The sequence below is a fragment of the Lemur catta genome, chromosome X (genome assembly GCF_020740605.2).
Source record: "Lemur catta isolate mLemCat1 chromosome X, mLemCat1.pri, whole genome shotgun sequence".
Taxonomy (NCBI): Eukaryota; Metazoa; Chordata; class Mammalia; order Primates; family Lemuridae; genus Lemur; species Lemur catta.
In genome coordinates this window covers 6,201,773-6,271,352 of record NC_059155.1, presented here as the reverse complement: position 1 = coordinate 6,271,352, position 69,580 = coordinate 6,201,773, and the positions used below count along the sequence as shown (strand labels likewise).

Genomic DNA, 69,580 nt, shown 5'->3' with positions numbered 1-69,580 from the left:
ACGAAGGCAGGCTGGCTGACGTGCATGTCTTTGCAGTACCTGCTCCACTACCTGCTTTCCCTCAAGAACTGGCTGAACCGTTACAGCTGGCAACGGACCCCCATTGCCGTCACTGCCTGGGCCCTGCTGCGGGACAGCTACCACGGGGGGCTGTGCCTCCACTTCCGGGCTCAGCACATAGCCGTGGCAGTGCTCTTCCTGGCCCTGCAGGTCTATGGAGTCGAGGTGCCTGCTGAGGCCGAGGCCGAGAAGCCATGGTGGCAGGTGAGGTGACTGCTTGGTGCCCTGGACTGTGCCCCTTTCCTTTCATAGGTCCCTGCACCTGGGGACCAGTTTCTTTTTCTTAATTATCTGTCAAGAAAAGTATGGGCTACTTGGGAATCTTGAAGCTTGAAAATGCCCTGTTAGGAGAGTCTGTGGCAGGACGCACCCCTCAGCACAGCTGCCACTGGGAGTCAGATCCCTGCTTGCGGTGGGGGCTGTCGGATGTCGAGCAGCAGCCCCGCCTCCACCCACACATTGCCAGAAGTCCTGGGGCAGGGCCTTGCCCGGTTGAGAACCGCTGAGTTAAGCCAGGAGCGTCAGGCGCTTGCACTAGATTGAGTGGGAACTTGGCGAGGGTGATACGTGACAAGGCTGGGGGGCGGGTGGGCGGGCGGATGGCAGAACTACATGGGTGGATGGCTAAACAGGCAGGTGGCAGATAGCTGGGTGGACGCTGGCAGATAAGGTGGAGAGCCGATAGTGTTGCTAGGTGGATAGATAGTAGCTAGGCGGGGCATGGCAGGTAGATGGGGAGATGAGATAGGTGACCGGTGAGTTCTTGCCTCACTTAGAGCTACTGAAACCAAAGTGCGGTTTGTAGGACTCTGTCCGCAGGGAGAGCTGTGTGGGTGGTGGGCGCCGCTGTGCACAGAGGCTGTCCTTTTCTGGTACTCTCTTCCCTGGCCTGCTTGCCCTCTGTGGACGACTACAGCTTTTGCTGGTTTCCCTTGTTTATTGTCTGTCTAATCCTGCACCCCACCCGACTGTAAGCACCCAAGGCCAGGGATCTTGTCTGTGCTATGTACAGCCGTATCTCCTGTGCCTAGACGTGGCACATAGTAGGTGCTCGTGTGGCCTCGAATACGCGCATCCGTAGTCCTGGTCTCAGGCCAGATGTAGGCCCTACCACATAGCGTCGGGGTGAAAGAGCATTTGTGTGGACAGACAGTATTGTTCCATGCTTGGGCTTCTCAGGGACTTTCAGGTAACGTGGCTGCAGTGTCCCTGCACGGTTGGAATCTGGTGGTGGTAGACACTCTCTGAGGACATCTGGTGGGTGGGGCGGTCCCGGCCCCTCAGCTGCCTGGATCTGCAGTGTCGTTGGTCATTTCCCATTGTGCCTGCTCCTCCACCTCTCCCTTCTCCTCTGTCTTCCTTCGCTTGCTCCTGAGCCTCACTTGCGTGCCAGTGCCACCTCTGCGTCCCGTGCTCCACCATCTGAAGGGGAGCGCCAGCCTAGCTGGCCCCGCGCAGCCGGGAAGCAGCTCCGTCAGGACGTTGCTTTCTGGGCAGCACAGACTCACCCAGTAATTCTCAAATTGGGAAGAAGTTGTGAATGTGTGTTCACACAGGTCTCAAAGCCTGCCAAACCGGACTTTACCTCTTTGGGATGCTTGGGGGCTTCCAGAACCCGGGCACACCCGTGGGCTGGTGAGGCGTGGGGGCCAGAGGCCTGCAGGAGTGGCTCACGGCGAGGCTGTGCCTGCCTTTTGATGCGCTATCCCCTTTGCATGCTCTCGGCCACCTCTTCTTGCAGCAACTGCCTCTATTGTCATTAGTCTGCCGTGCACTCGGCGTGAGAGCGCAGCGTGCTGTGAGCACCCTGCCTGCACTCGCGTCACGCGTGCCGAGGCTGTGTGCCAGCCTCTGGGGGCATGAGGTACTGACCCCGACTGGCGAGACAAGTGGGGGTGGCAGCAGGATCAGAGGAGCTGCAGGTTACCACGCAGTGTTGAGGGAATTTCCACACCCAGAGCTGCACTGGGTTCCCCCGTGCCCTTCTTCCTGCAAACAGGGAGAACTTAAGCTTATTTCCAGCCAGTGCTACTCTTTGTCCTACAGGCAGAAGTTGATGTCCCCAAACCAGCTGAACTGAGTCTCCAGGCCCTCTTGGCCCCAGAGGCCAACAGTGTCTCCCCCTAGGACTTGAGGCTGTGTCCCTTCTGCCAGGTGTCCCAGGATTGTCCCCTGCCATGGACTCTTCTTTTTAATTGTGCTGACATACACATCACATAAGCGTGCCATGTTACCATATTTAAGTGCACACTTAAGCCAGGTGGTGCTCAGCACATTCCCGGTGCTGCGCAGCCATCCCCAGCGTCCATCCGCAGACCTTGTTCATCTTCCCAAACCCAAACTCTGTCCCCATGAACACCGACTCCCTGTGCCCCTCCCCAGCCCCTGGCACCCACCACCCGCCTGTCTGTCTCTGGGGATTGGACTCCTCTCAGACACGGCCCTGCACAGAAGTGCAATCTTGTGGTATTTGTCCTTTTGTGACTGGCTCATTTCACGGAGCACGACGTCCTCAGGGGTCAGCCGTGCTGTAGCCTGTGTCAGAATTCCCTCCTTTTGAAGGCTGAGTCATGTTCCGTTGTCTGCGTAGACAGTTTTGTTTATCCACTCCTCTGTCCGTGGACACTCAGGTCGCTTCCACCTTTTGGCCCTGGATGCTTTTTCATGGTTGTTTTCAGCATGGGGTCTCCAGGAGTACACAGGTAGTGGGCCCCAGGGAGCAAGCCTGTATTTCTGACACATTTGTTTTTCACCCAGAGCCCAGGGTGCGCTGGCCATGCTTCCTGAGTCAGGGCTTGGAGGGTTTCCAGGTCCCCATCTCCCACCTGAGGTTGTAGGCTAGGAAGGGACCTAGGTTTGTTTAGTGGGTTCAGAAGGGGTAGACTTAGGTCTGGTTCTTGCTTTGGCTCAGCCCAAGGCCTTGACCTTGTTTCCCTTGGTTCCCCAGGCATCAATCAGCTTCCTGGCGCAGGGCAGCTGCAGCATCTGACCAAGGGCTTGTTGCTTTGCTCTTTCTTTCCCTTGTCATGGAGGTCCCCAAGAGTCCCCTCAGGCTCAATGATGTGCTGAGAGGACTCAGAAGTCAGAAAATTCGTCACACTGACAGTTACAGTTTATTGCAACGAAAGGACACAGGTTAAAAGCAGCAAAGGTACAAGGTGCGGAGGGCGGGGTCCAGCAGAGGCCAGGCGAGAGCTTCCGGGTGTCCTCTCCCGGGGAGGTGAATGGACAGTGCTTGACTGTCCCCGGCAGTGACGTGTGAGCCACAATGTGTGCCAACGCATGTGGAGTATTGCCAACCAGGGACGCTCCCCCTGGGCTGTGGTGTCCAGGCTTTGTACTGGGGGTGGGTCACGTAGGCGTGGAGCGCCCGCGGGGCTGACCTGGCTACACAGGCGCCAGCCACCCGGAGGTCCCACTGATAGCATGTGGCTCAGGCCACCCCCACAAATCGTGTCATTGGTGTAGACCACCTGGCAGGGTCCTAGGCCCCTGCTATAAGCCGAGACACGCCTATCAGGCAGGATTTTCCAGGGGCTTAGAGATTATCCTCCAGGAGCAGGTCGGACCCCCGGGCCTGTGGGTTGGCCCTATGCTGCACACGCCCTTGGTTTGGGCCCCTGAGGACTTACCTCACAGTCTGTGAGCGCTCCTGCACGCTGTGGTCTAGATGACTGGTCTAGGCTATAGACCAGGTCCACGTGCGCCTTGGGGCTGGGCTAGGGTGGGTTTGGGGTCCAAGTTACTTAGCCTGCCTATTTCTAGAAGTGGGACTCCCACCTTCTCTCGCCAAAATCCCCAGAGACCCTGGACCTGAGAAAGCCCCACTCAAGAGGCAGGAGGCAGTGCTTTGGGCCCAGCTCTGTCAACAAGTCCCTGTGTGACCTTGGAAAAGTCCCCTTTCCTGTCTGGGTCAGATGATCACCAAGGCCTCTTCCATCTAGAATGTTCTCTGCTTTGTAAAGTCTTTGGCCTCAACAGGCTGGAACTGAACTGGCTTGGCAGGAAAGCTGCCACCATCCTGGATAACCAAGTCCCCGTGTCCCTTCCCCTGCCCATGAAATGTGATTCTACACTTAGTGACCAGTGCCTTGTTTAACACAAAGGGAGTCTAATTGGAACCTGTTTTCCTTCTCCTTTCTAGGTGTTTAGTGACGACCTTACCAAGCCAATCATTGATAATATTGTGTCTGATCTCATTCAGATTTATACCATGGACACAGAGCTCCCCTAAGGCCCCGGCCCAGGCCTGCCCAAAGAGAAGCCCAGGATGGTCGGCTGCCTGGGGATGGTGCCACCACGTCGCTGTGACAGCTGGTCCCCAGAGGACCAGCTGGGAGGACTGTTGTGCTGCTGGAGATGGGCTGGTGAAGGCGATGACATGCTGCCGCTTTGTCCCCAGCAGCCGCGGTCCAGACGACGATGGGAGCCGCACCTCCAGCAGGCAGGCCGGGAGCGCACTGTGTGCAGCTGACCCGAGGCGGCCATGTCTGCTTTTGTCCTTTGAGAGGACTCCGACTGCAAGTGAGGCATGACATCATTGCAAGGAAAGTCAAAGAACAGATGGGACTGTATCCCTAGGGATTTTTTAAAGCCAGATTTATAGAAAGTGGGATGTGCAACATAGATGGGATTTTATTTTGTGTAATAAAAGATGATGCGAATCAGCAGAGAGCCCTGTACGTGTTCTGTAGCTCGTGCTGCCCTTGGAATGCTCTCCGGGCCTCTCGCGCTCCTCACCCGTCCTGGCTTTTGGGGTCTGGTGGCAGGTGAGCAGAAATTTTGGAAACAGTGCCGCCATTAGGTGGCAAGCCTGGGGTCAGGGAGGATCACCTGTGTTCAGAGAAGCCAGACCTGGTCAAATGTAACTGAAAGTAATAAGACAGGGTTTTAAATGTCAAGACAGCCATCTAGATGGGGAGTCTAGAGAAACTCAGAGCCCCGGCACCCCTCTGTCTGCCCACTCAAAAGTCACCTCTTCAGAAGGGACTTGGGGGTATGAAACAGACCAGTGTGGGGTGCATTCCTCAGTTGCCCCATCAGGCTCAACGTGTGTTCAGCACATGGTGGCGTGGGGCCTGGCTTGTTCCCCACATTCAGGGGGAGGCTCCACAGGAGAGTGGGCTCTGCAGCCCACAGGTGTGGGGCATTCCTCACTCGTCAGCCCTGCTTGGGGGCAGAGGCTGCGATCACACACTGGTGACAGGACAGGGCTTGCTTGACTTTTCAAAGTGACTATGCTATCTGTCCTCAGGGTGAGGAATTGAGCAAATGTCACAGCCCTCCCTGGTGGGTAGACTGCCCTGGCTGGCCTGGCCTCCATTTCATAGCCCCCTCCTGCGGGTTTCTCCTTAACGTGGACTCCTGTTTTAGCTGTCATAGGGCGACATTTACTCAGCAGCTCCTCTGTGCCGAGTCCTGGCCTAAGCAGACGGCGCTCCTGCCTTCCTTACGGGGAGAGGAAGACAAGAAACAGTGAGGAAGACCTGCAGCATGGGCGTGAAAAGTGCTAAGCAGAAAAAGGTGGCCAAGGGGGCAGAGGGTGGCACCGGGCAGGCCTCCGTGCCCTGTCGGCATCGCCCTGGCCTGGGGAGCGTTTGGTTGACAGACTCATTTGTCGTTCTGTGTTGCACATGTCCAGCCGAGCACCCTCCTGCTGCCGGCCTCTCCCGAAGGAGTTCAGGTCTCGGAGAACTGGTAGATGACTGGGCGTGGGATTCCATCTTCTACCGAAGGGGTGTTGACGAGCCTGGATGTCCCGTAAGACCCTGTTCAATCCTGGACTCCTGGGTGACCGAAAGCGTCCCTTAGCAGTTCACCACTCGGGCTCTTTAGGTGAGCCTTCTGGATTTCTCCTTTGTCACCGTGTCTCCTGCTGAGGGAGCCCCGAGAGGCACGCATGAGAGGGTGACTGGGGCCTGACGGAAGTCCTCTGTGCCCTGCGTCCTGCCATCAGTTCGGAGGTGCCACGCTGTCCTGCCGTGGGCGGCACAGGGGCTGTGCCAGAAGATGAGCCAGGAAAGGTGAAAAGGAGGAGCCCGGCTGAAAACCCGTCACCTCTGCCCGTGCCCACCCTTGTCGCGGGCCACGCACGGCGGCCTCCCAAGTGCCATCCTCGTCTCTGTGCCTGCTCTCTCCCTGCCCTGCCACCTTCGTGTGTCTCTTAGCTGTTCCTGCTTAGGCTTTGGGCTTGGATTCCAGCTTGTCCTGGCCCGCGCCGGTGGTGCCTCCTCTGGGCCCCAGAGTTCCCTTTTCCCCTGTGTCATTCCCACATCCATCCACTCAGCTGAACTGGAGCCCTTTGAGGATGGGGTGGCGGCCCCGACCCAGGGCCGGAGTCAGAGGCCCTGAGCATGGAGGTGGAGGGCGAGGGGCCCGGTGGCCTCGGAGGGCAGCAGCGGCTCTAGCCTGCCCTTCCTGACTTCTGCTGTTTCAAAGTGCCATACCTGTCCTGCTCTTTGGCATTGACCATGCTCTGCCCTTGGCCAGTGCTTACTGTTGACTTGAATGGAACTCAGAGACAGGGTGTTTCACTTTGGGATTCTCTGCCTTATCTCCCACTGCTCCCCAATTCTGTTAGATCCCCCAGGCTTCAGCCTCCATCGAAGCAGCCTGTGCACACACACTCGATGTGAGTTCGTTAGGGCAAAAAAAGTCATTTTCTAGGCTCTCAGCATAACCTTCTGCCCTGGAATGGGAAGGGCCAGATGGTGGGGTGTGTTAGAACCCTCCAGAGAGCTCTCTCCGTGGTGTCTGTTCCAGTCTGTCCCCCTCCCCCTCCCCAGTCCCTCTCCCAAGGAATATCAGCAAGATGGGGGGGATGGTCCAGAAAAGCTCCCCGGGGACTCAGGTGGGCACAGGACCAGGAGCGCACAGCCCTGGAGAGCTTGATGTTTCCCTTCATGAGGACTGGACATCAAGCAAATTCCTTTCTCTGAGACTCAGTTTCCCACTTTGTGTCACTTGAGGTTAGGAGTTCGAGGCCAGCCTGGGCAAGAGTAAGACCCTGTCTCTACAGAAAATACAAAAATTAGCTGGGTTTGGTCACTCAAGCCTGTAGTCCCAGCTAGTTGGGAGACTGAGGCAGGAGGATCACTTGAGCCCAGTGAGCTATGCTGACACCACTGCACTCTAGCTGGGGTGACAGAGTGAGACCCTTTCTCCAAAAAAAAAAAAAAAAGAACAGCTGGAGGTATTATACTACGTGACTTCAAAATATACTACAAAGCTATAGTAACCAAAACAGCATGGTACTGGCATAAAAACAGACAAGTGGAACAGAATAGAGAACTCAGAAATAAATTCATGAATCTACAGCCAACTGATTTTTGACAAAGGTGCCAAGAACACACATTGGGTAAAAGACAGTCTCTTCAATAAATGATGTTGGAAAAACTGGATATCCACATGCAAAAGAATGAAACTAGACCACTGTCTCTCAGCATATAGAAAAATCAACTTGAAATGGATAAAAGACTTAAACGTAAAGCCCGAAACTAGGAAACTACTAGAAGAAAATATAGGGGAAAGGCTTCACGACATTGGGTTAGGCAAGGATTTCTTACATAAGATCTCAAAAGCACAGTCAACAAAAGCAAAAATAGACAAATGGCACTACATCACACTAAAAAGCTTCCATAGAGCAAAGAAAACTATTAACAGAGTAAAGAGACAAGGTACAGAATGGGAGAAAATATTTACAAAACTGTACATCTGACAAGGGGTTAATATCCAGAATATATAAGGAACTCAAATGACTCAACCGCAAAAAACCCCAAATAACCTGATTTAAAAATGGGCAAAAACTTGAATAGACATTTCTCAAGAGAAGACATACAAATGGCCAACAGGTGTATGAAAAAATGTTCAACATCACTAATCACCAGGGAAATGCAAATCAAAGCTGCGATGAGATATCACCTCACATCTGTTAGAACGGCTGTTATCAAAAAGACAAAAGATAAGAAGTCTTGGTGAGAGTATGGGGAAAAGGGAACCCTTGCTGACTGTTGGGGGGAATGTAAATTAGTGTGCCCACTACGTAAAACAGTATGATGATTCCTCAAAAAATTAAAAATAGAACTACCGTGTGACCCAGCAGTCTCACTGCTGGGCATATATCCAAAGGGAAGGAAATCAGTGTCAAGGAGATGTCTGCCCTCCCATGGTCACTGTAGCACCGTTCACAACAGCCACGATACGGGATGACCTAAGTGTCTGTTGACCGATGAGTGGGTAAAGAAATTGTGACATCTGTACACAATGGAACACTATTCAGCCACAAAAAGAATGAAATCCTGTCATTTGCCACAACATGGATGGACCTGGAGGACATTATGGTAAGTGAAATAAGCCAGGCATAAGACAAATACTACATGACTGTACTCATAGGGGAATCTAAAACAAAAAAAGTTGATATTCTAGAAGCAGAGAGCAGAAAAATGGTTACCAGAGACTGGGGAGGGGTTGGTCACTCCGAAGTTATTTGATACTGGGAGTGAGTTCTGTTGTCTATTTCACAGTGGGTGGAAACAGTAAATACCGTCTGTTACAAAGTAGACAGCGAAAGCTCTCACCGCAAGAGGGTAAGTGTGTGAGGTGATGGATACACTGTTTACCCTGCTGGGACCATCGCCCAGTGCAAACATGTATCGAGACATGAAACTGTGTCCCAGAAATATACACAGTTACACTTAGTCAATTAAAAATAAACAATTTCTTTCTTTCTTTCTTTCTTTTTTTTTTTTGAGACAGAGTCTCACTTTGTTGCCCGGGCTAGAGTGAGTGCCGTGGCCTCAGCCTAGCTCACAGCAACCTCAAACTCCTGGGCTCAAGTGATCTTTCTGCCTCAGCCTCCCGAGTAGCTGGGACTACAGGCATGAGCCACTATGCCTGGCTAATTTTTTTCTATATATTTTTAGTTGTCCAGCTAATTTCTTTCTATTTTTTTAGTAGAGATGGGGTCTCACTCTTGCTCAGGCTGGTCTCGAACTCCTGACCTCAAACGATCCACCTGCCTCGGCCTCCCAGAGTGCTAGGATTACAGGCGTGAGCCACCATGCCCGGCCCAAAATAAATAATTTCTTAAGAAAATATTTTCCCTAAGACCACAAGATTTCCCACCAGCATCTTTGGTTTAAAATTCAGGAATGGGACACATGATGTTCTGCTGGAAGGAGCGTGGCTAAGTCCCAGCAGCTGCACAACACAAGAGTGTGTTATGCAGCTTCTCTGAGCTGTGCTTCTCTCTTTTGGAAGAAACGATTGCGAAGCATGGTGATGACCAGCATGGTGTCAAACGTGCCTAGTACGCACGCCTCCTGCCCACTCCTGTGGAACGCAGGGCTGTGGTGATGAGGCAGCGGGCGGTGGCCACACCGTGTCTGGTGAAAACAGTAACTTGCGCTTACTGAGTGCTGTGTGCTGGCCACTGTTCTAAGTCTCTTTTACGTGTATTAACTAACTCATCTGATGCTCAAGCCCACAAGGCAGATTATTATTATTAAATTTTGCACACGAGGTAACTGAGGGAGGCATCCACTGGCACAAGTCACACACCTAGTTGCTCATAGAACCAGAGTTCTCACTCCAGTGGTTTGACTCCAGAGCCCATGCTCTTTTTTTTTTTTTTTTTTTTGGTGGAATGTTAAAATGTAAAACCAATAAAGAACATAGTAGTTGCCTGAAATAACACACAATCCTTGTGGTGGAGAAAATCAGTGCCCACTAATTACACTAGGGTCCTGTGCTTTCTATTCACGTCTGGGGGGCACGTGGACACGCCACCGGTGTCACCATAAGCACTTAAGAGCAAGTGTGTTGTTTCCATCTGTTTTCTCATCTGAACTTCTAGGAACAAAGGACCCTGAGATGACAGAATCGCAAGTTGGGAACAACCTCTGTACCTGAATTGCTTCTGAAGTGGAGCCAGGCAGGAGAGCCTCCCAGCACGCACTGAGCTGTGATGTGGGCAAGGATGAAGCTTTTGCTGTTTATTGAAGACAAGCAGCAGAGAAGGCCACGTGCAGGTGGAGGCCGATACGTGGGATGATGTACACGGGGAGATGCACATACAAGCCGAGGAATGCCATGTTGCTGGCAATGCCAGAAGCTAGGAGGGACCTGGAACAGGGTCTCCCCTAGAGCCTCCACCAGGAGCATGACCCTGCCGATGCCCCGATTTTGGAGCTCTGGCTTGTGGCCCTTTGTTACTGCAGCCACAGGGCACACGTACACCAGCTTGGGCTCACAAGGCTTGCCTGTTGTGCTCTGTTGCCCCAAACTATTTGGCTAAGTGCCAGTTTTTTGCATGGGAACCTGTGTCATACTTGATAGAAGTCCGTGGGAAAGAGCATGCTGCTGACGCAAATTCTCGGTCTTTTGGGGAGCATGACACCTCTCCCTAAGGTGCCAGCTGTCTCCATGTGGAGTTTGGCCCAATCCAGACTTACTTAGCCTGTGATTCAAGATGTCCTTACACACCAATAAAACAAGGGTGCTCTGCTATTGGTCTTCTCGCCTGTTTTGGAAGCATGGACTCTGGTAGTTGGAGGGAACTTTGAGGCCATTTTTCTCTTCTCTTGGCAGCTTCCCTGGAAATGTGTCTTCTGGGGCTGCCAAACGTTAAAGGGTGATGTTCAGAGCAGAGAAAGAGGAATCTGATGACATGAGGTGAGCGGAGTCTTAGCGCCATTGGGTCGTTTGCAAGTCTCAGCCACGGAACTACCTTCCTAGCTCTTCCCGGCTTAAGCAGGGGCGGTGCCATGGGGCATGGTGTCCACACGCATGCGTGTTCAGAGATAGCTGGGAGCTCCGGGATGCAGCACGTGGACTGAGTGAGTGAGTGACATGAAGTTGATTATTGGAAGTCTCATGCACCGCTCATGGGAATGTAAAATGGTGCAGCCGCCATGGAAAACAGCATAGTGGTTTCTTGAAAAATTACACATAGAGCTACCATATGATCCAGCAATTCCTCTTCTGGGTATAGGAATTAAAAGCAGGGCCTCAAAGGAATTAAAAGCAGGGCCTCCAAGAGACATGTTTGCGCCCGAGTTCACAGCGGCGTTATTCGTAATAGCTAAACCATGAAAGCAACCGAGTGTCCGAGGGGGGAAGCGCAGACACACAGATGCGGTCTCTCCAGGCAACGGGACACGACTCAGCCTTGAACAGGAAGAAATGCTGACACGGGCCACAGCACGGGGCACCCGTGAGGACGTCGTGCTCCATGGAATGAGCCGGTGCAAATACTATGTGATTCGACTTCTGGGCGGTACCTCGAGTAGTCAGACTCGCAGGGCTGGAAAGCACAATGGTGAGAGCCAGCGGCTGGGGAGGGGCACAGGGAGTCGGTGTTCATGGGGACAGAGTTTGGGTTTGGGAAGGTGAACAAGGTCTGTGGATGGACGCTGGGGATGGCTGCGCAGCACCGGGCTGTGCACCTAAATGTGGTAACATGGCACATTTTGTTATATTTTACTGCAGTTAAAAAAATAGGGCATGTGCGTGTGTGCCAGGGTTCTGGCGTTTGGGTGGCTGTGCTCACGCTGAATCGTCACAATTGCTGAGGGCCCCTGCCCCCGCCCTCGTGTGAGGACGCTGGCCTGGACGGTCACCACAGCCTTTTCAGGTGCACACAGCAACGGCTCCAGCCCTGGAGCGCCGCCGCCGCACAGGCGTGAGGGCCTGGCCAGGCTGCCGCTCCCCACTGTGGCCTCTCCAGCTCTGGCAAAGTGGCGTGGACACCTCTGTTTTGTTCTGTAGGAGCATTCGCCAGATAATAAATCACACACGTTACCCAGACCAGCATATAGGAGCCTTTCATTTTTTTTATACACAGAAATTTTGGTCTAGTCTTTAAATTAGGAAATTCAACTACAGACTTTAAATTATTATGCATCTGGTCTTCCTCATGAAGATTTTTTTTGTTCATCTTTATAACAAGCAGATAAAAATGTAAAACATATTTATTAACTGAACACAATTGACCAAGCCATTCCGGATAACATGATGCTTTATAAAGAGAAGCCCTTGGTCCGCGCATCGCCCGGCGCCAGAGCAGATCTGAGCTCACCCGGGCACCCCTTTCCTGAGCCCCCGCCAGCACGAAGGCCACCTGGGGCCACACAGCCAATGTTTACATCAGGCAGCTTTGCACAGTAGCAGCGAGGGTTTGCTTTGCAGTACAGTCAGCCACTATTTCTATCATGTGTCTACAGCGGAGAACAGGAAGGAGTGCGTGAGTGTAGCATTACACGGCTTAGCTGCTTCAATTTAGACATTTCGAATTTTATTTCTCGTTTAGGAACACAAAGACCCTCAACAAACCGAGTTGCCCTTTTTGTTTGTTGTTGTTCTTTAAACAAGGACATCAGGGAGCAATTTACAATTGGGTAACATTCTCAATGTGCCCTTTAGAAAAAAGGGATGGCTTTGAGTTATCTGTAGCTGGCATTTTAAGGTGGGGTTTTCTTTTCTAACTGAAATTCTTTTGCCCGAGATTTGACTACTCCTGCTCAGGGGTGACATGGTGTTAATGTTAAGGGCAGGGACAGAGCACATGTCCGTCTGGCTTTGTGCAGATGGCCATGGGGGTGAGACAAGCCCGCCGGGGGCAGTGCAGGAAGGGCTCAGTTCCTGAGGGCCAGTCCGCATCCGCCCTGATCCTAACTGCCCCGACCGCCTCCCTGCAAAACATGACACCTGAGTCCAGAAGGTAATGGAACCTCATGGGCAAGGTGCCACCTGCCTCACTGCTGTCAACTGTGAGTGTCCATACTTGGAACCTGGGGCAGAGGGGAGGACTGGCCTTCCATTAGGAAGAGGCCTGTCCCTCTCAACTTCCTCAGGAGGGCAGCAAAAGCTGGGACCCTCTCTCTCTCCTCTCTGCCTACTCTGCACTTCCCCCATTTGGGGGAAACTGAGGCTTGCCCTGCTGGGTGCCCACACTGCCAGGACAGGCTCCCCTTGGGACCTGGTGCTCAGCCACGACGGGCTCAGGAGAAAGAGCCATGGGTGTGATGGGAGTGACAGCAATAAAATGCCATTGCTCCAAGGGGCTTTGCTTCTGTGTCCTGCCCTCATGGGTTAAACTTGTCATCTGGACAAGAAGAGAGGGATCAGAAGCTTTGATGGGTGGCACCTCCTGTGACACCTCCCGTGCTACCACAGACACTGAAGCAGTCTAGCAAGGGCTTCTTGGCATTTGCAAAGCAAAAGAGGAAGCATGGTCAGAGGAGCCGAGGGGCACAGGGCCAGCTCTGCTTGGCTTTTGATGATCTCTCTTCCCGGTCCCCGGGACCTGGCACTGGGGTGATCTGTCTCTGGGCCCGACTGAGGCTGCTCCCAGGGTTCTGGGGCCCATCGGGTCAGACGGCGTGAGGGCAGGGACAGCTCTCACACAGCGCTTTATGCTCTTGAAATTGGGGGTGTGGACAAAGGAAGCCACCAGCCAGAATTAAGGACTTGGAATTGGAGTTGAAAGCAAAGGAAGCTGAAAACAAAACTTCCCCTTCCACCTACTGGAGAGGATCATTCTCATCAGTACTTTGGTATTTTCCTTTTAAATAAAAAATTCCATTGAAAGTTTTTTCTCCTCCATAGGCAGGGCTCGCAAAGTGCAGATGCTCCGACTGTAACCGGAGGCCCGAAGGGTAAGGGTGGGGTTCTGAGGGGCGGGCAGGGCAATTGGGGACAAAAATATATTAACCAAGAAGATATTCTTGCAGTCTAGTTCCCTGAAAAAAAAAAAAAAAACTTGCTACATTCAATAATGAAATTTCAAAATGAAAATGCCTGGTCAGAGGAATGGAAGTATCATGCCAATAATAGTTCCCTATTCTGGAAATGCGCATCTTGCCGTGTATATATGCACACACGCACACATGCACACCGCACACGTGTCTAGTTTACTCTGGGGATGGCTTGCTTTGCGGTTGCAGGTACACTTGCAGGTGGCTCCCTCGGGTGGCCTGTCTGGGTAGTGGCATCCTTCATGGCCCCACAGAGAGCTCAACGTTTTTTTGTATGAATATGTTGATCCGATCGCTCCCTCATGGGTGCAACAAAGCTCCCAGGAAACCCAAGGCAGCGGCCCTGTCCCTGCCCCCCACACAGCCCCGCGGCGAACACATGGTGGAATTGGAGTTTTCCTTAAAAAAGAAGCCATAGAAAAAGGGTGGGGAACACAGCTCTTCTCACTGTCCACTTTCTCCTTCTTCCCCTTCAGATGAAGAACCTCCCCTTCCTCCTCCTCTTCTTCCTCCGCCCCAGCCCTCATCCCCGATGTGAAGCCTGTGGCAGGCTGCACCCTTATTGAATGGGTTTGGCTTCTTGCAAATGCCCCACAAGACAAGTCTTCAGCCACCATAGTCATTGCCCTCATTTGCAGGTGTGTGGGTCCCCCTCTGTGTGTGTGTGTGTGTGTGTGCGCGTGTGACTGCGTGTGAGCCCAAGTGTGCGTGTGTGCATGTGCCGAGACGAGTTCTGGTTAGAGGGACGTCTCCATGCTGTGGAGCGGGCTCCCAGGACTGGAAGAGAACGCTGAAGAGGTAGCTGACTTGGTGACATGCGTGGTCAGGTAGATGCCACTGTCTATGGCATTGTTGTTCTGGTTGGGGGATGGGGGCGGGGGGGCCCGCAGGCGCTCCTCGTTCTCGTCCACGTCCGTGTCATCGATGAGCGGGATGTTGTGGGTGTAGTCATTGATCAGAAACTCGGGCGTTGCCATGAAGTTATGAATGGAGGTCTTGGACTCCGGTTTCTCTAGGCCTTCATAGAGCGAGCTACGGAACGCTTTCACCACCCGGATCTGGAGCAGGAGGCAGGGTAATAGGGGCCCGAGGTGGGAGCGGGGAGGGAAGAGGAGAAAGGAAGGAAGGAGACGGTCAGTGGCTGGCTGGTGCTGGTGGCTCCACCCACGTCAATGGCCAGGGGTCTCACATGATAAATGTCCACCCAGTGGAGGGTGGCTACGGAACGGGGTGCCTCTGTCTGGCTGTGCTGGAGGTTTTCAGGTCTGGGCCTTGGTCTTGTCAACTGATCCACATGCAGGACAAATGACAGTGGCTTTCTCTAGGCTGATTTGGGCAGCTATTTCAGAACTCAAGAGCAATGCACTACCTCCCCATTCCCTGCCCCGGGTGGAGGACTGGCTTAGGTGGCCCCTGGGGTCTCTGCCCAATCTCAGTTCCAATTTGGTAGAAAAGAAAGATGATTCAAGAAGGAGAGAATGCTGGAGAGTGGGATCTCTCCTCTGTCTTACCAGAAAGTCCAAAGTACCTTCTGGGAAGAGCAAGTTCCAGCCTGTGGACATGGCCGGCCTTTCTTGAGTGGGTCTTCCCCAGGGACCACAACCCAGTTCCCCAGCTCACTGGCTACTCCCTCCTCTGTCCCTGATGTCCCAGGCCCCTCCACAGAGCTCCAGGCCCAAGACCCCGCCAGTCCCCCACCTGGAGGCATCCCTGACCAAAAATGGCCACTTTTAATTTGCACCCACCAAGCCTGTCCCTGCTCAGAAGCCTTTGTGGTCTCCTTACAGCCCCTGTGCCCCTACCTGTGTTCTTTGTCACCCCACAGCCAGATGCATCTGATTGGGCCTGATTGGGTGGTCTCTGCTGCCAGTAGCCCTTTGCGATCTGATGCTACCTGCCCCTCTGGCCTCGTCCTCAGGGAATTTGCTGAATTCTGCCTCCTCTGGCTCCTCTATACATTGCTCCCTGGCTGTCCCCACTCTCGACCGTGCCCCAGATTCCTCCGCCACTGCAGCCCCCTACCCCCAGCTGGGCTCAGGGCCCCCTCTGAAGCCCCCTGCACCTCTTGCAGGGCCTGCACCAAGAATCAACTCCTCCTTCCCCTGGCTTCTCCACCTTTATTCACACACAGACTCAGGTCTCGGCTCACACGGCACGGAGCTGCTGCCTCTCTGTGCTCCCTCCCTGGCCCCCCAGCCTGGGCTGCTTCTAGGAGCCTTGTGTGACCCAGTGTCGGCACAGCTGCCAATTCAAGCTGACCCTGTACTGTCAAGGCAAAGTCAGCCCAGTGGCCTTCCCTGTAGGAGACTGTGGAAAGAGTGCTGGCTGCCAGGCAGGACACCAGAGTCCGCCCAGCACCGGCCAGTCCTGCCTGCGTGAGTGGGTGGGCACGTTATGAGTTCTAAAGTCATTTCAAGGTCTAAGGTTTTGGGATGTGGTTTGTTGGCGAACTATGGCCTGAGGGCTAACTCTGGCCCTCTGCCAGTTTCTGTAAATAAAGTTTTATTGGCACACAATCATGCCCACTTGCCTACGTATTGTCTATGGCTGCTTTCACACTCTAAGGGCAGAGTTGCGTAGCTGCAACAGAGACTTGGCCTGAACAGTGAAACGTATTTACTCTCTGGCCCTTCATAGGAAAAGTCTGCCACCCCCTAGTTAGACAGTGAGTCCCTTGCAGCACTCCAGAGTTGGGCCTTGGGGCCAACAGCTCAGCCAGGCAAGCACAGTGCTCCTAAGTCAGCTTCAATGAGGCAACCCAGAGTCTTTCAAGTGCAAAACAGTAAGCCAAGAAGCTCCCTTAACTCGGAATTTTGAGTGCCATATCTGAAATGCAGTTAGGATTCTCCCTGGACCTGGGGAAGCCACAGCTGCCAGGTCACAGGTGGCCAGCTGTTCTCCCCACACTGGTTTCTGAGACGGGGAACACAGAAATTGAGAATAGTTTGATATTTTTAATGAAAAGGAACAGAATGCACTTTTTGTAGCCAACGCAGATGTTGCTGCATTATTTAGGCCTTTTTTGGTGCGGGATTGTGGTGTGGAAGCTGCCCGGGAAGTCACCTGTTCCAACTGTTGGCTGCACCCGTCAAGTCACAGGAAAGAGAGAGAGCCCTTGACCCTGGGGATGTGTGTGGTTAAGTTTGCACCAAGACTTTGGCCACACTCTTCTCCTTCATGAGCAGGTGGCCTCATTAGGACCTGGGGCACGTGATCAGGCCAGGCCCCTGCTCACACCTACGTACAGGGCTCACTGCACCTGGCTAAACCCCGAAGTCCAAGACCACATGGCCAGCTGTCCTCTGCAGGCCTCCACTTCTGCTGCTACCACTACTCTGGCCCCGAGGCTCCTCCAAGCGTGCTCCTCCTGTGTCATCTGCCTGGCACAGAGTGGGCCTCGGCCAACACTTGGGGAAGGCACGAGTGAGTGCACGGTCGCGGGACGGGAAGACCCCTCTGACACCCTGCTGTCTGGGTGCTAAGCCTGGCCTGCGCCGCTGTGAGTCGACTCCTCTCCGGCTTCTGTTTTTCTCGCATTCTGAACTTGCACCGTTAGAAAACGTGTTGGTTTCGGTCTTATGATGGGGTGTCTTCAGCCCACCCCAACGCTGAGGTGCCTGGTCAATTTCTGGGAAATTGGTTCCATGGAAACCAGCAAGCATCTCTAAGAGAGGCCTGTCCTGGAGGGCTGAGCTCCTACACGGGTGCTTGAGGGTGCCCCCATGGCCCTAGGCTTCCATCCTGCCACCAGCCAGAGTTTAGTGTGTTCCAGCAAAAGCACGACCAAGCCTAAGCAGAGCCCGCACCTGTCCCACTGCCCGGTGCACTGGCCTCATCTCCTCGGGCCCCTGCACGACCTCCAGCTCTGCCCCCAGCCTGGAGCTCCCTTGCCACCCTCAAGCTGTCAGACACCGCAGAGACCATGTGCACCACGTCCAGCTTTGTGTCTGCAGCCGGGGCCCACCTCTGCCTGGCCTGCCAGATCGCTGCACCTGCCGCTGCCTCCTGGGTGCCACCTGCAGGCGGCTTAAGTGACCTCTCCGATTTCAGGAGGCCTGAGGAGGACTCTTAGTGTGGCCCTGGCCTGACTCTGCTCCTCGCTGGCCTTCCCATCCTAGTACAGGGCTCCGGCCACATCTCAGAGACACCTCGACCCCTGACCCTATGTGACATATGTCACTGTGTCCTGTGTTCCCACATCCAGGCCTCTCCCCACCTTCACTGCTGCTGTCATGTTCCACCTCGGGTCCTGGAGGCCCCTAGGGACCCACAGCCCCCTCAGAGCCCCGATCCTTCCTCACACCTGACTGCAGGGCTGACGTCCCTTCTCTGGATGGAGTTTCCAAGCTCGCTCTGGCTGCTGAGTCCCTGTTGCTCCTCCATTTGCTTCAAACATTCTAGTAGCTGATGAAACTGGCCTGGGTCCTGACTGTGTACAAATTCATCAAACTGTACCCCTGAAAGCCATCATACTGAAGGACAACTTAAAAAGCAAAGAGATAAAGGCACGCTCCAGGAAATGTGACACCAAGGGTTATGGAGGAGGCATCTGGGGAGACGGAGAGGGCCAGGCTGCGCCAGGGGACTCTCGAGTGGCTTCCTATCTCATCTGAGTGTTCCACCTCCTAGTAGCTTCCTGCCATCTCCCTCTGCCACACTTCTGTGCTCCCTGTCATGGCTCTACTCCAGCCACTTTGCAGCCCCCATTCTCCCGGCCCCCAACACGAGAGGCCCCCTCAGTCCATGCCACCTGTTGGCTAAGGCGTCTCTCATCTTGAGCTCCAGACTCGGGTGGCTAAGCTGTGTGCCAAATTCCACAGGCCCCAGTCTCTGCCACTGCCTTCAGATGCCATCCAGGGCCTGCCGCTCCACCCCCACCCCCACAGCCTGGCCTTAGCTCTTAGCATGTCACGGCCTCCACCAATGCCAGCCCCCTACTAGCCGTGCGCCCTCAGAGGGGCCCCGCAGTCCTGTCGTATCCCCGCAGCCTTGGCACATTCCCGCCCAGGACCCCCCCTCCCCACACCCTGCAGCTGTTTCTGCCTCATCTTCTCCCTTCAAGTGTCCCACACATCCTACAATTCCCTCCTCTGTCTCCTTTGAGTGGCACACAATCCCCCTGGGGACAGTGGCCTGTCTGTTTTGCTGATGGCCCCAGTGCTCGGGACAGTGTAGCACCCAGCAGGGACTTGGTGGTCAGGGGCCCACAAGGCCTGGTGCCTGTCTCCTGCGATGGCTTTGCCTCTCCCCCCACTTTGCTCTAACCAGCAAGCAGGAGCCCCCTGGGGACATGATGCCTGCCCTTTTCCCTGCGTAACCCGTCCTTCCCCCAGCCCGAGCCCTGCTTCCCAGCTTGCGTCCCCTCTGACGCTGTGGCCGTCTGCACTTAGCTCTCTTCTCTGTTCCTTATGTGCTGCCCGGGGAGACGCGCTGGGCGCTGTGGCCTTGGCCCAGGCTCCTGACCTGCACAGATGAGCAGTTCTGAGCCTCACGCAGGGCGGGTGACGCTGCAGACCGACAGGGCCCATCCCCGGCCATGCGGAGCCGAAGCAGAAGGGTGCGGTGCGCGGCTGTGCACGTGCATGCTAGTGCCCTGCGCAGGCCTCCGGGCGCTGCAGCTGGCAGTGCGGGCGGGGACGCAGGGGTGGAGAGGGCTGCAGAAGCAGGGAGATAGGCGAGGGGCTGGGCAGCAGCACCCCGCCGAAAGGAATGGAAAAGGGAAGGAAAAGAAGAGAAAAGTAAAAGCAAAGGCTTCTGAACCATGATGACAACAGTAAGAACGGAAAGTGCCTGATGCCGTCTCACCCCTTCCAACTCCCCGGCAGAAACAAGGCCTGGCTGCTGCTGCTACACCAGGGGACCTTCTGGCCAGTTCCTTCCCTGCCTTCCCACCGCTCCGCGCCAACCACTAGTCCAGAACCTTCCTCGGGAGGCGGGGGCCTGTCAGCTCCCCGGCATCTGGGTGTTGAACTTAGAGCAAGTTATGAACACAGCAGCCGGAGAGCCCACGGGAACTGCTTGCCAGGAACTGTAGGGTTTCTAAGCCCGAAACACTCCCTGTAGGTGTGGGGGTGAATCACAACGTGAAAGCCACATAAGAAGGTGTCACAAGAGCCTGTGGTGATACGTCAATCCACTCAGGCAACAAGAAGCCAAGCATAGAAAGGCTGAACGTTGAGGAAGAGATGGCTCCGGCCTCACTTCCCTGTGCGCAAGGCCCCTTTCCTCCCCTTGGGGATGTCACATGCTTGAATTAGGAAAAATAAAAATGCAAACTCCAGAGTTGACTCTTTCACTAAGGGATCGAACAACAAAGCAGAAACTACAGACACAGCTTTGTGTATGCTGGCAAGCTGGGACTGCAAACGTCCACCTGTGTGCACACTCAAGCGCCCTAGACACACGCTCCCGGCAGCAGCACCCCAGCCGCTCTCCGACCTAGGCACGGCAAGTCTCAGGCCTTTCAGGTGGTCGCACAGAAGAGCATGTAGGAGGAAGCCCCCCAAGCCCTTGCCCTGGCTCTCAGCTTGGCACTCGAAGTGTCTATGGGGAAGGGACTTGGATCAGGGCTTCCAAGGGCTTCCTGGGGCTGCATTCTAGTGTGCTTTAGGGACTGCCTGGATGTCATTCCCCTGTAGCAGAGCCCGCGGTTCCAGGACGGCTTGGGCAGGGCAGGGCTCTCAGTGCAGCGGCTGGCACTGTTTCCAGTGCCTAGGCAGTGTATGCACTGACTATCTGAGGCAAATGCCAAGACACTATTTCCAGAAACCCAAGTAGGGAGATTTGGCTTAAAGCGAATAAACTTCCTGAGAAAGGAGCAAACTGCAGAGAACAAGACTGCTTTCACTTCGCCAAGCTCCTGCCACCGTGGGGCCGTGAGTGTGTAGTGAACACACCTCCCTGGCTCCAGAAAGGTGTGTTGAAGCCATGAAGACTCACTCTGCCAGTTTGGCCCCTTCAGACGCGAGGTTTTCATGTTGCAAAACCCAGTTGAAATAAAGCGGCTGCTGGGACCTGTTGCTGGCATAGTTAATCAGAACTAAATGGCCCCGAGGGATCCCCTCTAGCCACACTGGACCAAACTCATGGCCAGTCCCCTGCCCCTACCCCTTTGCTGGGCGGGTCAGGGGCCATCTCGTGAATTACTGCGACAGTGAACATCTGAGTACGGAGGTGCAGCGTCACTGCAGGAAGGACAGGCTGGGCTTGGCAGCCGGCTGGAATGGGGGGGAACAGACTACGGGTGCATGGCTGGAGAAGGGCTGGGGTATGTCTGTGTGTCCCGGTGGAAAACAGACACAAAAGCACTTTCAAGAGGCTTCAGTGCGGTTTTCCAAATGATCACGCACCCTCCCGTTCCCACCCGGCCGCAGACAGGTCCAGCTGCAAGAGCCCACCGGGCTTGCTGCAGCGTCGGCCCGTGTGTACTTGCGTGGGAAGCGGATTCTGCACCCCTAGTCTCCAAAAGGCTTAAAGTGGTTGTGCCAGGGCCCAGGTCACGTGAAATGACATGGCAGCTGTGAAGGGGAAGGCACTACACCCTGGGCGGGAAGGATGGGAAACAAAATGGCTGTGAAGTGGCAGCCGCCAGGCTGGGCAGGGGAGGAGAAATGGCTCTGAGCTGCGAGTCTGACAGTGGGGGCAGAGGAGGAAGTGGGGTCAGTGTTGGGACTTCTGAGTTCAGGAGCAGCAAAGGCAAGTGTGCACATGCGGCGTGGGAGGCTGGGAAGGGCGGGGAGGCCTCAAATTTGGAAGCACTGAGCCCCGAGGGTCCTAGTCATCCCGGCTTGGAGGACATTCCTGGCCACTTCCTGCATTGACCCTGAGGTTGTCACATATGAACACCTGGAGAGCCTGAGGTTCTCAGTGGGAATGACTTTGAATAGGAGGCCCCTCCAGTGTGGTGATGGCTGCAGGTTCGGATTCCTGAAAGGCCCCCTGACTCCTGGTGGCTGAAAGGCAGGGAGGCCCGGGAGCAGGCGAAGAGGATGGAAAATTCCACATGTACGAAACCACGGGTTTTCCTTAGGAAACCTCATGACGAAAGGAACTTTCCAGCCTAGTTGGGGCAGCCTGTGACCACAGCACCTCGCACAGTGCTGCCTCTTGTCTAGGCAGCTCCATCATGGCCTTTACCCTGCCTTCTTTCGGAGCAGCTCCTGTCCACTAGAAAGTTCCAGGGAGAGGGTGAGGGCTGACACTGCCAGGCCTGGCTGCCTATGGTGGGGGTTGGGTTCTGAGTTCTAAACCAATCTGCTGCACAGTGATGACAGCAGGAAGCAGTTTTGGTCGGTGGCTTCTGGAAGCAGGCACATCCCCCTTGGCGTTGCCAGGGTCCCCAACCAGCATCTTCCTCCACAGCAGGGTCTTTCTGAGGTGCTGCTGCTCAACCGGGGGGGCCTTTCTATCAGTGCTGCGCCTTCTGCTGGCAGCACACACTGTGCAAGGGACAGCTGCCCTCCCCCTGGCCAGCCACTACTTGGGTCCCCCGTGGAACGGCTCGCAAACAGCAGGAGGGTGGTGTCTCTCCCACTGTACTTACCGGGCACTGCTGGGCTCCGGAGATGGGGAGGAGGGGGACAGGTGGCCGTGGAAGGAAGGAAGCAAGGAAGGAAGGAAGTCCTAGGAGCCGAGGAAGAGAGGAAAGAATGGCCACCCCCAGGGAGGGAGTGGGAGGGGTCCCGAGGCAGTGAAGAGACACAGGCCTCATGGGAGTGATGCGGGGCTGGCCCTGGGTGGGGACAAAGCCAGAGATGTGCAGAAGGCTTGAGGGATGTTTGGAGCAGGGCCATGTTGGCTGCTTTCCCCTTAACTCAACAAACGGGCAGATGGACAGACAGACGGACAGGAAGCACAGAGAGAGATGGCAAAGAAACACACGGAGGAAGTCAAGGGCGAGGAAGGGGTGCGGGCAGATCCGTGTGCACCCCTTGGGGCATACCCGTGCCTGCTCTCGCCCCTCTGCTCCGAGGAAGGAAGGTGCTGCTGCCCACCTGGGCCCTGCCAGCCTCTCTGGGGGAAAGGGTGGTGGCGAGGCCCGTCTGGGCCCCTGTCTGTGTGCTCGCCAGCCCGATGGCGACAGTGTCAGCCAGTATTTGTGACCTGGGTGGGTGGCCCAGTGAGTGTGGGAGCAAGCTGGAGGTGTGTGTGGCCTGTGGTTTGGGGAAGGGGTGAGCGTGTGTGCATCCCCGCAGGGATGGGGCAGACCTCGTCTCTTCCTTAAAGGGCAGAGTGGCATGAAACGACAGCTTAAGCAAGAGGAGGGGCACCACCCCACACCAGGGACCTCTCACCAGTTCCAAAAAAAAAAAAAAAAAAGCCAATAAACCAAATTGAAAAAAGAAAGAAATCAAGCGAAGAGTGCAATGGGGAAGGTGCTGGCGCTCTCGAGGGAGAGCTGCGGGGCTGGAAGGAAAGGACCCATCCCCGCAAAGGCTCTGTGCTCATACTCGAAGCTTGACTGTTTGATTTTTAAAATCTCTTGAGTGTGTTACCAAGAGCAGGCCACCCTGCGTGGGGCCCATGCAGTCCTACGTTCTCTCCTGTTGGAGGAACAGTGGGGTGGCAGGTTCAGCAGTCTAGTGGCCATCCCTTGTCTCCGTAAGAAGATGTGAGCAACTGTGGACGTCTCTATCTCCTTAGGATGCTCCCTGTGTTCTCTCTATAATGTGACCAGCGTGGTGGCAACTTTTCACTGAACCACATCGAAGGGAAAGGATTTCTCCGGCTTCTTAGAGGAAGGAGGGGAGTGCAGACCAGATCAGGCTAAGACCTTCCAGTCCCGAGGCCTGTTTGGAAAGAGCGAAGGTGTTTCGGGAACAAGTGGCAAGGGGGCATGAGAAGCCTCTGAGCTCCAGTTCCCAGGACATCTCTAACATCCGACAAGGGCCTATGGGGCAGGCACCACCTGTGCGGGAGCAATCGGCCAGCACCAAGCCCCCATGGGGACAGGTGACAGCAGCATCCTTTGGAAACCACCTCAAGGAGAATGCTGGAAGCTGCCACTTTAGTCCCCGAGTAGGTGGGCTGGATTCTTCCCCTGCAAATGATGCCAGCAGGGCACGTGTGTCCCCCCAGCCCCGGGAGGGCGGCCTGCACCACAGAACGCCGAGCAAGGCCCCAGCCCGACACCACACGCCACCAGGAGCAGCCGAAGTTCATGAAGAACCATCAGCAAAGGCAGACAAGTTCAAGAAAAGAAAACCAATGGCAGAAGGAGCACTAAACGCAAAGCAAAAGTCCAAACAAAGCAAAGAACGGGAGGTCCGGAAGTGCCACGGGCCGGCACGTTTCATAAGAGAGTATGGCTTTGGAGCGACAACACCGTCTGGGCGGGAAGGACTGGACAGGGCGGTGAAGAGAGAGCGGAAAAGCCACGGTGAGCGGAAATGCGAGACTGGAAAAGAGAGAAGGCAGAGGTGGGGAGGCCTTTTCTTCCCCAGAGATGCCGTTTATGAGAGGAGAGGGCAGTCAAGACTCACTCCCAGCAGCGCCGGCGGGATTGGCGGCGGAGAGAAGCGCGTGAGTGGGGGTAGAAAGATTGGTTACGTCATGGAGCTGGCTGAGGACTGACGACCGCCGGCGCACAGCACCCTGAAATGAACCGCTTCTCTTGAAGGTACTCACTACCTCCATCTGTGGGAGAGAAAATGAGATAAAGTTCGGCTTGCACTGTTGTCCGGGCTACTGCTCGGGGGAGGGCTGGGTGAGGACGGGGCCACGCTGGGCACATATCGTGACAGCAAAGCCCCAGGTGGGCGCGCCCCGTTCGCTGGGAGCTGGCGTGCGTTTGACAGGGCCCTGACCGAGGCCAGCCTGTGTCATCCGCCAAGAGAGGGTTTGCTGAGCAAATGATTAGTGGGCACAAGACTGGGGGGTGTTGCACAAAAGGGGCACACTGCAAACACTTCCGAGTCATTTGCGTTCACGATATGCTCGTGACAAGCCACTCGTCAGGAAGTACCTGTGTCTGGCCATACTTTGTTATCCTACTTCGTAGTTCTCAACCTTTCTTTCCGCCCCAACACATCTGAGGGATGTGACATGCTCCCATTAGAAACAAGGCTCCCCGTGCATGGCATGGGGTGCAGGGGCCCTTCCCTGGGCCCGTCAGGAATCACTGTCCTCGGTCATTCCAGGCGAGGTGGCCCGCCCTGCTCTGCGGGAAGGGGCCCCAACACTGTGGCTTCTGCAGCTCATCCAACTCGCTGGATGGGGGCTGCCCCTTTGAGCCTCAGCAAAAGAACAGACTTAGAAGGAACTTCCCACAGACCCACAGGCAGAGAGGCAGAAAGGACTGGGGGCCCTAGGTGGCCTCTGCTGCGTCCCCACTCTTTAAGCTTCCTAGAAGTTGGAAGGGAAGTGGGTCTTGCAGAAACTGCGACCCACGGGGCAGCCTTGTGGATGAACCTGGCTCCCTTGGCCCAGTGTCTTTGGGTTTCCCGCCCCCACCCTTGACCGGCATGGGACCTCACCGGATGAAGTGAGCGGCAAAGCAGGGCAGGGGCTACATGGCAGTCACCAGGTTCAGCCGGGTGTCTGACACGGGCCAGAGCTTCTTGAAAGAAGGCAGCTCGAGTGCTCAGACTTCCCCACACCAACTGAACGAGGACGTGCACCACTGCCCAGCCCCCTTCCGCCCGGTACCTCCTGCTTGCTGGCGACAAGGGGAACCTCTCAGCCACCAACTGTGAGTGAGGAATGCATACTGAGCATGCGCGGTGGCTTGGCCCCGTGCCGAGGGTGTCAGCGCATGGAAGGAGGATGACTGATGCAATGGCGTCGCGGTCTCTTGGGGGGGTATTCCTATTTAGATTTAGATGTTCCTAAGGCAATGGAGACAGGTCTCCTCAAGAGAGGACTCTTACTGCGGCAAAACGGATGAGGGACGGGAAAGATGCTTTCCCGTCTTGGATTCACATTGGCCTCACCTGGCTGTGGTCGGTGTCCCAATGGGATAGCCGTGTCAGTGGAAACACTGCAATCGCCACTTCCCCCCACCCCCAGAAGCCCACACACGGGGTCAGGAATGAGGCCCAGTCACCGATGAAGCTTGTCATTGGCTTGCCATGGAAAGCAAAAAAAGAGACTGAGTCATGCGCACTTCCAAAAGCTGCTATGTGTTCTGGGTTTGAAGGACTCTCTTTTGTTCTGGAATGAAACCCTGTCCGTCTGGTGTGCTGCTATGTTAGTATGGAACGGTGGTGAGAGCAGGTAGCAGGTTACAAAATGCCTCCAAAATGTGGGGGGCAGCTTTGTGGGTCACAATGTGCAGCAATCTGGGGCCAGCTGCCTAGAAAATGTTTCCTTGGCTTGGGGCACACATACGACCTGAGGACTCTCTCCCTGGTTTTGTTCATGTTTTTCAAGCAGGTATTTTGAATCAAAGAGAGCAGGCACTCTTAAAAAGTTGAGCTAAAATAACTGATTGGTTCAGAATTCTTGAGAAGCACAGTGACTTCAACGTGACAAAGTCAAACTGAAAAGCCATGGGGCTCAAGATCCTGCGGAAGAATCAGTGTGGCTTTCTTGAGGGAAGACGAGTGCGCTCTGGGAACACAGCAGACTGGGGCCCTGGCCAGCGCTTGCTCTCATTGTGCGACACTGGGCACATCACTTCTCTCTGGGCCCCATTCGTCCTATGCAAAGCAGGGACCCAACCAGCCAGCATCTACATGGGCACTGACAATTGGAACAGCCTGGAACTCCAAGACTCCAACTGATGGGACCCACTTCTACTAACACAGAGGACACGAGACAACATAGGTGGCCTCAGATCAGGGCAGGGCTGCTGTCTCAGCTGCTGGAAGAGCCAATGCGGCCTTAGGCTGCATCGACAGAAGTGAAATGGTCTGCCAGGAGCAAGGTCCTGCTGTGTCCCACCCCCGGCTTGGGCAGCTCTGGGCTCCGCAGCAGGACACGGGTGAGAGGGACGAAAGCCCGTCTGGGGGGCAGCTGGGAGCTCACAGGCACAGTCTTGTAGATGGCACAGTTGAGCAGTCACGAGGGCACTGGGGGGGACGTGTTTTAGACTTAGCACATAAATATGTATTGCAGGTAACGAGGAGAAACTACCTGGCCTGTCCCAGACACTGTGCTCGAGGCATTAGCACCCCACCTTGGCAGAGGAGACACAGGCCATCTGGCTGCAAAGGCTGCTCCCTTCTTCTCCCGGGCACTCTCTGAGTTCCGGCCCGGCCAGGGCTAAGGCAACGCTGCTCAGAGTTCAGATCTAAGACATCCTTCCCTGGCCATGCCAGGGTAGGTGCTCAGGATGCCCACCCCTCGGGATCTCAGCTGGAGAAGCCCTTGGACCCCTGGGGAGCTCCTTCAACATGGAGTTCTTTGGTCCACCTCATCTAGCCCTGCAGGATCCTGGTCTCTGGGGGTGGGCTTGAGGACTCTGCAGCTCTGGAAAGTTCTCCAGTGCTCCTGGGCTGGGAGCACAGATGGCCCACGGTGGCAGGAGAGAGTGGAGTTTGAGAAGGCTTCGCAAGGCTGGCGGCCTTTGAGCAGGCTTTTGTAGTGTCAGGAGGGGGCCCCAAGGGGAAACAGTGGGAGCTGGGGAGGCCTGGGGCCCAGGTGGTGGCCAGCCTGGAGGCAAGCAGGGTGCACATGTGCAAACGCAGCCAGGGTTGCAGGGCTGTGGGAGGAGTGGGTGACGCCAGGAGGCAGGGGCTTGCGGGCCATGCTCGGGAGTCTGGGCTTCATCCTCAGGACAGTGGAGTGAGGCTACAGGGACCCAGTGTGGAGGGTGGCGTGGAGGGGCATAGCAGGTGGGAGGCTGGGGCCTGGGAGGAGAAGAGGGAGGCCCCAAGGCTGGGCCTGCTGAGACCACTGGGAGGGAACACAGGACCCAGGGCACTGAGGACAGCCTTGGGCAAGTTGCGCGGAAGATTCCTTGGGACGAGCTATTGGCGATGTGTGACGGACAGGTTGGAGACAGACACTAGGGAGGGGTGTGGCCTCAGATCCTGCCCCAGGGAGTTGCCTACACAGACTGCCAACGGGGGCAGCTGGGGGGTCCCACCTTAGCTGGTGCTGGTGGCCTAAGCAGGCTTGGGCTGCACAGGTGGGTACACGATGGTGTCCTTTATTCTGGCAGGACCCCAGGGAGGAGAAGTGGGACTGGGGGTCCTGGACAGAGCATGGAGGGGCAGGGAGTGACGAGTGTCCCTGAGAGGAGGTGGCCCAGGCCTTGCAGGAGGAGGTGGAGTGTGGAGGCAGTGTGTGGAGGCTGCCAGGAGAGGGGCTGCAGTGGGAGAGGGGCTGGGGCGCAGGTGGGGCTCCCACAGGCTCTTCCTCCTGACCAGGAGTTTTAGCTGTAAAGGCTGCAGCAGGGTGGAGCAAGGGTGCCAGACGACAAGGACAAGGAGCAGTGACACAGAAGGGAAGGTGGCGGCAGGCAGGAACGACAGCAGGATGGCCCAGCCCCAGGAGCCAGAAGGAGGCCTTGCAGACCCTGATGAGGACAGTTTCTGGGGAGTGGTGGGCAGAGGCCAGGCCGTAGTGGGATCATGAGGGAGTTGGAGGGAAGGATGTGGGGAGACAGCAAGTCTGGAACATTCCGGCAAGAAGGCTGGCAGGGAAGAGACGGGGCCAGAGCACAGGGGTAGTTCTGGCACGTGGGCTCTCGCGAAGCCTTCGCCAGTGCCTGCTGCTGGGTGGTACATGTGGCCTCGGACTTTACAGAGCGCTGTCGCTGACGGCCTCGGCCATGAGCAGCCCCAGTATTTAGAGATTTGGATGAACAGAAAGGACCAACTCAGCGGCCAGAGTCCACGTCCCAAATGAAGTCTGTCCATGGTATTTACGGTATAATCCAGAGAACAGAGAGCTCGCCAAAGGCTACTGGACATGAGCATCTCTTCCCAAGAACGTCACTTGCCTATGACCTGGCGCAGCTCCCACCAAGTACAGCGAGGCCTGGCAGTTCTGTGGACAGTGCTGCTCCGTGCCCCTGAGAGACAGCCACTAGTCACTGGCCTTTAGTTGGCACCTGCACCAGCTACGGGGGGCACCTGGGCTCTGAGGGAGGTGTCAGGGACAGGCACCGGCGGGCACACCTGGAGACGGCAGAGGGCAGACTAGCAACTGCTTTTGCGACCCTGGCGCAAGAGCAAAGGGCGGGCCCGGGCTCAGCCTGCCCGATCTCTGCTTCACGCTCGCTCGCGGCGGCGCGGCGCTTACCTGCGTCTGAATCCTGTTGAGGCCCCGGAACCAGAGGATCTGGCCCCGGCGGAGCTCGCGCTCGGCGTGGTCGATCTCCTCCTCCCCCTCGGCCAGCTCCTCGTCGGTCATCTCGTCCTTCCCGGGCCCGTGCCCCGCTTCCTTCAGGCACTTGAGCTGGCTGGTGGGGATGGTGGCGATGACCTGGGGGAGCCACAGCCGAGGGACAGCAAGCAGAGGTGGCTGTGAGAGCAGGCCTGGGGCCAGGGAGGGACCCAGACTTCCAACTCCTTCCATCGAGGGCTGAGGCCGGCGTCCACACCCACCCCCAGGCATCGCAAATGCAGGCACAGGACACCCCACCCTGACCCCCCGGGCTGCGTTTGCCCGGTGCCATGTTCTGCCTCCTTCCTCCGAAGGGGTTGTTTTTCGAGTCTAGCAAAGAAGCAAAGCAAGAGCAGCCCCGGGGACTTGGCCTCAGGGTTGGGCAGCGTTTCCCAGGAGTGTGTGCCGAGGACCCCCGCCTCCCGGGAGGGAGTCACCAAGCCCCTAGAACATGGTGCCTGAGCGGAGAGTTGTTTACTGGGGGGCCTTGGACCGTGACCCACAGTCTATGTGAACAGCATGCTTTATGGTGGGGGTCTTAGGCCCTGGGGTGTTGCCTCAACCTTCAGAGGGCTGGAGACTAAGGCCAGCCACGTGAGCACTGTATGCCCCTGTGACTGACCCCAAGGAAAGCCAAGGACACCTCAGCCCAGGGGAGCTTCCCTGGGTGGCAATACTCCATGCGTGTTGTCCCCCATCCTTGCCCGGAGAATTAAGTGCTGTCTTCACAACTCCCCTGGGAGGGGAAACCTGGAAGATCTTGCATCTCCTGGGGGAAGACAGGCCTAGAGAAGGGCCCGCTGGGGACTGGGGAGGAAGAGCAAGGTGACAAGGAGGGTGACAGCTGGAAAGGGCAGGGGGAGGAAGAGCCCTGCAGGAGTGAAGAGAGGCTTTGCATTTTGTAGGCCACTGGGAAGAGGGGGAACAGTCTAGAAGGACACAGGGGAAGCTGCAGCAAGGGGTGACAGGCATCTAGAGTTCTAGAACAAAATGTCCTGTCCATCCTATGTGTCTGAGCAAGTGTCTTCATCAAATGTGGCCAGCAGGAGACTCAAGGACCTATTCACAGAGATTCCTTTCTATTGAGTTTTTTCACTTGAACATGTTTTATTGTTTTAATTGAAAAGAGTTAAAAACTAAAAGGACCACTTGATAGTCCTGAGAGGCCAAGCTCCAGGCTGGTGCCGTGTTCCTGGGGGGAGGCCAGGAGACCCGGTGGAACCAGAAGTCCTGTGGCCTGGGAGCTTGAAGGTCACGAAGTGAGCTGGCTCCCCCGCGCTGCTTAGAGCCCAGGTTGTGGGAACTGAGGGGACTGCATGGAGTGACCAGGTCCAAGTGTGGCTGCGAGGTGAGATATGTGCAGTGGCAGACAAAGAGGACAATTCTGAAAATGAGACGGAGGAACTAGGTGGGCCGTCCACGAGGACACTAACACTGGGGACCGGCAAGAGGGCAGCAGCCTCTATGGCCAGCTCAGGGGGACACCAGCAGATGGAGAAACAAAACCCAGAATGCTACAGACTGAATTGCGTCCTCCCCTAAGTTCATGAGTTGAAGCCCTAACCCCCAGTGTGGCTGTATGTGCAGTAAGGAAGTGATCAAGGTAGATGAGGTCATCAGGGTGGGGCCCTGCTCTGACGGGGTTAGCGCCCTTAAGAGAACACACAGTGAGAAGACAACAGTCTGCAAGCCAGCAAGGAGCCCTCACTGGGAACTGACCCTGCTGGCTCCCTGATCTTGGACTTTCAGCTTCTGGAACTTCAAGAAAAGCTGTTTAAGCCATCCAGTCTATGGTATTTTATTACGGCAGCCAAGGTGATTAAGACACCGAGAGAGGTGGATCCTGGACCCAGCTTCCTATGCCAACGTTCTAGAACTCCAGAGAAATGCTTTCAGAAGCCTCTCGTGTGCCAGGCTGTTCCTTCCTGATCTAACAGGTCTATAAACTTCTTCCTGTGCATGGCTTCAGTGGCGGCCCATGGGACTGGAAGTGTGGTTCTGTCACTTTCCATCAGATCATAATAGTTCCTAATTCCTCGCGACACTTGCTCTTTGCCCTGTGGATTATTTAGCAGGTGTTGTTTAATGTCAAATACGTGCGGATTTTCTAAGCCACTCAGTTTGAAGGGGTGATTTTTGGCTCCTATCAGGGAAAGCGGAGTGGCGGGTGGTTTTCTGGGGCCCTGTGACATCCTGGCCATTGTCCTTTGCATTCTCTCTGCTGATATTGTCACTTGTGGCCTTGCCACCCTGGGTCATGGTGCGTCACAGGCCTGAGCCCGAGGTGCACCCTCCTGGAGCAGGAGTTGGGGCAGTGGGACTGTCACTGGTGCCGCCCGCAGAGAAGACCGGAAGCAGGGCAGGGTGGAGAAAGCTGACCAGGCAGACACTCACCTGTCCCCAGACCAGCTCCCCAACACCAACAAACAGGCACCAGAGCCACTGTTCTGTGGACAGTGGGGAGCAGCTGAAGGGCTTCCCGCCGAACTGGACGATGACAATCTGCAGGGGACGGTGGGGAAAGGCAGGTCCAGCAGCGGCTCCCAGGCCGCCCTCGTCCTCTAGGCCAGCCCTGCCCCTTGGAGGCCTGGCCGTCCTGGGGGGAGTCAGAGGGCTGCTGCTCCCTGGGGCAGATGGGCGCTCCCGGGCAGAGGTCCTTTCCCTGGCCTCTTTGCCTTCATCTCCGCGTCAGCAAGTGCCTAAGGAAGGCTTCATCGAAGGGCTGACCCAAGGCCAAGGGTGCCGGGATGGAGCAGCTGCAGCCCCTTCGGCGGTGCCCCTCCCCTGCCAGGGCTAGGGACCCACTGACACCTGCCCTGCTTGCAAAGGCCAGGCACGCCTTGTTCTGGAGACCCCAGCACATGCCCGAGTCACCCAGCCTTGGCCTCCTGCCTCCTTGCTTCAACTGCAAACCACCCAATCCGGAGCTCACACTCCAGCCGCCTCCTGCCGGACTCTCACACACCCTTATCCCCAGGATGGGCTGCGCTGACGCACACTCGCCAGTCCCAAGCCTGCTTCCTGCCTTACCCATTCCTTCCTGAGGAAGCCACAGTAAAGGCTCCTGTCCACAGCCCTGCCTCCTAACTGCTGCTTTCCCTGTGGCCCCGTGCTGTGGCATGCATCCTCCTCTTGGGCTCTGTGAGTAATCAACTGTCTTTCAGTGGTTTGCACCTCTTGACCTATTGGCTTTACCTACAGCACCTATGAGAAGAGTTGGCTGTGCCGAAGGCAGCCAGGTGACCCCAGGACAAGCCCGGTGACATTTGGAAGACGAATGCTGAGAGGGGAAGTCAGGAGGGGCAGGGAAGCCACCGTGGGGGGAGACACAGGGCCAAGAGTGGAGTTGGCCTCCTACCTGGATGGCAAAGGTGCCCAGGACGATGGTGCAGAAGATGGGGTTGCTGAAGATGCCGTCAAACACGTTCCTCTCGCCGTGGATCTTGCGGGCGTTGATCTCGTTGAAGAGCTGCATCATGACGAAGGTGTTGAAGATGATGGTGTAGTGCTCCGAGGGCGGCGAGTGCAGGGGCGCATTCCTCCCGCTGTCGATGTCAAAGAAGAGCTCCCCTGGAAGCCGAGGGCGCGTGTGAGGGCAGCGGAGGCCTGTGCGGGACAGCCCAGCCCGCGTCCCCCGGCAGCACCGCGCAATGTTCCCTGCGCGGTTGTCTCAGCGCGTGAACGGGGCCACATCACTCCGGAGCAAGACAACTGTGTGGCTCCTCACGTGAGTCCTTCATCCCAGAGGGTGACAGATTCGAGCTCAAGGCCCAAGGAAGCCAGACCCAAGACTCAAGCAGAGTCCTGAGACCCCACCAGTCCAGGGGCTGGGCCCAGGGTGCTGGCACTGAAACTGTGAGGGCAGTAGTGAGGACATTCAGATCCAAGCCGAGGAAATCTCTCAGCTCTGCCTGGCTCCTGGGATGGGACAGCAGGACTTAGGCCCTGGGCAGGCGATGGGAGCCTTCCGCTCCAAGAAATCAGAGAAAGGGCTCCCCAGAGGAGCCCCAGATACTGACATTTGGGGGCCCCCTCACCTTGTGGGTCCTGCCCCTCAGCAGACATTGTCCCTGCACACCCCGGGACACACCCTGAAAGCTGAGCCACAGTAGGCTGCAGAGGGTGATCCCTTGATTCCAGCCCTTTCTAAGAGCCTCATGTGGATATGGGACCACACCGTCAAGGGTCACCTGACACTGGACAGTACCCCTGACTGACATAAGGCCACAAGCAAACTGACAAACCACCCTGCAGGAGAGCCACCACCGGTGCTGGCAGAAGCCAGAGGCATCCAAGGAGGCGACAACGTCACGCCAGAGGATTTGCTTCTCTGAGGGGCGCACCCTTCACCCTCCCTGGCCGGTCTGCAAGGCCGGTGGCCAGGGCTTGGGGCCCCCGTTCTTCTCCCAGGGTGCCATGCTCCATCCTGTCTCTCCCCTGCCTCTCCCCCTTCCTGCTTCCTGAGCCCCTGGCCACCTCACCTGGAGCCTGGCCACCCCTCCCTCCCCCTCCTCCTCCCCCTCCTTTGCTCTCCCCTTTCCCTCTTCTCCCCTCCTCCTCCCACAAGTCCCAGCACAGCACCCTGCTCATTGTCCCTGGAGAGACAGTCCTGGGGTGTGCGGGTGAATGGATCTGGGGCTGGGTGGAGGAAGAGACACTTTGCCTGCGCGGTGCACAAGACCTCAGGACACTGGAACCGCTCCCCGCCGTGAGGGAGCCGCGGGTGCGCAGCCGGCGAGGGCTGAGGGTCGGAGGCTCTCTTGCTCCTTCCCGCTCCCCAGCCAGTCCACCCAAAGGTCCCCCGCATGCCCCCGAGACGAGACGGACCGTGCCCAGCGCACCCACCGACGAAGAGCAGCGTGAAGATGATGGTGAGCTGGTAGACGGCGTGGCCCAGGATGTTCTTCATCATGGTGCGAGAGATGAGGGGCTTGTCCCGGCCGTAGGGCTTCCTCAGCAGCAGCGACTCGGTGGGCGGCTCTGTTGCCAGGGCCAGGGAGGCAAATGTGTCCATGATCAAGTTCACCCACAACATCTGCACGGCTTTGAGAGGAGAGTCCTGTGGAGAGGAGGCAGTCACCCTTCCAGAAGGCCCAGAAACCCAGCAGCTCCCGGAGAAACTCAGCGTGGGGTCAGTGTCACCAGAATTTCACATCCATAAAAACATGGCATCTCCATCTCTGTGTTGTCTTTAGGATAGCAGCGGCTTTTGCTGGGCTTTCCAATGTCACCTCCCTTCTTGTCTCAGCTGGAGGCAGCAATCTACAAGGTGTGCTCCAAACCCTTCACGGGAGGTGACAAACCCCAGACCACAAAACAGCCCGACGATGGGGCTGTGGATCTGGGACAGAATGAGGGGTGCTCTCTTTGTTCCCTACACCCAAGGGGCAGAAGGAGGCAGAAACTCTGAACTGGACCTTCCTTCTCTTCAGCTCCTCTGAGTTGTTTAAAAATCGGCCTCCCAGAAGCCACACACAGAAGGCCATCTATTGTACCATTCCATTCCCATGAAACTTCCAGAATTGACAAATCCATACAGAAAGAAAGCAGGTGAGTGGCTGCTAGGGGCCAGAACGGGGGTAGACAGTGACTGCTAATGGGGACAGGGCCTCCTTTGGGGTAATGAGAATGTTCTGGGAGTAGATGGGGCAATGGTTGTGCAACACTGGGAATGTACTAGATACCACTGAATTATAGAATTTTTTTTTTTTTTTGAGACAGAGTCTTGCTCTGTTGCCCGGGCTAGAGTGCCGTGGCGTCATCCTAGCTCACAGCAACCTCAAACTCCTGGGCTCAAGTGATCCTCCTGCCTCAGCCTCCCGAGTAGCTGGGACTACAGGCATGCGCCACCATGCCCGGCTAATTTTTTCTATTTTTTATAGAGATGGGGTCTCACTCTTGCTAAGGCTGGTCTCGAGCTCCTGACCTTGAATGATCCTCCCGCCTCAGCCTCCCAGAGTGCTAGGATTACAGGTGTGAGCCACCGCACCTGGCCTGAATTATAGACTTTAAAATGGTTATTATGGTGAAGTTTGTGTTATGTGACTATTATCTCAATTTTAAAAAATCTTTGAAAGGACTAAATTGATCAGTAAGTAATTTAACTACTTGTCGACAACAAACTTAGCCCTCTCTAATGGGGGACGAGTAAATTCTGGGCACTGGCCTGTGGGGAGAAAGGCGGGGAAGGCTCCACCAAGGCTGCACCCTAGAGCTCCCATGTGACCCAGCGTCTCCACTCCCAGGTCTCGGGCCAGGGCAACTGACAACACACATCCACACAGAAACCCATATACAACGTCCCAGCAGCACCAGTCACCACAGCCAAAAAGTGGAAATGACCCCGTGCCCACTGGCTGCTGGATGTGTAGACAGAATGCTGCACATCCATACAATGGAGCATGATGTGGCCACCAAAGGAATGACGTTCTGCCTGTGCCACCATGTGGATGGACCTTGAAAGCCTGCGCTACGTGAGACGCCAGACACAAAAGGCCACACACTATTTGATCCGCTGTTATTAGATGTCCCAAGCAGATCGGCAGTTGCTAGGGGCTGGAGAGGGGACTAGAGAGTGACTGCTAATGGGGATGGGATTTCCTTTGGGACTGATGAGAATGTTCTGGAACTAGATAGAAATAATGGCTGCATAACACTGTAAATATACTACCACCCCACTGGATTGTGTACTCTAAAATGGTAAATTTTTTGTATGTGAATTTGATCTCAATAAAAAAATCTGTAGCAAAGAAAAAAATTCGTTCTCCCAACGTGGCCCTCAGGCCTGGGCAATTTAGCCTCAGTCACCGCCTTTGGAAACCAGCGGCCTCCTACGGGCCCACTGGGTCACGGGCGGGAGCCCTTTGTCCTCGTCAGGCCCCAGCAGCTCCCGATGCCCACCTGAGTAATGCAGGCGCCTGTGAAGGCCACGATCACGGCCACCACGTTGACCGTCAGCTGGAACTGCAGGAACTTAGAGATGCTGTCATAGACGTTGCGGCCCCACATAACCGCCTTGACGATGCTGGTGAAGTTGTCGTCAGTCAGGATGATGTCAGAGGCCTCCTTGGCCACATCAGTCCCTGCGATGCCCTGGGCGGTGACACACACACACACAGGTTTTCCGTGGGGCCCCTGCCCCAGTCCCCCTCAATCACCCAGCCCACCTGGGCTGGTTCCCTGCCGTTCCCTTCCAGATAAGGCTCCCCAGCTGAGAACAGCACTGGTGTTTATCCAACGTGTTTCCTACCACAAATGGCAGGGGGGGTCAGAGGGAGGCTTTGCTCATAAACATAGTGTGCTGACAACAGGGCCATCAACACAGACTTACACACCAGGCCCAGCTGCTGCCACGTGGCCACCAAGCAGCCTGCAGTCCCTTCTTAGTGCTCCAGAGAGGCTTGCTACCTAAGGAGCCCCTGGAAGTCCTGGATGGGGGTGCCTTGGACGAGGAGGAACCTGTCCTCTTGGTCCACACAGCGTTTGCAGGAGGACCCCGGCCCCAACACTCAGATGCAAGTGCAGCTACAGCCATGCAAAGCACTCAGCCCTGTCCCCACCTCAGGCCTGGCCCTGTGACAGCCGCCAGCCCCGCAAAGCTCAGCTTGGTGCTCACAGCCCCCTGGGTATGAGTGCTGGGAAGGGGCCATGCTGACTGTGGCTGGTGCGGGGTGCTCCTTGTCAGTAGGGTGGGGAGAGGGGCTCCCCGCCCGCTGCTCCCCTTCCCCTGTGCGGTACGGCTGGGCCCCACCGTCACCTTGGGCGTCACACCAAATACTCTTAAACAAATGGCACACGTGTCCCCTGACTGGCAGAGCCCACACAGGCCCAAGTGGCCAGGATGTGCGAGAAAGAACTTTCTGGCACTCTGCAACCCGCCCCAATACTGGCTCCCACTTTCTGGTACAGCTAATAGCCACGAGCTGGACACAGGCCCACCCGCTGTGGGGAGCTGGGCTGACACCCTGTGGCTCACCATGGCGAAGCCCACGTCCGCCTTTTTGAGGGCCGGCCCATCATTGGTGCCATCCCCGGTCACAGCCACCACCTGCCGCTGCTCGCCAGTGGTGCTGTCGATAATCCCTGGAACACAGAGTGGGGCAGAGCAGGGTGTTGCCATCTATCACCACAGCCCTGCGTGGCCCAGCCCAGGGAGCTCGGGGGTTGAGGCTGGCTCTGAAAACCCTTTGGGATTTTGCCTGTGCTACCGTTCCAATACTGTGTGCTCCCTGTCACTTGTGGTGTCAAGTCCCCAGGCCTTAACTGGACAGCTCCGGCCCTCTGCCCCTCCCCCATCCCTGTCACCCAGTGAGACTGGCTCACTTGTTCAGGGGATAGGAGATGACACTGGGTGTGTGATTTGGTAGAAGGGAGGGGCCCAGCACTGTGTGGCTTGGATAAGTGTCTCCTGCTCCTGGGCCTCAGTTTCCCCATCTGTTACAAGGAGGGGCCAGCCTCTGGGGGCCCACCTTGCTTGGGCATTTTCCGTTCAGCCCCTTAACCCGGAGCAGCAGGGTCAGGGCAAGAGGCTCTTTTACCTTTGACCAGAGTGTGCTTGTCGGTGGGAGACGAGCGGGGCGAGCACCCTCAGCTTGGGCCACACCTTGTCCAGCCGCTCCTGCTCTATCTGGGGGAGGCACACGGAGGCTGCAGCGCTGGGGTGGGGGGGGCGGGGGGCGGGGGGGCCGGTCTGGGCGCAGTGGGGAGCTACCTCGCCTTTCTCGTTGCGGATCCGCCGGTTGAACTCCTTCCCCTCCAGGCACAGGAAGTCCTCCCCGGGCTGGATGATGCCGCACTTGGCCGCGATGGCCCTCGCCGTGTTGATGTTGTCCCCAGTCACCATGCGGACCGTGATGCCAGCACGCTGGCATTTGCGGATAGCTTCAGGGACCTGGAAGAGATGAGAAAAGTGGGTGGGGCCCTTAAGGCCACATATGTGTAGAGTCCAGGCTGCATCCCTTCCTCCACCCAGATCTGTGGGTGGCCAAGGTCCAGCAGAGTGACAGTGGTGGTAAAGCGAGGCAGCACAAAGGATGACGGGGCTGCCCCGCCACGCAGCTTAGCCATAGTGGACCTGGGTGTGCCAGGATCACCCGGCATACCCGGCAGGCCGGCGAGGCGGCTGTGTCAGCTCTACAGAGCAACGCAGGCGCCTCCCGCCCCAGCCACCGTGCCAGTGCCCCGATGGCCAGCAGGGCCCCGACTCAGGGCAGGCACCTGGCTTGAGGCCAAGCTTGGGGAGCCTCTCTCACTTGGCTCCATTTTTTTTTAAAACAATATAAAACCCAAGGTATTTTTCTCAGAATTAATCTTTTCATTAGAGCTGTAGGTTTCCATGATAAGGCAGGGAAAGTGGAGCACTGTTTTGGTTATGTAACATGCATTTTGGTTTTCAAATACAGATGTCCTCAATTTATGGCGGGCTCACATCCTGAGAAAGCATCATCGGTTGAAAATATCAAAACTGGAGAACACGTTTAATGTATCACAGCTTAGCACAGCCTGCCTTAAATGTTCTCAGAACACTTACACTAGCCTAAGTTGTGCAAGATCATCTCATGCAAAGCCTGTTTTGTGGCAAAGTGTTGAATATCTCATACCATTTATTGAGCGGGGGGGAAAAACGGCCACACAGGGACTGAAGGCGTAATGATGCCCACCAAGTCAAAAGTCATTAAGAAAGTTGGGGGCCACCTGTATCATGTTAGATTCTGGAGCAAGGGAAGGAGAAAGATCCCTCTAGCGCTGAGTGGAAAACAGGCTGAAGGGGGTTGAGAGTGAGAAGCTCGGAAACCAGCCCGGAGGTGGTGGCATTGTTCAGTGATGGAGGGATGGGGAGGATAGTTCCCAAATGAATGAGGAGGTATGTGGCTTTTCAGGCTCAGAGGGGAGCGAGACAGGGTGGGGCAGATGATGCCACTGAGGGGGAAGTGACAGTGAGGGGAGAGGCAAGGAGGGAGAGGAGGTTCAGGCCTTGGGAGGTGGATTAGGAGGTCAGGCCCAGCCCACGGCCCAGGGAGCCCAGGCAGGTGGGGGACACGCAGGAGCAGGAGCCAAGCAGTGGGGGGCTGAGGACGGTAGCTGAGAGACCCCAGGGGAGGACAGTCACCTGGGAGTCCCCAGCATGCTGGTGGCCCCCGAGGCTGGCGGGAGATGTGATCTCAGCCAGGGAGAGAGTGTGAGCGAGAAGAGGGGGACCCGTACTTCAGGCTGTGAGAGAGTGACCCAGTGATCCTTCAGCGAAGACTGCCCAGGAAGAGCCCGGGTGCCTTGAGGGACTTGCACCCACACCCTGGAACATGTGTCCTTGCTTCCCTTTCTGCTCTTTGAGGATCTTGGGGTGCTGGACAGCAAGACCATGAGCCACAGGGAGACAACTCCCCTTTGAACCAGTCCCTGAAGCATCTGGAGGCCACCCCTCTGCTGCCACCAAGTGGCCATGACGAGCCTGAGAAGCAGGGGCTCTGCACTGAAAACAGTGGCTGAGCAGCTCTGGGGGACACAAAGGCCCCCACCTCCAGAAGCGACCTCTCTGACCTCTCCCTCAGGGGACACACTGTCCTTTCTCATCTGGGTGCTGGAGAAGTTGTCAACAGTCCCCGCTCTGGCACGAACTCAGCCTGGGCGCCAGGCTTCCTGCGCCCCCTGGGGCAGAGCCCCATGGGCCCTGTGGCCGTGGCCATCCCGCACCTCCAAGCACTGTGGCCCGTGTACCCTCCCGCCAGCTGTCTGCACCTCCACGCCTCACATTCCCTCCGGGCCTGCTGCCCTCCACGCTCGTGCCCTCTCGAGGGTCTGCCGTCTTTCAAGACCAAGAAAATGACCTCCCGATGTCAAGGCCATGACCGGCCTCACCTGTCCTCCTTGCTCTGCTCTTGCGTCGGCCTCTGCTGCAGCTGCCCGCCCTGGGGATCTCACCCAGAGAAAGATGCTTCTGGAATCTCTCTCCAGCCAGGACCTTTGCTTTGAGCTCTCCACTCCTGACTGCCCACTTTACACCTCCACAGGGAGGCCCTGAACCTCACGTGGCCCCAACGAAACCCTCAGCTGGGAACTGCCCATCGTGTGTCCCTGACCTGTGCCCCTCAGGCTCCACCCTGCCAGCCCATCAGTCCTGCAGGAATCGCTCCCACTGCCACCCTCTCTTGCCTGGTAGAAGGTGGAGCCTGAGCTGGGCCCATAGGCCACACAGGAGGGGGCAGGACAGGACAGAGGCTCTGTGTGGGTGCCAGGGTGAGAGCACCCAGGAAGAGGGCTCAAGTGCACTAGGAGGGTCTCATCTGGGGCATGATGGCCACGCCCTCTGGAGGATCCCCAGATCCCCGAGGCTCTGCCACCAATGCCACACCTAGCCTTTCTCTACTATGACTCTGGGGAGGCGAGGAGGGGCGCCCTCTCCCTGATTTCTGTGTCCAGATACCCACTGTGGAAGCCGGATGTGAGGAAAGGCACCTGCCACCTATCCGGACAACCTCCAGCAGAGCGCACATTGACCAGGGACGCTCACAGACAAGGGGCTGTCTACCTCCGGCCGCACGGGGTCCTCGATGCCCACGACAGCTATGCAGGTGAGATCACCCACGACCTCATTCTCGTCGTCCCAGTCAGGCTCCTGGCCTGCAGAGAAGTCCCGGTAGGCGATGCAGATGGTGCGGAGGCCATCACAAGCCATCGGCTCAATGATCTTCTTCACCATGTCATCCCGGTCCCGAGGACGAAAGCCTCGGAGTTCACCGTTGCTGTTTAAGATGTTGGTGCACCTAGGTAGGGAGCAAGGCGGAGGCAGCGAGAGAACAAGAGGAAACAGTGCTGGTCACACTGGATTAGGGGTGAGCTTAGCTAATGACGGTATCCTTGTAAAAAGAGGAGAGGACACAGAGAGACGTGGGGAGAGGGCCATGTGGCAAGAGGCAGATTGGGGAGATTTAGCTGCAAGCCAAGGAGTGCTAAGCGAGGCCATGGCAGCTCCCCATGGACTCACTGGGACAAGGGTGTGGCACATAGGCAATCAGCTGTCACCATGGAGTGGGGACGTGACAAGGCAGCTCTGATAACCCCAGGAGCTTCTCAGATGGGGCCGGACTGGGTGGATTCAGATGGATACAGGAGGGCACAAGGGAGCTGAGGGCCCCCGAGGCAGGTGGGGGAAGTGAACGGGGCTGGCGTGTCAGGCTGCTGAAGAAGGAGCTGGCGTGACTGGGCTGGGGCAGAAGGAAATGAGATGGAGTGAGGACAAGCCAGGTGCCGGGAGGTGATGCTGCTTGTTCCCCCTCACTTTGTTTTACCAGCTTTATTAAGGTGTAGTTCACACACCAAGCAACCTGCCCATTTAAAGTGGACAATTCAATGGATTTTCATGTAGTCACAGAGCTGTGCGACCAGCGCTGCTATCTAATTCCAGAACATTTCCACCACCTCTAAAAGAAGGCCCACATAGGCAACAGCAAAAAATAGATCGACTGGACTTCACCACAATTTTAAAGCATGCATGCATCTAAGGACGCTATCTTGAGAGTGCAAAGGCAGCCCACAGAAAGGGAGAAAGTGTTTACTGGTCACATATCCCATAAGGACCTAGTGTCCAGGACATATAAAGACCTCTTGCAACTCAATGATGAAAAGACAAATAACTCAAAAATGAGCAAAGGATTTGAATAGACAGTTCTCCAGAGAAGACATACAAATGGCCACTAAGCACATGAAAAGATGCTCAATGTCATTAGTCACCAGGGAAATGCAACTCAAAACCACCATGAGACGCCACCTCACAGCCACTAGGATGACTGCTGGCACCACTGTCACAGTATCAGAAAATCAGTCTTGATGAGGGTGAGAAACTGGAGCCTTTGTGCGTTGCTGGGGGCAATGGAGAATGGTGACCCCTCTGTGGGAAACAGTTTGGTGGCGCCTCAAAAAGTTAAACATAGAGTTCCCATATGACCCAGAAATTCTACTCCTGGCTACATACCCGAGGGGACTGACACGGGTGTTCGGTCAGAAAGTCACACAAGCATGTTCACAGCAGCGTTACTGACAATAACGAAAGTGTGGGAACAAGTCAAGTGGCCACGGATGGACAGACAGATGGATAAACAAAAAGTGGGCCGTGCAGACAGTGGAATAGGATGCAGCCTTAAAAAGCAATGACGTGCTGACACATGGGTGAACCCTGAAAATTTACACTAAGAAGAAGCCAGGCACAAAAGACCACATAGTGTGTGACTCCATTTCTATGAAATGTCTGGAATAGGCCAATTCCTAGGGACAGACAGCGGATGAGTGGGTGCCAGCTGGGGTGGCGGATGGGGAAGGACTGCTAATGGGGATGGGGTTTCTTTTGGGGTGATGACCGCATTCTGGAACTGGATGGTGGTGACAGCTGTACAACGTTGTGAAAGTACTTAATGCCACCGAACTGCCCACTTTAAAGTGGTGAAACTGGTCAGTGTTCTGACCATTTATTCCACCAGGTTTATTCCACCAGGACAACAAACAAAGAAACTGCGTACATGCCCCTTGGCTACCCCCAGCCATGGCCCTGGCCCCTCCCTTTCACCCACTCACTTTTTGAGCAGGATCTCTGAGGCCCCCTTGCTGAAGAGGCGGAAGCCGCCGTCGGGCATGCGGATGGCCGTGCTCATGGACTTGCGGACCGAGTTGAAGGTGTACACTTTGTAGAGCTTGTCTTCCGGAATCTGCTCCCGCACGGGCTGGAAGTCCCGCTTCAGGTCCAAGACGAAGCCCAGCAGAGCGCACTCCGTCTTATTGCCCACTTGGCGTGGGAGAGCGCCTTCCTTCTCCGGAGGCTGCGGGGCGAGGAGAGCCAGCATGGCACTGGGCCCCCAAGACCAACCCCGGCTGCCCCTGGGGCCCACACGGCTCAGGGTGTGGGAGCAGGGAGCAGAGGAAGGCCTCCCGTGCGGACTCGACGGGCAGCCTTCCCATCATTCAACACGCTTGGAAGGGCCTTCCAGAATCTGCAGGCCAGGGACGGGGAGGAGGGTGCCCAGCACCCCAGAGACCATGTGGCACTGGTCAAAAGTTCTTAAGGGAGGCTAGTGAGCCCCTCGCCCCCCAGCCCTACCCCTGCCAGGCTCACTAGTATTTTGGTGGTGTAGGCACTGTTGATGGAGATGGCGTGGACCAGGAGGTCGAGGATCTTGGGGGTCAGGGCGTTGGGGGCTGGAACCTCTTTGTAATGTGTGTCCCCTAGGTAGGACTGGACCACGGTCATACGGTTGGTGGTGAGTGTGCCCGTCTTGTCCGAGCAGATGGCTGTGGCGTTGCCCATGGTCTCGCAGGCATCCAGGTGGCGTACCAAGTTGTTATCCTTCATCATTTTCTGCAAAGGGCGCAGACGGGGGCGGGGGTGCTTGGGTTGTTCACTCCTCGGGTGGGTGGAGCAAGAGACGGTCAACACAGACATCGGGGGCGACTCTGCTCTGCTCAGCCAGCTCCACGTGGGGCACTAACAGCCCACTGGGGACTTCAGTCAGCATGGGACTGACAGCAAGGCTGGAAGGCACTGCACGGATTGGCTGCAGGGTGGCAGCCAAACCGAGGGCATGGGCCTGTAAAACCTCAGCACTCTCATCCACCTGGGGGAGCTCACCTGGGTCCTCCCCTGCCCAGAGCCCCTGTCACTCGCCTGCTGGCCCTGCGGCTCCCCCACCCCAGCCCGGCTCCCACACACTCTGCCCGCTGCCTCTTTGCCCGGCCTCTGCAAGCAGCACTGGCACCTCAACCTCCACCCTCAAGTCCCCAGGCCCCGTCCTCCCCCTGCCTGCATCCTCAGATGCCAAACTCCAGGCTCATCTCTCTGTGCCCAGGAACCTGGGAGGGGAAGGCGTCTGTGCCGCTGGAGCAGCAAGCGCCCCTGAAGTCCCTGCCCAGCGCCTCTGCTCCTCTGTGGGATCTCAAACTGTCCCCAGTCGTCACTGCGGCCCCAGTGCCTACCCACTTCCTAGCCCAGTTTCTGGGCCTATATAATGGTATCAACTGTAAGTACTGTTATTACCTTGACAGAGTAAGCTAAGGAGATGGTGACAGCAAGAGGCAGGCCCTCTGGGACAGCCACAACCAGCACAGTGACACCAATGATGAAGAACTTCACAAAGTACTGCACGTAGACCGGTGTGCACTCTGCCAGCCACGCCCGGCCGTCCACGACAAAGGTCTCAATCACAAAGTAGAGGACCAGGATGATGACGGTGATGGCGGACATCACGAGCCCTGCCACAGAACATGGGGCAGGAAGGGGTGAGGGAGGCAGGGAGGAAGAGGGAAGAAGAGGTACGAGCCAGGTCAGGGCCTTTCCTAATGGCTGAGGGACGTGGCTCTGCAGGGTGAGCAAGGGGCCTGCTTGCCTCTGCTGGGGTCCCCAGATGGCAGGAGAAGCATGGCTGGGGAGGGCCAGCAAGCCTCGACCCACCCTCAGAAGTCGGAGTGCCAGCCAGCTGGCTGCCTTTTGACTGTGCCCCAGGCAGAGCCTGGAGCCTGGGGTGGGGAGCCCGGGGCGGAACGTGAGTGATGCGTGTGCCCCGGGGCCTTAGTGGAGGGTTTGGAATTTATGTGTATGGGGGAGGGCTGGGCCAGGCCCTGATGGCCATCTCTGGCCCTAGCCTGTCCCCGCTGGCTGCCTGGCCCACACATCACCTGCCACATCCTTTCCAGCTCACCTGCAGGAGCCTGGTGACCTCCACGCCCGGTCCCTACCTGCTTTCCCGATCTGCACGGCCAGCTTCGTGAGCTTCCCCTGAAGGACCGACTTCTCCTTCTTGGGCACGTTGGCTTTCTTCTTCTCCCGCTCCTCCATCTCCCCGCCCTCCGCGCTCTTCAGGGGCTGCATTTCCATGGCAACCGCCCCATCCTGCTTCTTAGCTGCACACAGAGGAATCCCACGGCCAAGGTTAGGGCCTGGCTGGGGTAAAGAGACTACGAGGGGCTTTCATGGGGAAAGACATGCCACACCATATGAGAGCACATGGGATTCAATGGTGTTCTCTAATTTCCAAGTTAAACACGGCTTCCTTCTCTCCCTCCCAAGCCCAGGCCCTCCCAGGGTAGACGGGGTGGTTCCAGCACTGTCCTAGGTGGGACAGAGAGACGGTTCTCTCTGGGGAAGGGAGGGCAGACACAAGCACGAGGTACTTGGGCACACAGACAGGGTGACCAGTCCTGGAACACCCCAATCTCAATACCTGAGAGCAGAGGCCTGTAGCCCAAGGAATGTTCCAGAATCCTGAGCTGACTCATCTGCCCACCGGTGTCCAAGCCACCTGTCCGCTCTAGTCAGAGGGGCCTAGGAGCCTCCAAGCCGTCTCTCCTCTCAGCAGCCTCTGCTAGAGCAGGCGGCCCCTCACTCCTCCCCTGGGAGTCCTGTGCTCCTCATCCTTGCTGCCTTTGAGGTGGCATGTCCCCCAGCTCTGGCCCCCTGTCCTCCCCACCCCTCTGCCTCTGTCACCTCCCTCCCCACCAACTCCACAGCCTCAGGGTCGTGACAACTGCCGAAGTAATCGTGTCCACGCCTACCTGCTTCCTGTGCCCCGGCCCCAGCCAGCAACCCAGGAGTTCCCTGTCCTGTCCTTGTGCCCCGCCCAATGGGGCACTTGGCACTACTGCCCTCACCTCTTGTCTCCTCCTCACCCGGTGGCCTGAGGCCACTCACCATGGCTCTTTCCTGCCAGCGCCTCAAGGACACACTGGCCCCACACAGCTGGGCCACTCCCCCTTAACCCAGGGCTCCAGCCGTTAGGCCATCCCCTGCCCCTAACCCTCCCAACCCCAGTTATCCTCTAAGCTCCAAGTGGCTTGTCTGATCCTGTTATGGTCCCTGGGTCCCTGGGTGAGACCACAGCATACTACACTTGCATATTGTCCCTGTGTTCCTCTCTCCGTGCCACGACCTTCCAGAGGGCCTAGGCCATGCTTTATCCTGCTTTGGGTTCTCTGCACCTAGAATTGCTCACTGACTTGACCTGACATCTCCTCTCTTCCGTGGGCCACCACCTGCCATCCAGCCACTTCTGCTGCCTGTGTCTCACAGCCGGACACAGGCCTGGCCGCAGAGTGTCCGCACCCACCAGACAGCCGGGCTGGCAGCAGAGCCAGGCCTCTAGCCCGTGGCTGGTTGCTCTCTCTCCTTGGCCCACAGGCTCAGCTGGAGGGGAGCCGACCTGTCCCCCTGCTCTGGCCCCACTGACTGGGATGCAGAGCTTGGGGAAAGTCACCCACTCTGTACCCCAGTTTCCTCATCTGGCCAAAGTGGCCCAAGGGTGCTCACGTACAGGTGATCTCTATGCACTTGCTGGGCTAAGGCAGGGGGAAGCTTGGGCTACGGTGATGGACGGGCGGCCATCCTCCAGGCGGCCGGTCTGAGCCTCCATCAGTGTCTGTGGACAGGACGCCTGGAGCAGCTCCAGGGGTGTGCCCTCTCCTCCCCCTGCGCCGAGACGGGACTGTGGAGCCCACTCACCTGGTCTCCAAGTGCTGCTCCTGCCACCGAGGCTGGCGGCCCCTCCCCCCCATCAGCCCCACCCCCAGAGCTCCAAGCGGCCGCCCCAGCAGCGGCGCGTTACCTTTGGTCTGGCTACTCTCCATCGCCCCATCCTGCTGCTTGCCTACAATGGAAGAGGGATGACAGACACGAAGGCTTGAGAACATCCACGTGGCGCACACATGCTCACACACAGACACACACAGGCACACACGGAGGACAGCCTCGGGGCCACGTGGCAAAGGGGGAGGGAGCAGAAGGAGCGGCCTGATTGCTGGTGGCCCTGACTGCTGCCCAAGGTGGCACCTTCTCAATGCCCTGTCCTCTCCAGGCTTACCCTGTCACCACCTCCCCACACACAGTCCCCACAGAACTCCAGGATTCCTGAGCAAGACCGCTCGCTGGCTGGGGCTGCCCCTGGGCCTTGATCCAGCCCCACAGGGAACCCCTAAAGCCACTTCTTGACAGGTCCAGGGTCACGTGTGGCTGGTAGTGGGAGGTTTCCAGAAGCAGGGTCCTCCTCCAGTCGGGATGTCGCTTCCCCAGAGCCTGCTCAAGGGGTTCGCCTAAATGGTTCCTAACTCCCCGTAGCTGGGCAGCCAGCACCCTGCCACCCTAGCCTAGGGACTGGATTTCCCCACAACCACTGCCAGCGGTAATCTCAGCGTGCACCTTGAAGGGATAAAGGAATGAGACCTGGGACTCTGCTAGGCCTCGGGCACCTGCCAGGCCCCCCTAGGCCATTGGTTAACCTAGGGCAAAGCTCACTCGTAGCCCACGGCACTGCACAGGAGGGCTGGGCCGAGCGCCTGTGCCCCGCAGCACTGGAGAGAGTGTGTGCATCGGACAGGCCAGGCACCAGGGGGACCCGCCCAGGGGCTTCGGTGGTGGTCGCAGCCCTGCTAGGGGCCATGGTGCTGGACAGCCCTTCTGAGGGCCGTGGTTAGAGGAACTCTCCTGGGGGCCACATCTACAATGGCCCTGGATCCAGAGATGAATCAGCCAGAGCAGGAGGGGCTTATGGGCTGACCTGTCAGTCATCAACCAATATCTCATGTCCCTGGGGACCCAAGTGGCATGAGAGGTCAGGGAGGGGGAGATGCCCAGGGCCCCTGTAGGGATTGAGGGGGGCAGTTCAAAGGTGAAAGAGACTTCTCGGGGGCAAGGAAGACACCCATAGACATATGATGACAGCACAGTGACAATACAGCACAACAAGGGAGATGCTGGCCATGAGCCCCAGAGGAAGGAGGGACTACAGAGCCCGCCTGCAGGTGGGCGGGGGGCGGGGCTCTGGAGGAGGGAGGGGTGTGCGATGAGCGCTGCGGGAAGACGACGAGTGGGCCTGGCACAGAGCGGGCAGCAGCGGAAGGAAGGTGACGAGGGGAAGGAGGACACGTGGAGGAGAAGGGTACATAGGAGTCAAGGTCAAAAGGTAAGAAATAAGGGGTAGCGGGTGGAAAGGGGCCATGGAGGCCACAACGGGGAGTGGAAGGGGGGAGCTGCTCGTGCTGCTGCTGCTCCTCCAGGGCCCCTCAGGGTCCCCTCTCCAGGACCTGCCCTGCCTGAGGGTGCTGGGGCGGGGAAGGGGCCTAGGAGGGGCTGGATGGGTCTGGTCAAGTTCGAAGAGGAGAGGGACCAAAGTGGGAAGGACACCAGCATTTAAGGGACAGAGCAGGAGGTGAGGAGCCTGGGAAGAAGGTGCAGGAGCCACTGAGAGTATAGGTTCCATTAGGCCAAGGGACAGGGCCTTGGAGGGTCTGGTATGGAAGAAGCTCCTTGCCAACCAGCTGGAGATGAGGCCACCAGGCAGGGTCAACTGGGTTTCCCTAGAGAGAGGCCCGGGGATTCCAGCCCAGCCCAGAGGACCTGCCTATTGGCCTGTGCACTCACTGCAGGGACAGGGGGCCGGTGTGACAAAGAAGAGAGCTGTGTGGCAGAGGTGCCCACGCAGGGAGACACAGGCCCAGGCTGCCAGGAGGCAGAGCCTATGGAAACTTCTAGGCAACAGCAGCTTACCCAGCTCCTCCCTCACCGCCTCCAGGAGGAGGAAGGTTCTCGAAGTGGCCCAGGGCCCAGCCTTCCTTAGGCTCACCTGTCCCCATCCAAACCTTGGCTGATGACCCCTCCCAGCTCACCGGCCCAGGTGCCCGCTGGAGGCTTCGGGCAGGAAGCAGAGCTCTCCCACACGGGGCACACATCTGGAAACCTGCTCCTACCTGGTACCAGCTGCGGGAGACGCCTGCGGGCAAGCCCAGGCCAGAGCAAGGGGGCCCGGGGGCACGCTGCAGACAGCCCCCAGACACTGCTGTGCCCCAGCCCGTCCTCGTCGCACTCGGGCAGCTCTGCCTCTGACTTCCGGCCTGTTTCCCTGGCTGCCATGCCGGCCTGGGGTCCTCGGCTCCCCAGTGGGTGCTGGCCCGGCTCCTTCACCCCAGGCACGTGCTCCCAAAGCCTTAGGGGGACAGTGGTCTAAGGAAAGCTACCCGTACACAGAACTGGGGGTGCCCCAGCCTGCTGGCTCCCCAGGGGAAACCTCCGAAGAGCAGTCCTCGAAAAGGCTCGAAGACAGGGCGTGGCCTCCTACCCACTGAGCACAGGCTGTGGCGACAGGCAGCTGAGTTGCCGTACCTTTCTTATCCTTCTTCTCCTCCTCTTCTCCACCAGCTCCAAGCAAGGTGAAGATGATGCCTGTCTGGGAGTTCACACCGACGGCCGTCACCACCATCCTTCCAGAACCCTCCATAACATGAGTGCCTGGCAGAGCAACACAGAGTGAGATGGGAGTTTGCGCCCCTGGTGGAAGACATGTTCAGCACCCACAGAAGCAGGGACTCCACACCAGAGGCCACCAGACACCGTGTTGACCTGAAGTCTAGGCTGGAGGTCCTGCCTGGCCCACAGAGAAGGAGGGGCTCACCCAGAAGCATGGGGAGCCGTTCTTGGGGCCCACCTAGGGCCTCCAGTCGTTCTGTCCTGTTTGCCACTGTCTTTCCCACGGGGATAAACGCTGGGCTAAGTCAGGACCTTCTGGGGAGGAGGAGCACTGCCTCGCGGGTCTTCTGCAGGCTCTGGATTTGGGGGGAGTGTGGCACTGTGCTGACCCCCAGGAAGCCTCTCCTCTTGGGGCTTCCCAGTTAGCACCAAGGGCCCCCCTGGGCTGAGAAGGCCCACTGCCTCGCTCTGTGGCTGGAGCTGCTGCCGCCAGGCCTCGCGGTGGGTGGAGTCCTCAGACTCCCTGCCTGGAAGGGCTTTAAGGGAGGCCCTGGCTGAGGCCGGCCTGGCAGGCTGGCTTGGACTCAGGTGCTGGGCCAAATGGCTCTGAAGGGGACTTCACGCTAGGCTGGTCGGGAAGGTGGCCCTCACCTGAGAGCAGCATGGGGTCTTTGTCGGCGGACTTGCGCACATGGTCCGACTCCCCTGTCAGAGAGCTCTCGTCCAGCTTGAGGTCGTTGCCCTGGATGAGCACGCCGTCAGCAGGCAGCAGGTCTCCTAAGGGACGGCCGGCGGCCGGGACCAGAGGCCGTGTGTGTGGGGGGGCCTTTCTCCCCACCACCGGCCCCCGCTGCCGGGCAGGTCCCACCTGATCTATGGGCCACTCGGGAAAGGGACTTCGGAGACCTCTTCCTTCCACCTCTGCCTTTCTGGGGGCAACCACTGACACCTAACCGTGTCATCCAGCTCCCAGGGAATGGGGACATTTGCCTCCTTCATGGCGGGAACAGCCCACTTGCTGGAGTGCTGCTGCCTCTGAAACTCCCCCTCTCCACCCTGCCTCACACTCCCCATGCTCCCCGGCTCTGGCCTCCTGCAGGTGAAGGCACACATGCCCCCTGGGGACTGAGCCTGCGCTGGGGGGGTCTCCTCCGGGCCACCCTCCCAGAACCGAGAGCAGGCTTCCATTGGCAGGGTGGGTGGAGATTGACACACTCACCGTACTTGACCTGGGCAATGTCCCCCACCACCAGTGCAGCCACAGGGACCTGGAGGAGTTGCCCGTTCCGGATGACCGTGAACTTCTGCTCCTGCTCAATTCGGCTCTGTAGGCCTCGGAACTGCTTCTCCTTGCTCCAGTCATTGAAGGCCGTGACCAGCACCACACAAATGACAGACAGCAGGATGGCAGCGCCTTCGATCCAGCCAGCCTCAGCCTCGCCCTCGTCTTCCGCCCCACCTGACACGTTCCCGCAGGCTGTGCCGATGACCAAGGCAAGGAAAACGTGGAGAATCATGTGAGCCCATGAGCCCTGCCACTGGGATTGGGACATCCTGTGAGCCTCCCCTCATCTCAGGTCTCAGTCCTCCCCCTCCTTCCAGCCAGGCCCCTGCCCTCACCTTCACTCTCCTCCCCGGGCGGTGCATAGAACGACAGGCCCAGGGAGACGATGGCGGCCACCTCCAGGATGATGAGGGTCACATCCTGCAGGGCCTCCCACACCAACTGAAGGAAGGTCTTGGGTTGCTTGGGAGGGATGAAGTTCTGCCCATAGATCTGCCTGCGCTTCTCCAAGTCATTGGTGTTGTCCGCCAGGCCTGTGGGGCGCCCAGGAAGCACAGAAAGAGACAGTGGGCCGGCTGGCCTTGCGTGCCAGGCGCCCTGCCCCTGGCCAGTGTCTGCCTCACTCAGACTGTCAGCTCCAAGAGGGCGACACCCGCACAGGCCTGGCGCTGCGAGCCTTTCTGCAGAGCCTTGGGGGTGTGCGCATGCAGAGAGTGTGTGGCCCCTCTGGCTGCCACCGTGGGGAGCCCCTAGCACGAGGTAGGGCTGCCAGCTGGGGAGGAAGGGCTGCCACCCTCCACCTGATACGCAGTTGAGAAAACAGGCCCAGGAGGCTACTCGACTATGGCTGGGACCCGACCCGAGGCCACGCACCTCCATCATCCACTCTCCCAGTCTCTGTGCTGTCCTGTGCCACCTCCAGACTAACTCGGAGGGGGATTCGGAGGAAGGTGATGATAGCTGATGGGGGACACAGAGGGAACCGGACAGGAGAAAGAGCAGCCAACCACCCCCTGGGGGACAGCATGTGTCGGGGGGACTTTAGTGGAGATGTGGGAGGGCCACCAGTCAAGGGAGGTGGGGTTGGCATGATCCGGCCTCTGACCAGATGCCAAAGACTTGGCCAGGGCCCTCTCTGAAGGGGCTTTTCCTCCTGTTGGGACACATCTGTCTGGCTCCTAACATCCAGGCTCCGCATCTTCTCCGAGCAGGTCTGCACGGCAGAAATGCACTTCCAGGACAGGGACACCCTGAGAACTGGACAGCCGCCGGGTCTTGGCCACGCCCCCACCGCCACTGGCAGCTGGACCCAAAACTGGCAGGGTCACACAGTATAACCTGCGGGGCTGGGAAGAGCCTGGAAGGGGGGCAGGGCCAGGGCCAAGGGCGACGGGAGTCTCCAGAAGTGTGCAGCGGCCCATGGTGCCCATGGCTGCTGAGGAGGACAGAGGAATGGCTGCTGGAGACAGGGAGTGGAGGTCTGCTTTCCAGAAGTTTCTCAGGGAAGGAGCAGAGGAGAGGGAACATGAGAGCTAGCAGGGGAATGCAAGTTCCTGGGTTCAGAGACCCAAAGAGGGGGACAGATGTGTCATGTGAGGAGAGGAGAGGGGCACAGGCTGGGCTAGGGGGAACCAGAAGTCACAGCAGTGAGGGCGGGGACTGAGAGAGCTCTTGCTTGGCCTCACCATGTCATGTGACATCCCACTCTCAGCTGTGCCTAGGGAACCAACCCCCCTAGGCTGGCATCTAAATGGTGACTTGAATTACACCCAGAGCTGCTCTGGCAGATTTGGTGACCAGCTTCCTCAGGAGTCCCCAGATTAGCCTTGGCCTCCCAATCAGAACCACCCCTCCTTACCCAATTCTGTCACCTGTCATCCCTGAGGACAAGGGGTGGCGAGGCTGGGGCTGATGAGATTGTCAATGGTTCATGCTGATGGCATGGCATCCCCAGGCCAAGGACAAAGAGGGTGAAGGGTGGGGTGGCCAGTTCCAGTGGGTCCCTCTGAGTGCTAAGCAGACGAGGCACCTCGATGCAAGACCCAGGGGCTGAGAGGGCCTCAACCATAGCTCTGGAGCCCCAGGAGCCCACTCACTCACCCTGGGCGGATGTCGTGGCTGGGAGGGCTGGGGCAGCAGGCTCCCTTCCTGGGGCTCTGCGCTGAGGCTGGTGAGCCGGCCTGTGATGGCCTGGTCTCGGAGGGGCTCGGAATCCACACACACAAGGGGGCTCAGCTTCTCAGTCTACCCTGGCCTGGACCAAGGCACCGTGTCTGAAGGTACTGGAAGCTTCCACATATGACTGGCATCCGGGCCACGGGCCTCCAAGCCTGGACACCATCCCTTGGCCCTGTCCTAAGCCGTCAGACTTCACCCTCTGTGTGCTCCCACAGCCCGCAGTGCTCCACTGCCTCTTTGTGCCCCCAAGGGACCAGCCCCACACTGACCCCTAGTGGGCGGACAGCAGCTTGCAGCTTCCAGACCTGAGTAGGTGGCGTTACCCCTGCCACCTGCTTGTGGGGACAGGAGCGACCAGAAGGGCCTGGCCAGGCCCATGGGGTGCTCTCCGCAGGCTTGGGAGGGCACGCAAGACCCAGCCCCAGATGACGGGGGGTGAGGAAGTGCTAACCGTGGGGCTCTGGGGCGGCGTGGGACAGGGCCCAGCCGAGGTGGGAAGACTGACAGGCAGGAGCCCGCGGCCGGCTCCGCCTTGGCACGTCCTCTCCGCCCAGAAGAGCCGCAGCTGTCCCTGCCTTTCTCCCCCGGCCTCATTGTGCCTGGGCCCAGCCGGCCAGCTCGGGTTTCTGCGGGGGCCAAAGGCCTCTTTTTGGAGGCCCGCAGTCTCTCCAGCTTCCTCAGTTGGGCATTTGGGAGAAACTAGGGACCTCAGCTCCTGAGGTGGCAGGAGAGGGGGCTGTGGACCAGGGGCCCAACTGCAGGGCCTGTGGCTCACTCCAGATTGGGGCCTGTCTCCTTGAACCGCAGGGACGGTGACAGGTGGGGTCGGTGCTGGAGATGCACCCAAACTCTCAGTCTCCCAGACACCCAGGCCCTCTGCTGCTCTAACCTGGAGCCCATGGAGAGGGACACAAGCCCACCGCAGCCTCTAGAGAGCCTATGAGTCCCCACGGCACCATGCGAGTCTGTCTCCTGCGTGCCCCCGCCATGCACCAGGAGCTCCCTCCCTGCCCCTCCATCAGCCTCTGCCTTGGCCTTGACTCGCCCTTGCGGCTTCTCCCTCCTTGTCCTACACCAGGCAGCTGCCCTCAGCCTGGTCCTGTGGCCTCAGCCTTCCTGTGGGCTCGGGGCTCCTGACAGCTGCCGCCGAAGCAGCACCCGCCGTGGGGGGCGAAAGGCAGCTGCGGCCCCTCTGCTTCCAAGCAAGTGCCTGCTCAGCAGCCTGGGGGCAGCCCCGGTCCAGGCTGTGGGGGCGGGGGCGGCCGGCTGGCCTGGACACAGATGGGCAGCCTGCCCAGAGCAGAGGCCAGATGCCATCGGAATTGGATTAGGACCATATCGTGTCGGATCCCAGCTAATCCGCCCCCTCCTTTCCATGACTGCCTGTGGAGACCAGGGAAGGGGTGGGGGCCAGGTCCCTCTGGCAAGCTTACCACTGGGCTCAGCCTAAGACCCAGGTTTCCTGGCCAACAGGAGGAGAATTCAGGATGGCTTCTAGAACCCTCTTGGATCGCTTTATGAAGGCTTGGCAGAGCGGACTGATGTGAAGACAAAGTCCCCCTCCTGCAATGCCCCACGCACCTCCCTGGCCTCCTGCCCTCTGTAAAGCACCTACATGGGGGTGACTGCCTGCCTCCTGGGCACCACCAAGTGTGCCCCCCTTGCCAGGGGGTTGGCGCAGGGCCCGGGTGCATTGTGTCTGAGCAGCAGTGAGGGGCGGGTGGCTGCGGGGGAACTCTGGGGCCAAGGCAGCAGGCCTGTTGAGGACCCCATGCCTGCCTTAGGCTCGTGGTTGGGCTGAGGGCATATGGGGAGCCAGAGTCACCTGCTCTTGGCACCCAGACAGCTCGAGGCTTGAGGACCTTGAGGGCCGCCAGGGTTGGAGAGAGGAGGGGCTGGTCCTCATGCCACTCATTCTTCAGGCAGCAGCCCCAGGCCTGGTGGCTCCCTCCACTGTGGCCACAGGGGCCCAGGTGCTCAGAAGCCAGTCAGGGCCTGGGCCACCTACCTGTGCACCTGCCCTTCTCCGTGCCCACCCCCTCCACAGGCCTGAGTGAGCTCCCGCTCTGTGGCAGCATCGGGCAGGTTCCCAGGGGCCTTGACATTTTAAATATTTAACAAGGCCTGACAGACGAGGGAAGGGCTGCCAGCTGAAGCCCATCTGCTTCCTTTGATCTGGGAGCGGCCAGAGCCCTTGTGGCTAAATGGCCCTCCACCCTAGCCTCTTCCGAGCCCGAGTCCTCGGGGGGCGGGCAAGGAGGAGGGAAGGAAAGAGATCCTCTGGCCCGGCGCCGAGCCATCTGCCTTGACAGCACGCTGCACCCAGCTGGCGCGTGGCGGGCGAGGCAGAGTGTCCGTGGGCGCGTTAGCTCCACAGCACAAAGCGAGGGAGACCCAGGCAGACCCTGGGAAGGCCACTCCACGTCAGGTTCCTGGCTTGGACCACGGGCCACCCCTCCCTCTCCACTCCTCCCTCCGGCCTACGTGCCACCCACGCACAGACGCCCGAGGCCAGAGCATCCAGTCTCCAAGCAGGGTGGGGGCAGGGCAGGAGGCTGGAGGTGCTGGGGGCCATGCCCGGGCAGGAGCAGAGGAGATGGGTGGGCCAAGGTGCCACCGAGACGGGCTGCTGATCAAATCAACTCTCGCTGGCCGGGGAACAGGCCTGGCACCGGGCTGGGACAACCCCGGCAGCCTTGCCAGGCGAGCGCCAGCTGGGTCAGAGGACACTCCAGCTCCTGGACTCTGCAGCTGGGCCCGGCTCCCCAGCGGCCTCTGCCTCACAGCAGACCCCAGCAGCCAGGGAAGAGACAGGACCAAAAATGGCAGTCAGGCCTCCACCCCAGATCCTTCTAGAGGGTGCTCACTGGGCTTTCTGGAGGCCCACTGTAGCAGTGACACCTACACTGCCTCAGGCTTGCCCTTCTGGTCAGCACTCTGGGGCCTCCCCCAATGCCCCAGCTTTGGCCCAAATGGCCCTGTGCCAGGGAGAGGCCCCCTGCAACCCTGCACCCTGTCTTCTCTTCTGAACCCCCAACTGAACACAGGGTTGAGTGCATAGGGAACCCCCAAATATGTAGACAGGGGCTGTGTCTTCCTCCTCCATCAACAGGAGGCTGCCTGCCCCGCCCCATTCCTCAGAAGCCATTCTGGGGTTACAGTTTGGGGCCCACCCCGCCTTCACGCGCCTGGCGGAGTTCCCATCTCCTCCCTCCCCCTATTTTGCTCTGTGGAGAACAGCCACCCGTCCAGGACAACAGCCTCCCCACTCTGCACGGAGCATCCCCCACTCAAGGGAAGTGGCCGGGAGGAGGGGCACGGGCAGTGGCCGCAGAGTCCTGGAGCCCACCCTGCCTCAGCGCTAAGGACCGCCTTGAGGACACCCCAGCGGCTGGGAGGAGGTGACAGCCTTACCCTCCGTGGGCGAGGTCTTCAGCCGCCTGCACAGCCCGCCGACGTCCCCGTAGGCTTCCTGGATCTTCTGCAGCGCCTCAGCCCCTCGCAGCTCCATGAGGGAGCGCAGCTCAGCCAGCGTGCACCCGAAGCCACCCGCATGGGGGGCCTCCTGCTGCTGCTGGGGCTTGGGGTGGAACTCGATGGAACTGTTGGCCATGTCGCCCATCCTGCCTGTCGGGCCTTCTCACGGGTGCAGCCTCAGCTCAGCCGCAGCTAGGGACAGGCCGCCACCCGCAGTTCCAGTGCCCAGGGAAGGTGCGCTAGTAGTGGAGGAAGCCACTAAGTGTGGACACCTGGGGAGAAGGAGGTGACAAGAAGCCGGGGGACTTGGTTGGGACAAAACTGAGGTCTAGTCTTCCAGACCATTCTCTGCAAATCTTTGCTCAGCCTGAGCCATGACTCACCAAGTGCAAAATTCACCGCCCAGGCTGGGCCAGCGGCTCTCATGCCCTGCCAGGCTCCACCGTGAGCACCCAGAGCTGGCAGGGCTTGCTCAGGTGGGGAAGTAGCAAGTGTCAGTGCCTCCTGTTGGGACCCTGCTGCCACCAGCACCGGCCAGCTGGGATATGGAGGCTCTCAGTGCCCCCAGATCCATTTGGGAACTCACGCTGAGGGAGGGTGGCGTCTTGGCAGTGATCGGTGGCCGGCTGTGCCCGGTATGGTTAGATTCTCCTGCGAACGCCCATGCCCACCACCAGCTCCTTGCTTGTGTGCCCCGTCTTACTCCCTGCTCTTGCCTGATTAAGACTCGCCCTGTGCCGCTGACACGCTATAAGTCCCTGCTGGTCTTCTGGGATGGCCTCAGTGGCTTACAGTTTCAGGCCGGGGCTGCGCAGGGCTCCAGGGAGCGGCCGAGCCATGGGCAGGGCCAGCCGGGCTCCAGGTCAAGGCTTAGCATGTAGGGGGTTTCTGCGGCCCTGAGGGTACCTGGGGGGCCAGGGGCGAGGGAAGAGGAGGCCCAGAGGGAGGGGGAAAGGGAGGGGGAGAGGGCAAAGAGGGAGGGGGAGAGGGATGGAGGGAGAGAGGAGGGAAGGACAAAGTCGGGTGGAGGGAGGGAGGGAGAGAGGGAAGGAGAGGAAGGGGACAGAGGGAGTGAAAGGGGAGGGAAGAGGGGACAGCACACCGGAGAAAGCCAAAAGCAGCCACAGGTCACTGGCAACTCTGCCCCACAGCACCATGTCCCCCCCCACCCCGCTTCTTCCCTCCCGATGACAAAATAAGGAGCTAAGTTCTCCCCACACTGGAGGCATCCAGCCCACTGCCAGGCCACACCGCCTCCCCTCTCTGCAGAGCATCACAACGTTGTCGTCCCTCTCACTGTCCCCCTTATCATGCCAACAGCCCTCACCTCACCCGAGGAGCTACTGGTGCCCAGGCTGCTCTTCCTGCAGCCTTTGTAGGTCTGGCGGTGCCCGTGTGGCCAGCTGGGCCTGTGTCCTTCCTTGCCTGGGCCGTGGCCCTCCCCAGCTGCTCTCCCCACAGCTCCTTCCTGGCCTGCGCATAAGTGGGCGCATCCCCCAAGGCCACGTGCTAAGCTCCCCACGTCCTTGTGGAACCGAACTAGTCTCAGTAAACATGGCCTTGGACCCCGCAACAGCGCAGAGTGGCTCAGTGGGCCCAACCCCTCACCTTTGGTGAAGCTCCTGGCTCAGAAGGAGCCTCTGGGAAGTAGAACTTAGCCACCAATCCAGGTCTCTGATCTAGAACTCTCCCTGGAAACAAATAACCCAGAGCCCCCAAGAAAGGTAGAAAAGCCCTTGGGTAGCCACAACAGATATGGTCAAGTCCGTGGCCTCTGCTGTCGGGAGAGACCCACACCTGTCACTGCGAGCCCAGCAGGCTGGATCCTACAAGCCCCTCGTGGGTGCTGGGAGCAGAGAGCGCCACCTGAGACCAGAGTCCCTGGCAAACAATGGGCCATTCCCCATATGTGCCCCTGCAGAGGCCTCAGGTGTTAAGAAAAGGTGTGCACACCTATGGCAGTCCTTGCCCACGAGGTCTGGGGGCAGAGAAGGCGCTTCAGAAAATGTCCATCCAAAGTGACGCACGTTTTAAAAGTTTGGGCACCTAAGTGTTAACTCTCCACACAGAACAGCCTTCACTTCTGGAAGATGTGGGAACAAAATGGCGGACACACGAATGCTCCGTGCTGTCCCCTCCCACACATCTCTCGCTGCTTGTTCCTCCCTTGGCCACCTGACAAATATTGACCGAGCTTCTCCTCTGTGCCTGGCGCTGGCCTTGTGTGCTGGGACAAGGCCTCAGCAAGGCGGACTAAATCCCTCTCTCTGGTAGGAGTGAGGGCAGGGGCTGGGGGCCAAAGAGGGGCAGAAGCCCGGAGCGGATGGCAGGGCTGTGGCTCTCCTGGCTTGAGCGAGCGCGGGCTCCTTCAGCAGCGGTGTGTGCACATGGCCCAGCCACCCTGGTGGCAGAGGTGTGAATTGCTCTCCCTTTCGCCAGTGCAGGAAACTGAGGCTTGGCCAGGGAAGTGGCAGAGACAAGAGGACAGCTGGGTCCCCTACCTCTGACCACACAATGCAACAATGGCAGCTTTTAACTGCCACCTGCACTTCTCGTCCTCTCCAGACAGCCTCACCTCCTCACCCCAGGACCTTTGCTTAAGACGGTGCCCCTGCCGGGAGCGCCTTCCCTCTCCTTCCTCCAGCCCTGAGCTCCAGCTGCTCTGTGCCATAGCAACTCGCTGCAACTGTCGGGTTCAGGCTCTGTCCCCCAGCCACCCTGCTTACTGGCTACCAGAGGGGACCGAGGGGTCTGGCTCGTCTGTGTAGACACTGGCTTTAGCCAGCCTCAGGGTCACCAGCAGGCACAAAACCCCCTGGGAGTTGGCTTCACAGGCCCCAGGCAGGCATGGGCCGTGCGCGAGGGCTGCCATCCAGTGGAAGCACGAGCAGGGGCCCCAGGCTGTGACGCCCTCGTAGGCAGGCAGGCCTCTGCGCAGAGCACCTGTGCGTCCTCCACCGAGCCGCCTAGGGCCTTTCCAAAGAGAAGCCAGTTGAACGATCTCGTTGCTTTTTGGCCTCTGTGCCCACTTGGACCAGAAGCCAAAGTGGTGTGGCATCCCACCTATTTTGGCACGGGTGGGCTTCAAAGGGTGACAGAGTGAATGGTCCATTGGGTGACCTCTTAGATGGTGCATGGGCCTGATAGAAATGCCTGCTTCTTAGAGCAGGGCTGCCCTGAGGCCAGTGGCAAGGTCACTGAGGCCTGGTGGCCCCTGGCTGATGCTGAGTGGACTGCAGTGACTCATGGTATGGCTACTGGGTGGGGAGCAAGGCCTGGACTTCTGATAGTGCCTAGCTGTGTCCCCTCCCTGCAGCCGAGCCCCTCCTGTCCCTCTGCCACTGCCCTGGGGTCAGGTTCCTGGCCCTCCCCACCACAGGATCCTTCATCCCCCACCAAGCCAGCCCCATGTCCCATCTACCACCTGATAGGCACCCGGTCACCACCCTGCTGCTACAGAAGGCTCTTTCCACAGTCCGCTGCTGTTTCAACCCCCATCCCCGTGGAGCCGAGGCCAGACTGCTTCCCGGTGCCTTCCGGCTCTGCTCCTGCCCTCGCCTGCCCCAACCGCACGCGCTGCCAGCTCGAGCCCTGACCGCATGCCCTTCTGTCCCTGCTCCACCTGCCGACCTCCCACGAATCCTCTTAGTCACAATTCAAGTGGAACATTCTCCAGAAAGTCTCTGCCTGTTCCCCAGCCAAGATTGATTGCTGCTGGGTCTATAATCCCACAACCCGCTCCTACTCCACTCTGCTGGGCACTGCAGTGACCTGGGAGCACGCCTTTCCCACTCACTGGGTCCTAAGCTCTGACACATGCGGTTCTGAGCGTGTGGGCAGCCCTGGATGGAGACGGGCCTGGCTCACGAAGGAGGAGCTCAGGAGCCATGGCGGTGGAATTAGCCTCCTGGAGGGCAGGGCGGGCAGGGGCGCTCCTGCTAACCTTCCTCATCTTCATGAATGCAACAGGCCACAGGGCGGACAGGAGCCATCAGTTAAAGCAAGGCCCATTTTGAGTGACTGTTGGCTGCCGCATTCTCTGTAAGCCTGGGCAATGGCCCCTCAGTCTGAATAAGGACAGCAGCCATCACTGAAATGGCCAAGAACAGAAGGGAGCTTCCGGCCTGGGCTGGCTGCCGAGAACGGTCTGTAGGCACCAAAGGGAACACACCATTTCTGTGCTCTTTCTTCTTTCAGACTTTAATTGGCTTAATTGAATTGAGAACCTCCACAGAGGGGGACTTGGACCTTCTGGCATTTGCTCCCTCCTGGCACAAACTGGCCAGCATCGTGGGGTGGAGAGAATAGAGACCTGCGTTGGGTTCCCTGGCCCGCCTCACCCTTGCTGCGTCACTGCCAACAGGTTGCTACCTCCAGGGGTGGCTGGAGCATTGAAGGGGATGGTCTAAGTCCAGGCTCAACACCCAGCCACCTCTGGACCCTTCCCTCCAGGGGTGCACAGATGCCCTCCCCACCCCGCGGGCCCAAACAGAGCACCTGCCCTCCAGCAACTCAATGCCCCTGAGCAGAAACCCAGGGCTCCCCTTTCCCCTGTACTGTCCTTCCCTGGCCACCTCCAGTCGGCACCCCAACTACATCTCCCCTGGACTGCCCCCAGGCCCTGGGCAGCCCACCACCCTCCAGGAAGCTAGGGACTTCCTGAATGGGGGGGCACCTCTGTTCCCAGGCTCCCCTCTGTCGGGATCCCACTCCAGATGCTGAGTTTTGAGCCAGCACCTGCAACATCTGCCAACATCTGTGTACCAGTCCTTGACAGACAAGCTTCCCTCACAGCACCCTCAGAAACACTCTATGTGGCCGGGAGAACTCTCCCCATTTTACAGAGGGGGAAACTGAGGCTCAGGAAGGCTCCTGCTCTTGCCTGGTCCCTGGCCCTGCTTTCCATGGGGCCCGAGGTGAGTCTCAGCCACCTGTGCTGAGGCACTCCACCTGGCCACCTGCTCCATGTGGGGACAACAGAAGAGGGGTAACACCCCCCTCCGTCCTCCAAGTCACATTAGAATTCACCCGGGTGCTGCCCCAGCACAGCAGCAACCCAGTTGCTGGGGTCCATGTGGGCACGTGTCCTCATGCCAATGATGGGACACAGGCTGCCAGGTGCCACTGCCTCCTCTGCCTCCCATGCCAGAGCCAGGCCCAGGACACCATGGCTCCGAGGCGAGAAGGAAGCAGAACCCAGAGTCAGAGGGCAAGAGACGGCAGCCCAGGGGCCTAACCAGGCACATCAGCGTCTCCCTACAGATCACCAAGCAAGGGCTCGCCTTCTAGAAGTACCCATTGCTCAGCAACGTGACTCATTATGGGGATTCCTTGCGGTGATAGTCCCCATCCTCTCTCCACCTCCAGGCACCTCGAGCCCAGGCCGGACCCCGCAAAACAGAGCGAGGGGCCCGGCCCCGGTCCTCACAGGCTGGGTGGTGCCGGCCTCCCCCAGTGGGTGGCTCAGCCACACACTGGCAGACCCAGGGTGGGGCTCGGGGACCAGCTAGGGAGCAGGTGGGGAGAGGACACAGGAGGAGGGGACCCTGGCCGGCAGCCACCTATCCTTTCCTGGGCCTGGTGTGATCCTGGGCAGGTAGACACAGTGGGTGGCCAGTGTCCACTTGGGAGACACTTTAACCCTTGATGTCCCACATCTGCCCACCCCTGCCCCCTCCCCTCCACCTGAGGCACCTTGGCGACCACGGCCACCGACCACCGGGGAGGGGAAAGGAGGGTTCCAAGGACGAGGCCTGCATGCAGCCAGGGTGGGGGGAGGGAAGGAGCCAAGGCTGAGAACAGCCTCATTAATATTTCAGAGGCGCTGTCACTGCAGCTCCTGGGCCCTCACAGCTCCACCACTTGCGCTGCTGGAGGGAGGAGGATGGGAAAAGAGAAGGAAACAAAACCCGAGAAAACAGATTTAAAGGGACAGGCTCCCCCACCCCCCTTGCTCCGTTCCTTCCTCCCCCTGTTCCTGGTACAATCTGTGCACACGCCAAGTGGTTCTCACGCCTGGAACAGCTTTGGGCAAAAACAGTGACAACAGAAAAAGGGTCAACCATCACCATGGCGCCCCTCCTCACTCACGCACGCACCCACCTGCCTGAAGCTCTGCCTCTCGGAGGGGCCACCCTGGGGACACACTGGGGCTGCTGCCAAGGCCAAAGGGGCACTGCCCTTCCAGAACCAGGCGAGCAAACAGACACAGATGCACAGACTCCAGGCGTTGGAAGTGCCCGCTAATACGGGTCCAGCCAAGGAGGATTCTGGAACCTGGGGAAACACAAGTCTAGATTCCTGGAGGTGGCAGGGACCCAGGACATTACCCGATTCGGCCTGTACCTCCGGGTGGGTGCACCCCTACAGCATCCCTTGCTAACTGATGGGCAGTGCTTTAGTCTAATCTAGAACAGCAGCTGCCCGGCCGCCCTACTCAGGGAGCTTTAAAAATGCAGAGTCCTGGGCCCAGAGCATCCCATTCAGAAGTGCTGTAAAGCACACTGCTCCCAGGGCATCCAGATGCCTGTCCAAGTCCGGGACCACGCGTTTGCCTGCCTCCAGAGGCTCCAGGGGGCCTAGAATGCTCCAGCTAAAGCCCTGCCATAGAATGTAAAATGGTGCAGCCACTATGGAAAGCAGCATGGCAGCTCCTCAAAACTTAAACGTAATATTGCCATAGGGCCCAGCCGTCCCACTTCCGGGTATGCATGCAAAAGAACTGAAATCAAGGACTCAAACACATATTTGTACGTCCACGTTCATAGCACCATCACTCACAATGGCTAAAAGGTGGAAGCAACCCAAGTGTCCACAGAGGGAAGAATGGACAAGCAAAACGTGGCCCATCCATACAGTAGAATATTACTCAGCCATGAAAAGGAGGGAATTCTGAGACAGGCTACAACATGGATGACCCTCGAGGACATTGTGCTCACTGAAATCAGCCAGTCACAAAAAGACAAATACTGCATGATTCCACTTATGTGAGGTCCCCAGAGTAAGCAGTCCAATCCATAGAGACAGACAAGCTGGTGGTGGGAGCCAGGGGCCGGGGGAGGGGAGTCGGTGTTCATGGGGACAGAGTTTGGGTTTGGGAAGATGAACAAGGTCTGCGGATGGACGCTGGGGGTGGCTGCACAACACTGCGTGCTTATTGCCACTGAACTGCACACTTAACAGTGGTTAACACAGTACATTTTATGCTATGTGTATTTTACCATGATACAAAATACAAGCGAGCCACACCAGCCATTGTGCTGTGTGCCATTAGTGAACCCCAGAAGGCTGTGGCAGATACTTGCTACCTATTCCCCGACCTCCTACATCGTATTTTAATTTTCAGCTAGGTGTCTTGTCATTCAGCTAACGACTATATTCCCCCAACTCCCTTGCAGCTATGCATGACCATGTGACTATGTCCTGGCCAACTGGATGTGATCAAAAGTCGACTTCTCTCCAGAAACACCCTGGGGAGACAGGAGCGATGCGGGGCCGAGGCAGGCTTGGGGATGGCCCCCGAAATGGGGAAGCATCCCGAGAGGCACATGGGTTCAGCCCCGGGCCAAAGAAAATGTTCTGGCTTCACAACTTCAGGACTGTGTCCTTAAAGGAAGGAATGTGTTCTCCCCTTCTCCTTCCTGCTGGCTGGAATGCTGATGTGGAGACAGGAGCTGCAGTAGATATCTTGTGCCATCTTGCACATGCAATCCACATGCAACGCAATGAAAGGAGCCCAGATTCCTGACCAAGAAGCCATCGTACCCGCCCTAGGTTGCCTACCTAGACTTTTATGTGAGAGAGAAATCACTTCTCTCTTATCAAAGCCATTATGCTGGGTCTCTGTTAAAGAGGCGAATCCACGGCCTGAGTAGTTCAGGTGTGCACAGGGAGGAGCCCCAGGCTTCCCTCTATCCCAGATCCAGCCCCACGTCTGGGAGAGCCAGGAGGCCACCCCAAAGTCTCCAGGACCGACAAAGTCCCTACATTTTCCTGGGTTTCCTGGGGCATGTGACCATCTGAAGCTGGGCTTTCTTTCTCCTCTGTCATTAGACATTGTCCTAGAAGTTCTGGCCAAAGCAGAAGGGAAAAGACGGAGCCACAGGCAAGAGACAGAATGGCAGTCCCCTCACAGGCAACAACGAGCCCTGTGCTGTGCCACAGTCGTTGCATTCACTCTGCGCCACAGCCCTGCAGCACGGGGTCATCAGCCCCACGGTCAAGCTGAGGCAGCTGAGGAACAGAGTGGCTAAGGTGCTTACTCAAGGTCACACAGTGAGCAAGGAGCAGACGCTGACATGAACTCAGGTGGCCTGGCTTCAGAGGATTCTATATTGCTCCCCTGCCAAGTTACTGCCCAGAAAACCCCAGAAAGGCAACAAACACATAATTAGAGCCAATTAAAAGAGTTCAACAGAGTGACTGGACAGGAAATCTGTCCCCATAAACCTCAGGGCTGGAGAATACAGGCGCTGGAGTCTGAGAGGCCTGGCCACGTGAGCCGGCTCAAGTCACTCAAGTTCTCTAGGCCTTCACTTGTTAATCTGTGAAATGGGTCCTCATTCCTCCTCACTGGGTTGGTGTGAGGACAGGGCCCACTTAGGCAGGTCCTCAGGGGCTGGGTGCACTTCCCTGTTAGACCTTCTCCCTGAAGATGGGCGACGAGAATGCTCTTTGTGCTCTGTGTCGAGTCCGGTCCTGCCCGCGCACGCCTCCCTCTCCCTGCCCTGGAGCCCTGAGCTGTCCCGCGGCCCAGCAGGCCTCCGAGTTCACAGGTCAGGACAGGCTCCACCTGTGAAGCCAGAACATTCTGCTTGGCCAGGGGCTGAACCCACGTGCCTCTTGAGATGCTTCCCCAGCTCAGGGTTCACCCGTCACTGCTGTCTCCCCAGGATGTTTCTGGAGAGAAGTCAACACTCCGGCACAGGTGGCCTTCGCAGCACTGGGGACCTGGATGCCAGGGGGAAGTTGGAAGCTCCTTTCTGGCTGGGGCCTTGAAGTCTCATTACAAAGGCCACAACTCTATGCTGAGGGTTGGGGGACAGTCATTTGTTTCCTGTCAGAGAAGGCAAGAGCCCAAGCAGCAGAGGGGGAGAGCGCAGGAGCGTGAGCAGCCGGTGGGCAGGAAGCATAGCCACACTAATGAGCCAATTCCAGAGAGCCATGCGGGCAGAGCTGCACTGCGGCAGGAGCCGCGGCCGCATGCCCCCGCCTGCTCCGCACACGCCGCCCCGCGCCCGACGGCCCCACAGGCGTGGCCGGGCCTGTGCTCTTGGGAGTGGCACGGAGACCCAGAAATGCCGTTGGCTGGCTTCAGTGGAAGACTCCAACCCACAGAGGGGCAGAGACTTCGTGTCTGGGGACCAGGAGGTAGCCGGGTCCCTGTCCTCCCAGCCCTTCATAGCCAGAGAACACATGGCTAGAACAAGAGGTGCCCCAAGCCTCCCCAGCTCTGTCCATGGTACCGCAGTGCCCGTCCCTGCCAGCTTCCAATCCCGGAGCCAGCTCCAGCACCGGAAGCAGTCAAGGCCTAAATGGGTAATTAAGGAAATTATAGACAGCTGGAGGCCACAGGGCTGCAGGCCTGGGGCTGAGTCCTTCCAGCTTGGATAGGCAGTGACCAGATAAGGAGACTAGCAGGCTGCACACGTGTCCTCCTGGGGAACAAGCCCTGGGGGCTCCACTGTGGATCTTGGTGGGGGTGATCTGGTTTTTACAAACAGGCCAAAATCCCTGGGAGGACAGTCTGGGCAGGACTCGTTGGGGTCAAGGTCAGGGGCTAATGAAAGGATCTGGAAGGTAGTGCTCCACATGAGGGGCTGGAAATGTGTGCGCTCACTTAGTGCCCCCCCCGGGATATCTCCAGCTGCAAAGGGAGCCTCTTTGTGTCCCTCAGTGAACCCGGCTTGGCTGGAGGTTAAACCAGGCCCAGTGACCTGCCTGACTCACCCAGAGAGCCAATGCAGTGTGGAGAAAGAGCTGAGCGGGACTGTCACTATGTGAGGACTCTGGGCATTCAGGGCTGGTGGTCTTGGCCTTGGCATTCATTTGGAAGAGGCGAGGGCAGGGGTGCTGGGTGCAACAGAAAAGGTGAGTTTATACTACAGATGGGAGTCAAGTCTAGGTGCCCTTCTGTGACCCGGATGCAGAGCAGTAGCATACCAAAGCATCGGTGCTACTTTTCCAGGCTGAGCGAGGCAGGATGCCCACTGCCAAATGTAGCGGCGGAGGAAGAGCCAGTGCCCCTGAGAGAGGATGCCTCAGAAGTTGCGACCTAGGGAGGGTCATCTGAGAGGCTGCCAGCCTCTGCTCCGGCATCCTTGCTAACCCCCACTGGCTGTGGCCGCAGGACCTGAAGGGTACCCAGGGCTTGGCAGCTGTCTGAATCACACAGCCTGAGCTCTGCTGGCTCCTGAAAGACTATTTCTGACCAAGGAACCTGGTATACAAATCCAGAAGCATTTCCATCAAAGCCCACAGGAGGTGCCACAAAGCTCCTGCAGTGCCCAGGAGGTGCCTGGAGGGAGTGGGGGTCCTGCAGAGGCAGGAGGGTCCCTTTCATGTCAGGATGCGATGCCAAAGCGGGCTTTGGAGTTTCCCCCTCAGTGTGCCCCACAGCCCATGGGGGTCTAGCGCAGCTTCTCCTCTGGGTCCCTCTCCCTGCCCCTGACTCTGCCTGGGACCACCCACCCATCACCCTGTCCCGCCTACACAGACAGCCACGTGGGCCTCTCTGGGGGGCCCCCAGGCCAGCCCATTCTTACCCTCTGGGTCCATGGATGGATTGCAAGGGGGCACTCTTGTTGTGTTCCCACCCAGGACAGAGGGTTCTAAGTGCAAAGGCTAGACTGCTGGTCGCAATGCTGTGGGCAGGTGAGCCACAGGCCATGGGGAAGAGACCAGACTGGATGGAAGACGCACCAAGGACCAAGCCCAGGGCGACAGCCCCCTGCCTGCCCACACCCCTCTTCCTGCTCTTCTGTACCAGGCATGGCACTGTCGGGAGGCAGCCTCCTTAACTGCAGGGGCTGCCCCGTCACAGGAGCCAGAGGAGCCCGCACCAGCTGCTTGTGGCTCCAAACAAAGACTTGTGGTGTCTGGTCCTAGGTTCTTCTCAGAGTAAGGGAGCTGAGGCCTGTGGACGGGGGACAGGAAAGGACCTCTGTGCTGGGCAAGGCAGGTAGAAGTCTGAATGCAGCCCAGAACCCTCGCCCTGCCCAGGAAGTGGGGCTGGGCACATTCCCCACACTTCGCTCTGAGGGCACTGAGTGGTTTCGGCCAGGCTGGTCCAATCTGGAGAAAGGGCCCCTCCCCATGAGGTCACGTCCTGTGCCATCACCATGCCCCTGACCAGTAATCTGAGCAAATATAGGTTCAGTTATGAGCTGGCTGCCTCATGTGTCTTAACTGTGTTCAGGGTTTGGTGTTGAAATGCAGACGGCAGGGAATTCTGAGTGTCAGGACAGCCCATGGACTGACGAAGTTCCCAGGTAAGTTGGGAAAAGCGGCCATGGTGGCTGTCTTTCATACCTCTTCATTCAGGGCAAGCCAAAGAAGTGACTTCTGAAAGAGCAGGAAAGAGGCCAGAGCTCTGTCATTTGAGGTCAGCAGCAGCCGGAATGGACACGGCCAGCAACGACTCCCCAATCTCCCGCTCTCATCCTCGCTGCCAGCTTTGTTTTCCCGTCTCCCGATCAGGAGGCTCTGGTGTGCCTACACCTGCCTCCCACGCAGTGCCTACGAGAGGCGGACCCACAGCAGCTGCAGAGAGCCCGCCAGCGCCGGGCTCAGGGAGCATCTGAGCATGTCCAGAGAATGCGGAGACACATGCTTTATTTTGGGGAGGAGGAGGAAGGGGGATTTGACAAAATGCTTCTAATATTCACCAACGAAGAAGCAAGCAAGACGAACAAAGGGGTTTTGTTTTGCTTTAAGATTACTGAGGTGGGGCCAGCAGGTCGGATATTAAATGATACCAGTTACAAAAAGCACACAGGCCCAACTACATACCGGAGTCAGTGCATGCTACAGGAGGCCTCATAAATTAGCTGGGGAACATTGATTTGATAAAAGAAATGAGGACAATTAGTTAGCAATCTGGCAAAGGACACACCCTAGGTCCTCACCTCATGCTACTCCCCAAGACAAATTTCCCTTGGATTAAACACGGATGGGCAAACCGAGGCCCAAGTGCCAAATCTAGCAGCCAAATGTTCTTGTGAATAAAGTTTTATTGGAACAGCCACGCCCATTCATTTGCATATTGTCTGTGGCTACTTTCATGTTGCCACACAGACTTGGGTAGTCGGGACAGAGACTGTGTGACCTGCAAACTGAAAAATATTTACTATGCAGCCCTTTGCAGAGAAGGTTTGCTGACCGCTACATTAAAGAGTGAGACATCTTAAAAATGCAACCCCTTCAGCATGCACGTGCATGCAGACACATGTTAAATCCAGAAATGAATAGCTCTCAAATTTCTGTAAGGGATTTTGTCAGTCTAGAAGCAATGGAAGAAATCACAAATAATTGTGAGATAAAAATGTTTACCTTTTGCCTGAAAAAAATTAAAAGGCAAGCAACATATATGTTATTTGCAACAAATATGTTAAATTGTCACTATGCTTTCATGTATAAAGTTTATTGAAACTTCACAAGAGAAACACTAAGACCTCAATAAATAAAGCTTAGGATCAGATAATTCACACACAAAAAATGACAATTTATAAACAGAGAAAACTGGTCACCCTCACCAGTAATTAAAGAAATATAAACTAAAGTAGATATTTTTGACCTAGATACTTATGACAGTTTCTTTGATTAAAATTCCTAACACTGCCACGCTGAAAAAGCCCTTTCGGAGAACAATTTGGCCGAATATGCTCCGTCTGGGTACCCTGCTCAGGATAGGGTGAGTGTTTCGCAGCTTCACGCAGAAAAGCGAGACAAATCTCACTGCCTGGATTTCCAAAAATAGCCAAATAATTAAACGAATTATAATCTCTTGAGAGAATATTATTCAGCCATTAAAAATTGTAATTACTGAGGATGGCCTGATACATATCTGTTGAATAATCAAATGATCATTTGGAGTTTCTTCTTTGCAGGGTTCAAGTTCATTATTTTTGCAATAAGCACTTACTGCTTTCATAATCTTAAAAAAATTAAACTGTATTCATTTTGGAAAAAATGTTCATTTAGGAAGGGATTATATTAATAAAGAAAATGCTTATGTAAAGTAAAAAATAGATTACACAATTGAGCCCGTGCTATAATTATAGTAATGTGAAAATAAATAGGCTGTGTAAAGAAACACGTCCAATAAAATGGAAACGCCGGCTCACA

The 69,580-nt window shown here is 57.5% G+C and overlaps 2 protein-coding genes across 7 annotated transcripts in view; one reads left to right on the top strand and one right to left on the bottom strand.

Moving 5' to 3' along the window:
- Window positions 1–4,727, top strand: part of CCNQ (cyclin Q) — an 11,150-nt gene extending 6,423 nt beyond the window's left edge. Inside the window, exons 4-6 of one of the 6 annotated variants that reach the window (XR_006731646.1) lie at window positions 37–264; window positions 3,008–3,211; window positions 4,265–4,727. Coding sequence is in view for 2 of the 6 variants with exons in the window: in XM_045538168.1 (XP_045394124.1) it covers window positions 37–264; window positions 4,205–4,294 (318 nt within the window). In the remaining 4 variants the exon portion in view is untranslated. Of the gene's footprint in view, window positions 1–36; window positions 265–3,007; window positions 3,219–4,204 lie in introns of all 6 variants that reach the window. The other 5 variants (XR_006731648.1, XR_006731647.1, XR_006731649.1 and 2 more) reach the window with 5 other exon arrangements.
- An 8,891-nt stretch (window positions 4,728–13,618) lies between these two features.
- Window positions 13,619–56,381, bottom strand: ATP2B3 (ATPase plasma membrane Ca2+ transporting 3). The gene is given in 24 exon segments (XM_045538167.1): window positions 13,619–14,872; window positions 24,336–24,449; window positions 29,004–29,186; window positions 31,482–31,589; window positions 32,446–32,657; window positions 33,933–34,146; window positions 35,988–36,179; window positions 37,063–37,169; window positions 37,625–37,661; window positions 37,663–37,713; window positions 37,798–37,977; window positions 40,612–40,846; window positions 42,651–42,892; window positions 43,186–43,428; window positions 44,104–44,318; window positions 44,802–44,966; window positions 46,664–46,705; window positions 47,278–47,285; window positions 48,062–48,101; window positions 49,180–49,338; window positions 49,948–50,073; window positions 50,516–50,773; window positions 50,917–51,114; window positions 56,174–56,381. Coding segments are annotated over 24 exon segments (3,858 nt in total). The 3' UTR covers window positions 13,619–14,551.
- Between the last annotated feature and the right edge of the window lie 13,199 nt (window positions 56,382–69,580).